Genomic DNA, 72089 nt, shown 5'->3' with positions numbered 1-72089 from the left:
TTTGGTATCTTTAGTGTCTCTCTGGGTATTCTTCATCCCAGTCAAATTGACAATAAAATGAACCATCATACTAAGAGCGTGGAAACATCAAAGAGAGCCGCAGTTGAGAGCAATGGAACCTCAGAGTGGATACATTCATTGACTGGGTCCCTCTTTAATTTGCACCAGTCTCCAAAGATTCATCACAGAAATCATTGTGGAAACTATACCACCAAGAGTTTATCATTTGATTTTTTTTTATAACTTTTCAACATCACATTTGGTTTATACCTTTCATTTGGTTGGTTTTTCTGTGTTTTAGAAGCAGGTTGAGTTAAAATGGAAGAATGATGGCTGTGGCAATGTATAGTGATTTCAATGTACCCAGGAGTCATGTTGGCAAGTGACATGAAAAGTAGATACCTTGCTCTACAATTAAGCCCAGTACAAGCAATTTCATTTCCACAAAACATCACCACACACATGAAGTGGATGTTGTCAGGTTCAATGTTTTCTTGTTTGCATTTAACTGGTAAATATTTTCCTGATGGTGTAATGGATATGAGTGTGTGGAATGTACAGCTCTCTTCTGTGCTTGTATATAACACTGTAATAAAAAATAATTTAAAGTCCAGACTCAGGCTCTGTCATAATTGCTCAAAGGTATTCATTACTAACGTTTGTCAAGCATCACATTAAATGAACTTGAAGTTTATTTCTTCACGTATCGGATGGAGATGATAACTGTTTATTTTGCAGGGCTATTTAGAAGATGAAATGAGGTAACAGCTGAAAGGGGCCTGGAAAACATAAAGTGTTACATAAAATCAAGGAGGTAAAACAGTATTTACCATAAAACACATGCAATTTAAAAACAAAACATGTGCTCTGCACCTGCCTCCAGGCCAAGACACTGCTCTTGGCGGGACTGTACACACAGGTAAAGAGCAATGACTCACAGCCTGCCCGTGGTCCTTGGGGATTTCTGCATAGGCAGCAGAATGTGACCTGCCTGATTGCATCACTGTCTCTGTGAACACAGAGACACAAATTTACTCAGGCCTTCTCTCGTCTATTTGAAACAAAACCCAGTCAGGGTACAAATGCAGCTGCTAGTGTGTGAAACTGAAACATTGCAGCACTGCTTGCAAACAGCTGATGACAGATGCATCTTGAAGCCTAGGCTGGGAAGCTTTGAGGAAGGCAGATGAGAGAGGTTTTCTGCAGCATGCTGTTTAGCACCAAGGAGCCCAGTGGTATTTGCACAGCGTAAGACTGTGCAGTTCAACCTGAGGTCAGGGATGGGGGCTGTCTACAGGACCTGGGATGTAGGTTTCATCCAAGCACATGGCATGGACCCATAGTGACAGCAGTGACATGGGTCAGGATTCCTGTGTGACACTGTGGTGATACCTAGGGTGGGTCTGAACTAAAGCAAGAGCAGGGCACTCCACTCACTATAATGAAGCTTGGCTAAGCTCAGCTCAGCAGTTGTAGGATTTAAATTTTGATCTCTAGTGGTAGCTCTGCAATTCTTTACTTAAGTCACACGGATTAGTACCTCGAGGGTATCCAGAGGATGTCTGGGTACTGAAAGTCTAGTTGCATCATTTCCATGACAGTGGCATTCTCTTTGCTGATAACAAGATTTTTTTTTTAGTCTCCAAGAATCTTTGAACTTTACACTGAGGTAGGACTTTGATCATTCCTGGACATAGATACCATTGATCTATGTTACTAAGTGCTTTCTCAAAGTCACCAACTAGTTATTATTCCCTCCTCTCATCTCATTCAGCACAGCCTAGAATGTGGCTAACTCCTAGCCTCCATCCAGGTGCCTTGCCTGTGAAGCAATGGCCAGGAGCACAACCAGAAGTGGTGGCCATTGGGAAAATTTCCCCCAAGCCCTGGCCAACTTTCCAGGCTGTCCTTTTCCAGTTGTCACCGTGTGCCACACTGACCCCTGTAAGCAAGGTTAGGGAAGTTTCTTCTTTAACAACACCTAAGGTGTGGGCTAGTGAAGTTAAAAGGAACTAAAATTACTTTGTAACTGAATGAATCTAGGGCTGAGCTCGTCATAAAATCACTCCCCTGCCCTGTGCTTTTACTTTGAGTCAGTGCTCACAAGGCATTGCCAAAGTCCCCCTCTGAGCCAGATTTCCAAGGGAGGTTTGAGGGCTGACATCCTGGTCTACAAAGTGTCTGTGGCCTGCAAAGGAAGAATCCCTAAGAGTTACGGTTGCCATTAAAACAGGATTGGAGAGGCATGAGACTTAAAACAAGAGATGGAGACAGTTCTCAAAGAGGAAGACAGCAAAGTCAAGCAAGGTGAGGATGTGTTGAGATAGCCCCTGGTAGGTACGAGCAACAGTGCTGAACCAGTTAAATGTTCAGCTGAAGGTCCACAGCACATGCTGTAATACACTGATCGGCTGCTGCCTGGCTGTTCCATTGTGTGTGTGTGTGTGTGTGTGTGTGTGTGTGTGTGTGTGTGTGTGTGTATCTGTCTGTCTGTCTGTCTGTCTGTTTGCCTGAGAATATTTCTTTCATACATTGGAAGGTCTTTTCCTCTCAAATCTGTAAAAGTATACAATAACCACCAACCAAGAGGACTGTATTCACTGCTGTCCATAAAACACTGTGTTTGGTGCTCTGGGAAGACAAAGTGACAATATACGGGCTCAACCTTTGCAGAGTACTAGTTTAAAAGAACGTCCTCCTTAAAAGCCCTGTTGTATGCCGGGCATAGAACTATTGGGAAGTGGTGAACTTTAAGCAGTGGGCCCAGTAGATGGCCTTCAGAGTTCTGGGGACTTACTCTAAAGAGGATCATGGGATCCCATTCTTTTTCTTCTTCTTTCTCTCTTTGCCATGAGAAGTGAAACTTCTCTCCTTCACATGCTCTCTGACATGGTGTGCTGCCTTGCCTCAGGAGTGAAAGTGACTCTCAACTGTAGACCATAACCTCAAAATCTTCCATCTGCACAAGCCAATAACCTCCCTTACTTGTTACAGTCACTGAAAGATGATTAACCTAAGAAGACCTGAAATAAGCCAGCACAGACAGCTCAAGTGCCTGCTGATGGGTAGGGGGCTGCTTCTCACACACTCAGACTCAGGAACAACTGAGATACTGTTCAAAATGCAGACTCTGGGCCACGCCTGGTGGTACAGGCCTGTAATTCCAGCCACTTGAGAGCTAAGGTGCAAGGACCACAGTTCAAGGCTGGCCTGGGCTACAGCATTAGTGAGACTGACTCAAAATAAAAACAACAAAACTAAGTACCTCCCAGTAATAAATCACTAGTATATACAAAACCTAAACCCAATGCCCAGCACCAAAGAAAAACAAAAACAAAAGCAAAAACAAACTATCCACTCCCATTCTGTAGCTCTGGCTGGGGTGTGAGATGCTGTGCTGTCTCTTTTATGAATTTATTAATATATGTTGTACATTATGACATTTCCATACATGTATACCGTGTATTTTGACCATATTCCCTCTTCCTTGTCCCCCATATCAGCTCTGATCCCCTTCCTCCCAACTGCCCCTCCTCTACTTTCATGTCTTATGTGTTTGTCACGATGATTTTATGGTTGCCTGAAGGGACATGGGTCAAGGTTGTTTACAGGAACATGGACACCTGTCCAGTGGCTACACCAAAGAAAACATTTCTCCCTTCCACATCAGCCACTGCCAAGGTCTCAATCCTGAAGGAGAGGTGGGAAGACATAATCCTCTCATCTCCCTGACAGGACACTGATGGCCCCAATCTTGTACTACCAGTTTCAGCATCAAGAATGTCACAGCTATGTCATGCTCTGAAGTCAGCATCCCACACCCGCCTCCTTACATCCTCGGGATCTTACGTCCATTCCGTCCCTTCTTCTAAATGTTCCTTAAGTATTGGGGTGGTGTGTGATACAGATGGCTGAGCACATCAGTCATTCATTCTTGACACTTTAACCAGTCAGGAGTCTCTTTGGTTACTACTGACCTCTGTCAAAAGAACCTTCTCTGACCAAAGCAGACAGAAGCACTAGTCTATGAGCATAAATAAGTTACCCAGAAGGCAACTTAATGGGTAAACTCTGTTACTTTAGCAAAACAACAGCAGTAACTGCCCAGCTAGAGACTATGTCCTACCTAGTCACAGACTCTTGACTCGGGTCAAAAGTACAGTACCAGACATGAATCCCCCCTCCTGTGGAGTGGGCCTCACATCCATCAGAAAGGTTAGTTACCTCCCCATAACTGACTTACTGCTATTGGACCAGTAGGCTCACCTTGCTGATCAATATCATTGCTTCCATGATCAACAGTAAAGTAGGATATATAATGAGAAGTAATGACAGTTCTCCCAGCAGCCTGCATAGCACCTTCCAGTCCTATAAGGTCTAGCAAGAATGGAGGAAGCTTCCTTTCCAACTTGATTTTTCTATTTCCAATGACAAAGACATGTTTTTAGCAGCAATGGCTCTTACCAACTAATTCTGGTGGCCAATGAACAGCAAACAATGACAACGCCTATATTGTTTTGGGTACCTCTACAGCTTCCATGACCAACAACTCAGGAAATAACCCATGATACCACTGGAATTTTTATTTAGACCTTTGGAGAGCAACTTTATGCACCCACAGAGGGTACCTCCCTTCAAACTCCTGTAAATTTTTATTTTGTGACGAGAGTATCAAGTATCAGATATCCCTACAGCTTTCCCATGCACCCTTTTTCGTTCCTCCTAACCTTTTTTTCTCTTTTGTATCACACACATTTTATGACACATGCACACACACACACACACACACACACACACACACACACACACACACACTCCTTAACCAGCCTTCTTTCCTCCCTTCCACAGGCCCCTTGTTTCCTGAGCCCATGTACATATATAAAAGAGACTACAATCTGCACATGCTTTTCTAAACGAGTTGTCTCATTTAATATTTTCCCATTTCCTCTACCTTCCTACAAATTTCATTCACTTTCCTACAAACTTCATAACTTCATTTTTCTTTATAGGCGAATGAAATTCCATTGTGATCTCATACCATGCTTTCATTGTCTATTCATCAGTTTGTAACTGGGGTGCTGGTCATCTGGGGGAATCACCTAGTTTGTTACCCTGGGTCATACAAAAACATCGAATGCTAAAACAGAAAACCAAGCAGCTGGCCTTCAGGATGGGAGGGGCCTTAAGAATGGAAGTTTGCTAAATGGACTCTGGTTTTGGTATTTTATAAGGCCTCTGGGTCCTCTCCCTTCTCCTCTTAGTCCTGTTTAGATACCTACTCCTATGCTTTCTGGCCATCTTTCTCACAGTTGTTTTCTGGGGACCAGAAGTTGTCATCTCAGAAAGCCTGGTTTTGCTTTCTTTGTCTCCTATGTCCCTCCAACTCTCCTTCAGTTTTCAGCCCCCACGCCCCACCCCCCAATCTCCAACCCCAAGGAGATCTACACATACATAATAGTACCTTTGAACTGATAAACAATGAGACTGGGTAAGTTCCCAAGTAAACCTCAAGAAGAAAACACAATACATCCTTTATAGGGTACATAGACCTCAGGAAGAAAACGCAATACATTCTCTATGGGGTTCATAGAATGCTTCACCCTATTTGTAAGTAGCAGAGTTTTATATCATGAGAAATATGTCACAGCGACTTCACTCTTTGGCTGTTTTGTTGTTCTTCCTCATAGTCACAGAGTCACTGGGCCAGCTGAACCCAGGAAAGGGGTCTCTGGGGGACACTGAGACAAACAAGTTTAGATCCAAACTAAACTTTAGATCAGGTTTGGGCCAAACCTGATCTCCAGAGGCAGCTTCCCAGTGTGCTCAGATATCACAGGAAACTTTACACATATCATTGGTTCTTCCATAAAACTGAATCTAGTGCTTCTCACAGATTGGGAGACGTGCTGTGGGGTCCAGTGACATAGACTTGTCCTTAAACAGCTGTCCTTGTAATCAGTATAGATTTGTCCTGATGAGTTTTACCTGTCCAGAGGAGTCTTATCATCCATTGGCTTGTGCACTGAGAACAGGGACAAACAAGTGATATAAGGCAAGTAGCAGGAAGAGGCTGGAGAACTAAGGAGTGAGCTTTCCATATCTGTCCATAGCTTGGTCCCCTGCCTTCACAATTTACTCCTTTGCAAGCATTCTTAGGGCCATCCTGTCCTTCCACAGGGACATGGGCTCAGGTAACTTGTAGCTCTATTTGTATCTAAGATGTTTGAATGCTCATCTTGCCATAGAACCCCTTTCTATGTCCCAATGTGATATTTAAAGCACACGAACACTGAAAGGCCCTAGAAGCCCCGTGTGCCGAGTTCACTGAGCATACTCTGTGATGGGTACTGCTCTTCTCCAGCCTCACATGACCCCAGATTCCAAGAATAAGACATTTCCAGTGATATGTAACTCACTCAAGTTTATAGAGCTGGAGCCAGAGGCAGATGTAGGAGGCAAGTAGGGTCTAGCCATGAGCCCATTGTACAAATGACGAGGGCCTACTAGGGAGAGCTGGGGAGCCAATACGCATTACAGGTAGCTTCTCTCTAAGAAGTCGAGAATCCAGAATCTACCTCATTCTGGGGCCCATATAGAAATTCTTCTAGTGCCCTTTACAGCAATCCCAGAGAAACAATTAGAATTCCTAGCCCCTGAACAGCCACAGCTGACAGGCAAGGTTGGCTCTCCCTCACAAGTCTGCCTCTGGTGCCCATCACATTCCTATCTGGCTCAGAGGAGCGAGCTGGCCACCTATTGGGGAGATGACTCCTGGTTATTTATGTAAGCCTTGCTCCAGTGACTTGGCACCGAGTCTGGTGTCACCCAGCTGAAACAGGTTACATGCATTTCACCGGTCCTTTCAGACTCAGAAAGGCTGTAGGCTTGTTCTGGGGCTGCACACAGGCCACTGCTATTTGCCCATGACTGTGCCCATATTTCAACAGAAATTGGCTATTCATGTCTACCTCCCCTGTTGTATCTCACTGTCCTGCCACGAGGCCAGAGTTTTAAAGCAGAGAGCAGTCACAGAGAGGGTGATTCCTCAACAGGGAGAGGCCTAAAACTATCCCAGTGGAGCAGAGGGTACCCAGTTAGAAGGAAAAGTGGTCATAGTCTCAAGGATCATCAGAACAGAAGGGTCTACAGTGCCACCAATAGACATCTTTTTTTTTTGATTTTATAATTTTTTCAAGACAGGGTTTTTCTATAGCTTTGGAGCCTGTTCTGGAACTCCATCTATAGACCATGCTGGCCTTGAACTCACAGAAATCCACCTGTCTCTGCCTCTTGAGTGCTGGGATTAAAGATGTGCGCCACCACTGCCTGGCCTTTGAGGATACTCTTGGCCACCAGTAGGTAACACCATCCTCTGTCCTCCAGAGATCCCCTGGTCTCCAGGACCAGATCAAGGTCAGGCCAATATGCTATCTAAGGTAGAAAAGCATCAGAAGCAGGGCAGCAGTGATATCCAACACACTCTTAACCAGAAATGAGAACCTAGAATCACCCTGAGGGCTCAAAAGACAGCATTCTGACCTCAGAGGCCTGTCACTTAACCCTTTCTTGTTCTCCTGACCTTGCAGGCATGAGTGGTTTGTGCTACATCTAATTCACCCCTCTGTTGCTTCAAAGGGCTGCCCTGAAAGTGCTTTTCTTTTTAATTAACACTTAGAAGAAATTGTGAAGTGCTTAGAAAAACAGGGACCCACCATAGTCTCTAAGACTTCACCCAAGCAAGAAACCAGCACATCCAGGGCTACCCTGACCCAGGATCCGCTCACAGCCATGGAGACTTGCCACGCCGCCCTGTTGGCTGACCCATCAAGTATTCTGAGTGATAATCCTACCACTGGCCACTTATCTATACTCCAGTTTATGTTTAGACACCTGTGCAGAGAGTCTTTGTGGATGACTACTCATTGAGACAAGATAAATTGGAACCTTGCAGATCCTCCACACACAGTCCTCTGGAGATGTTTTTACAGACTTGGGAGTGGATCCCTGTTATCCTCTCCTTCCTAATTAGTGACCACTGAGAAGGGATGCCTGCTCACAATGTTTTCTCTGACCAATGAGATGCTTTAATAGCTGGTGACCTTAATGAACTCCTAATCTTATCTTGCCTGTGGAAGGTCCCGCAATCAAAGAACTTCTGGAGTAAACATTCCCTTTTGCCTCAGTTTTATAATTTGTAAGCCAGTGTGAGAAGAGTTCACAGTGAGTAATTTACTCACAGTGTAGAGACTATAGGATGCTCCTTTCCTCAGCCAGTTTATGCCAGAGCAACTGCAAAGTGGAAGCAAAAATACGGGTGTCCCAGGGACAATGATACAAACAAAAGTAGGCAGTGTCAGACTCCAAAAGGCAGTCCATATATCCAGAAAGGACATATATATGAGCTGAAGCTGGACTACAGGGATTCTGGGAGTTAGATAAAAACCAGGAACTTGCGAAACTGGTCCATCTGCCAAAAGGGGTCACTTCCCTTACCTCTGGCAGAAGGGACATATGGCTACCTGTGGCACCTATCAGTATTATCAAAGCCCATGCTGGTCTCCAGGCTTCCTCAGTACCACAAGTGCCTGTTACACATTTCAAAATTTACCCTAGCATTGGATCCCTAAACTCCCTTGGCTCATGGGTTTCCCTGCTACTCCTCCTCCTCCTAAGCCAGGTATTCTCCATATTCTCTGCTCTGTTTTTGTTTGTTTGGTTGGTTGGTTTATTTTTGTTTGTTTTGTTTTTTGAGGCAGGGTTTTTCTGTGTAGCTTTGGAGCCTATCCTGGCACTCGATCTGTAGACCAGGCTGGCCTCGATCTCACAGAGATCCCCTGCCTCTGCCTCCCGAGTGCTGGGATTAAAGGCGTGCGCCACCAACGCCCAGCTGCTCTGGTTATTTTTATTATGTGCCCCCCCCGTCTCTTTTTCTCTCACTATGCTCTATTCTGTATCATGTTATTTTGCTATCTCCACTTTTCTCTCCTGTTCTCCCAGCTTCCCTAGCCCTGGTCATGTCAGCCTTCTTTCTCTCTCTGCTCGGGCTTCTTACAGATGCCTCTGGCAGTGTTCTCGCTCTCTCTCTCTCTCTCTCTCTCTCTCTCTCTCTCTCTCTCTCTCTCTCTCTCTCTCTCTCTCTCTCTCTCTCTCTCAAACACACACACACCTACAATAAAAACTTTAACCAGTATCATGGAGAGGTCATGTCAGCAGTTTCTTTATTGTGCCCCCTTGAATACAGAGAAGAAAGAATAGGACAAAACAGAGATGCAGAAAGAAAGAACAGCCATTGAGACCCAGCAGAGCCCTCCTCTCCAGCCTCCAGCTAAGGCAAACTGATCCCTCCCTTGCCTCTAGCTGTTACTAACAGCAGCTTGTATAGCAACTGGGCCTGGGCGGCTAGAAACTCCCATGAGCTTCCCAGGTTCTGACCTCTTAAGGCTAGAGACACATGGCTGGGAAAACACTTAAGCCTCCTTCAGAAATCAACAAATATATGAAACTATGATGCAGAGGCAGACGGTCCTCTCAATTTTCCCTATGGATTGACTATCGCAGTGCTGGGGATGGAAGCCAGAGCCTTGTGCTGAAGCAAGCCTCCTACTGCAGAGCCCCACAGTCACTACTCTTGCCATTTTCTTCCACTGGGGACCTTCTGAGTCCTGAGGCAAGGCCAGCAGAGAGCTTTGCACATCCAACATGAACACAGGGGAGGAGGAGCTGGGTGTGTGTGGAGTGCTGTCACCACCACAATAGCCAAGTGGTTGGGACAAACAGCTAAAGCCCCCCAGAGACGCAAAGACCCCTTGCAACACAAAGACAGAACTTTTTCTTTCCCTCACTCCCCGACACTGCCATTTGCCTCTCAGCGGCTCCCCATCTTGATCGGGGAAGTAAACTTAGTATCAATTTCTTTTCTCTACACTGGAAAGCTTCAAGACTCCTTCCGGTGGCCTCTGTGCTAGAGTGGATTAAGAAACAGAATGTAGAGGGAGACTTCCCTTCGCGCAGACAGCCTGCTGCCAGGTGCCTACACTTCAGCTACCCACAGCTCATGTGCCCAAGAGCCTAGCAGTGACCGGCCCTATGGATATTTCTCAGGCCTACAGGGTGGGGAATCTGCTCCCTCCCTGCCTTCCTGCCTTCCTGGGAAGTTAAGTGGTTCCTGGGGCTCTGGTTCTCAGTGTCTCTTAGGCTTGGGAGAGGTGGCATAAGCCTCCACCCTAGTTCTCCAAGAAACCTATATTTGACCTTGAGAGATCAGTGCTTCCATCTCCCTCTTTATTCCCAGTGGAAGTAGAGAGACACAGAATGGGAGTTCCCCTCCGGGCTCGTGCGTGTGTGTGTGTGGGGGGGGCAGATAAACAGAATCTGACTTGGGTATTTTAAAGAGCCCCTGGAGCCTCCCTTTCCCTTATTGGTCCTGCCTACCTCCACCCACCCACCCCGACTCCCATCCACTGCCTGCCTTCCTAGTAATATTTTTCCTTGTAAATGTCTTCCAAAACAAGCAGGCACCATATCCCAGTGCCCGCTTTCATCTTCCGTATCTGTGTCCCTCTAACTCTCCTTCTTGTTGATGGACATCTAGACCAATTCCATTTCTTTGGTATTATGAATAAAGGAGCAAGAAACACCAAGTGTTTCTGAGGTAGGATATGAGTTGTTTGAGTATTTACCCCAGAGTGGTATAGCTAGGTCACATGATAGTTCTATTTTTGGTTTCTTAATACACCTCCACACGGATATTCATATTGGCTGCCAAAGATAGACACCTACCAACAGTAGATCAGGCTCCTCTTTCTCCATATCCTTGCCAGCACTTGTTGTCATTTGTTTTCTTGATGATAGTCATTCTGATTAGGGTGAGAAGCAATTTTAATTCCCCTATGGCTAAGGGTGTTGAATACTTTTTAATATAGTTATTGGCCACTTATATCACTTCTTTTGAATATTCTGTTTTGTTCCTTATTGCACTTTTGCTTGAGTTGTTTGTTTCCTTGCTTTAGAAAAGAAAAGTTCATTGTATGTTCTGGATATTAATCCTCTGTACACTGAGCTAGAGGGTGAGCCCTGTGAATTGTGGTGGCTAGGAAAGCCTTCTGGGACTGGTGTCCATAGAGCAGGCACTGAAATACAGATAAGGTACTTGACCCTCAGAAATGAACTGGGAGAACATCCAGAAAAGGTGACCATCTCAAACAGAGCAGGAGGCACAGAAAACATTGGGAGCAGTTCATGATCCTGGTCCTCTTCAAAGCCCTGGAGTGGGAGAAGTGGGAATATTTTTTGAAAGACAGTTGGGTGGAGTAGGAAGATATCCTGGAAGGTTTGGGGTGATTAATCCTGTTGTTAAGCAGGTCGTCATGGAGGGTTCTTACTAATACTGTTGTTATTGCCAATAGGGAACTCGGAGGAACTCGTGAGACTTGAGCAGGGCAATTTCAGGCAGGGGGAGAAATAAACACCTGTCATTCAAAGTCATACATGAGTAATGAAGAATGACAGGCTCTTTGAGACATGTGGAAACCACAGGTTATGAGTGGGGCATGGGGCAGCCAGAGTGGAAAAGTGGGGGAGCCTTTCCTTTTCACTAGGATATCACCTTTTAAAATCCAAAACTCAAAAATGCAAAAATTGGTGGCATAAAAAGAAACATGTGTGCCCTCTAGCACAGTTTAAGCTGGGCCCCCATAGGATCAGCAGTTTTACAGCAGAAGGCTATTCTTTGGGATAATGTATTCACCTCCTTGGCTTTCTGTACTGGAAGCTGCACATGGGAAGACAAAAACAGCAAGGAAGGGCAAACGAGTTTTCAGGCTAATTTTCGTAACTATTAAGACCAAACTCACAGTTACAGATTTTCTAATCCAGAAAAAAACAAAAACTAACAAAACCACCAGTCATTTTCCAAAAGAAAGAAAGAGGAAATGCTTAAACAAAGGAGGGGCTGTCTTTATACTCAGTGAATTCAAGTCTAAACACAGCCCAACCACCCAGCTCAAATCCATCCTCAGGTAGAGTGAGCATGCTTGCAGATCAAGCTGGGAAGTGCTGTCCTCACTATTTGCCACGCAGCTGAAAACATGGCAGTTGGACCAAAACTCTGAAGCTAGCAAAACGTTTAGACAGGGGCAGCTTGTGACAACAATCCCGGCTTCAAATATTCTGCACAGCCACCCCATGAGCAAATATTTGCCCTGGTTATAGCTTTGCATTTACAATATGCCAGCTGTGCTTGGAAGCCCCATCAGTCCCAGTTTTAGTTGGTGGCTTTGCAAAGGAGCCTGATAGAGAGTCACAGAGTGCCCTTTGGGAGGCTCCAGGGCTGGCAGTTACCTGATTAACTGTAAGGATGCCACTTTCTTTGCAAAGCTCCAAGCCATGGCATCCTTAAAAACAGTCCATTTGTGAGAATGCCAGTGGTTACTTGGGCCTCTGGAAACATCTTGGAGCATTTAGTGTTGCTTTTCCACTTGGTTCTCCCCGCTCCCTCTCCCCCCTCTCTCTGTCTCTCCCTCTCCCTTTCCCTCTTTTTCCCCACAAGTAGCCTGCTGTGTCCTGGCATGGGAATAAGAAAGGGAGTAGGGTATATATGAGCCAAGTGACAGCATGCAAAGCCTTCCTGGCTTTGCAAACCCAAGGTTCAGACTTCAAATCCCCGAAGGACTGACAACCACTCAGCTCCCAAGCTTGGAGGCAACTGGAGAGACTTGTGGATGTCTACCTAAAGATGCCCCTCTAAGTTATCCAGTAACATTTTAATGAGTGATACACCCATATCTGAACTGGCTTACAGTAAAATTACACACACAGGTGAAATTAGTTTACTCATCTACCCCAGAGAGAATTTGAATTTCCCTCTTCTGTTTTCAACTCCCACAATAAACCCAACGTTTAACTGTACCTTAAGTACAGTTCAGAACTTTACCCATTTAAGATGCAGTCTGAGGGTTTGTTTGCCAGAAGTAACTGGAGTAGGACAAAGTGACTAGCAATTCTTTCTTAAGTGGCTTAACAATTCTTTCTTTCTGCAAGCTGTTTATTATGTTCGTTATCATCCCAGACCCCCCCCCCAAAGATGCTTACCAACCTCCTTACCAATGACCTGAGTTGTCTCCTGATTGTCTTGTAAATAGTACTTTGCACCTTCCATCTCTTCCCTTGCATTGAAATAGAAATCATTTTATAAAAGGTCGTCCAGGACAAATACACCTCCATTTGTAAGCACCACAGCTGGCAAGAAGCCAACTAGGATAAGATGTATAATCTGTCTTGGACTTAGGACAGACAAACCTTGGGATGCATCAGAACTTCTTAAGGCTTTAAGAGCCCATTTGAAACAGCCGGTGCTGCTGTCTTCCTCCTAACACACCAGCATTAGAGAGCCCTGTAACCATGTGCTACAAGAAAAACAGAGCCCGAGAGTTCACGGTGTCCACCTTCAAGGGCCAATCAAAACCAAACTGATGCCTGGCCTCAGACATGTAGTACCGGGAGATTTTCCAATGCTTAATCACCACCATGGACCCAGCCTCAAACAAGATCCTGGACAGCCTACATCAGCTCTGGTGGGAATGTTTGGGTTGTTACTCCCAGGAAACAGATTCCACAAGAAGATGAACGGTACAGAGAGGAGCCCAAACCATGCCAAAGGAGAAGTAGGGTCTTCTGCCCCACTTCTGTGAAGCACAACTTCAGATCCTCAGGAAAACTAGCAGGCCACCCGTGGGGCCAGGAGATGCTGAAATTGGTTTTGAAAGCTATTGTGACAGTTACGTCTCTGGAAAGTTTGGTAGTTCGTGGAATCCTGTCTTTGGAGTAAAAAGTAGATCCGGCTGAATACACATAGCTTGAAGTTTTATGAAGTTTTATGAAGTTTACAGAACATTCCTCAGTTCTAGAACCCTGGGTCAAATAGGACGAACTTAACTGAGGTGCAATCTCTCTAGGCACATATTAAAAGAAATTGAAATTGAAAATATGGAGAGAAACAATAGGGCTTGGAAAGATTCTGTCCATTGGTGGGATACCTGCTCCTAAACAAACCTCCCTGCCCCCAGTTTTTTTTTTTTTTTTTTTTAAAAAAAAAAAAAAGCTGATGGGGCTGGAGAGATAGTTCAGCCAATAAAGCTTTCCTTGTAAGTATGAACACCTGAGTCCAATATTCCACATCCATGGAAACAGCTGGGTGTGGTGGCATGTGCCTATCAACTCTAGCACTGGGAAGCAGAGAAAAACAAATCCCTGGGGCTCAGTGGTAGAAACCCCAGCCTAATGAGCAAGCTCCAGGTCCCAGGGAGACTCTGCCTCAAAAAAACAAGGTAGACAGCTACCAGAGAAACAAACAAGGCTACCCTCCACAAGCATGCTCACACATGCACACAAGCACTCATACTTGTTCGTGCATGCTAATGAATCGAGAGAGAGAGAGAGAGAGAGAGAGAGAGAGAGAGAGAGAGAGAGAGACAGAGCATACAAAACAACTTTTTTTTTTTTTTTTTTTTTTTGCTTAGCAACACAAGCATATACTAAAGTATGGTTTTAAATAAAATGTTTGGTGAAACTTGTTCTTCCTTCAGTTGGAAAAAAAAAAATCATGTACCAGCCCCTTGCCACAAAACTATTCTGTTGGGCAGAAACATCTCTCGGTTCCAGTGACATCTTCACAAATCACAGGAAATCAGTTCTTCACGGGAGATGAGGGGGGGAAATGCCAGAATTCTTTGCAAGTCTGTCTAGAAAAATCTCTGCTGCAGACTTCATTCCACACATTCAGCAGTCCCTGGGCCATTAACCCGTTATGAGGTGCTAGCAAGACCCTGGTTGCTGGGACTTTCATCCACACAGGCATAGCGCTCTACAGTAAGGGGAAAGTGATTGCCCCACATTAGCAAGGCTCTGATCAGAATTTTGTTTGCTGTTTCACACTAGAAGAGAGAAAAGCTGGCCAAAGGAAAGCCACCCTTTAGCTATGGAAGAAAAGGGCATTGGCTTCAGCCTAGATCCTACTGTCCTCGGCCCTGTTTAACCTGTACAAATCTTTTACTTCCTCATCTGTAAAATGAACTTGATCACCCTCCTCAAATCTCTAGGGAATTAAGTTCAACAAGCTGATGAGTCTGGCACAGCCCAAAGACAGGGTTCACTAAGGTCCAGTCCCCGTCCCCGTCCCCCCCCCCCAGTCTGTAAGCAAGAAAGACCACTCTACAATTTAGACAAAACTCTCAAGTTGGTAATTACAAGAAAGATAATGGAGGCATACAGGCTGTGGATATTTCCTGCATAATTTCTCCTCAAAATCAAGTGCCTGGGGAGCTGAGCCAATTTGTTGAACATCAGAACTACATGTCCCCAGACTGTCCTTGGCACTATCGTGTTATCATTATGGCCCTTCCCTAGAATCTACAATCCAGCTGCAAGAACAAACCATACAATTGTCTGTGTGTTTACATAAGGAAATATTAAATGATATCTCTGGGGAATAAGGAATGAGAAGAAGGACATTATGGAAAGCTTGGTTAAAAACTTTTCGATGGTGGCTGAGTCAGAGGAGGCCCTGAGTAATGATGATGTGTTCATAGACCTGTTAACGCCTTAATGCCCCTCTCTCTGTGCCATTATCTCTCGCCTCCTATTTTTCAAATATCAAACCTTCCCCTTGTCTCATGATGACATCAAAATCTAAACCCTGGCACTTCAAATCCCTATCAGCTTCTAGCCCTAACTATGCTTTGCTACCTCCTAAGGGCCCAATTCACCTGCACACTTCTCAAGGAGTGCCCCTTGTATACATGACTGCTAGTCACTCCCTAGCATAGCCAGGCTCCCCTCCATCATCATTCTAGACCTCCCTGGGCAGTCACCTCTGCATATCCTGTACCTGCCCTCAGACGTTGAAGATTCCAGCACTGGCATGATTGACACCATCTCCAACATCACTCCACTGATAGATCAAAAGAGTGGCTCCACCAATGCCCAAGCCCAAATCCCTGTGATGTGTTACACAGTGTTATGGAGCTGAATTATGTCTTCCCAAAATTTATATATTGAAGCCTTAAGCCCCAACACATCATCATATGGCTGTATTCAGAAGGGCCTTTAAAGATGGACTGCATTAAAATGAAGACTTCCTTCTTCTAATTGGAATTGTGATAAGAACAAACCAAGGTTTGACCTGTAGAGAAAAAAAAGACCTGATGAGAATATAGCATGAAGATGCCATCTACAAGCCAAGGAGACATCTGAGAAGAAACCAAACTGCCAAGGTTCATCTTGAACTTCTAACCTCCAGGACTGTGAGAAAATTTGTTTCTGTGGTTTAAACTCCTAGTCCGTGAGGTCTGTTATGGTAGACCTAGGCATATAATACAAGAGAATGGAGGAGTTTAGGTTGTAGGCAGAATAAGGTTGCAGCAGTTCACTGAGTGCTAGTGAACTGGCTTTAAAGGAAGTAAAATATGAAGTGAGGGTGGTGACCGAATGCTGGAGTGCCTGCTGTGCCTGCTGTGAAAGCCTGAGGACTTGAGTTTGGATGCCCAGCACCCGTGAAAAAGCTGAACACATCAAAGTGCATGTGTAACTCCAGTGCTGGGAGACAGAAGGGGAGAGGACCCCAGATCTCAATGGCCACAGAAGCTAGTCAAATTAATAACACTCTAGGTTTACTGACAGACCCTGTCCCAGAAATTAAGGTGGACAGGAATCAAGGAAGGCACTCTGTTGACCTTTGTCCATGTGTACACATATGAAAGTATACACTTACAAATATGTGCCACACACACACACACACACACACACACACACACACACACATACACACACACATACACACACACATACACACACACATACACACACACACACACACACACACACATATATATATATAGTCAAAGGTCAACCATAAAGGTCAACAAAAGTAAAACAGAAGCAAAGTGACCCAAAGGAGGACTCTACTCATTGCCTCTAGCTCTGAAGATGAAGGAAGAGACTACCAGCCAAGGAATGGAGGTGACCTCCAAAATCTGTAAAGGACAGGAGATAGAGCCTCTTGATATCAACCAAGGGATGCCTGTGTTAGACTTCTATCCCCAAAGAAATAATGCAAGGCTTTTGTGTGGTTTAAACCACTAAGCTCACATGATGTGTTACACCAGCAGTAAGAAATTAATACATCTTGGCACATGCCCTTGTGATTTTAATATCCACACAGAATAAACAAGCCTCCCAATATCTCATTTCTCTTAGCTCATTGATTCTCTCCCAGAGGTCTTGGCCTGCCTTTGACCTCAGGCCACACCCCTTGACCTCATTGCTACCCAACCCTCCTGTGATCTCACTTTCAATCACCACCCTCTTCATTCTCCACCTCTCAGACCTTTCCACTTTGCTTCCTTGGGTCCAACTCTCAGACTCCAAAACTCCTTCCCCTATACTGTCCCCTGGCTAAGACATTATCAGCCATGAATGCTTCCCTTCATGCACCTCGTCCAACTTTACTCTTCTTTAATTGAAACTCACATGGAAAAGAAACCCTAGGAAAATCCACCATTCCAACCCTCACTCTATACTCAATCCAAGGAAAATTCTCTGCCAGACCCATCTGGCTCTTCTTAAAATGATGACTAGTCTACCAAGAGCATCCTCAGAGCATCCTACCTTTTGCAACTCTCCTCCATTATCTCTTCTATTTGATGACGATAGCACACCTGAGCTCTGAACTAAGATGTCACCTCCTACAGGAAGCCATCCTTGACCTCCACTGTGGATACGTGGATCAAGATTCACTGGACTAGGATCAATATAGGTTAATATAATTTTATTTGGGGAGAAGGCACTTACACAAGAAACAGATGACTGCCACAAGTTCCCACTCCAGAATCCACGCAGATTGCTCTCTTCGACCTGACCAGAACCAAGAGTGAGTTCAGGTCCCAACCCCAGACCTAATCTTACTCCATTAGGTCCACACCTGTGACCACACCCACATGGGCATGGTCACTGCTACAGGTGTGGTGTGTGTGTGTGTGTGTGTGTGTGTGTGTGTGTGTGTGTGTGTATCCCACTACACTCCACCCTGGCCACCCAAGGCTGTATAAAGTGCCTTCCTCAGGGCTCTTAAATACTCTGTACATTTTTCCTTCACCAGCTCAGACTGTATTTATTTTTAGACCCATAGGATGGTAAGATCTCAGGAGGACAGTGACTATGAGGCTTCCCTACATCTTACTCAATAATGCTTGAAGAATGGATGAAGACATGAATATATGAATGAACCAGAGAATGGTTAAAGGGAAAAGGCATCTGAGAAAGTAGCAAGATGCAATTTTATGTAGTGTTTCATTTTCTTTTCCCCTTGGACCACTTTTCCCTCAAAGAAGGAAAAGTAAGATGGCCTGCCAGCTATCCAAAGGCATTTAGTGCACTGGGTAAACATCTTGAGCTCACTCAAGTAGACTCTGCAAGTGTTTAGTCCTTTGGCGATTTCTTAGATCCTTAATCATGAAATCTTAGAATAAGGATAGGGCCATAGGGTCATGTGATATCCTTCTCTGAGATTCTACACCCAGCCCCAGGACAAACCTTGGTTTCCAAACATTATGGTTCTCTATGTTAGTAAATTTACCACCATAACTCCTCCAAACTCTTGAGAACATCAAAAGGACATTGGAAAGTAGAATATTCAACTTAGAATAAGGCAAATGAAATGTTCGCTGTCATAATCATATTTGTTTGAAACACTGGGCAAAACCAGAGAGAGATGTGAACCAAGGGCTAGAAATCAAGACTGATTCGGCCCCCAGGGTGTGGCTTGTGCAAACCTCTGATCCCTTCTTGGTTTTCATCCCATACAATGAATGGTATTGTACCTCCCATCTCTCCTCCTAGCCCAGACTGCATTAGGTAATGCCTATAACTCCACTGAGTCCCTAGAGAGTGGGTCCGAGTAAAAATTATACTGTTGGAAGGATGCCTTAAAGTACTAAGGAACCAATGTTCTTCTATACTATTCACACACACACACACACACACACACACACACACATATATATGTAATATATGAATCATAAACCATATAATTGGACCCAGCCAAGTAAGAGAAACATCCCTAATGATTTGATCCAGCCAAGCCATGAGAGATGCAGCTGGCCATCCTAATGCAAGTATAGAGGTAAGTATTTTGGCTGCTTTTCATAAGAAAGAAGGTTTAAAAGTCAAAATAAGGGAATATGCTGCTTCCCTGAGTTCTCTCTGTGCTGTCTGTGGTGTTATGGTTTAGATGTCGACTCCAAAATGCAGGCTTACATTTCATTGTCTTTGGAACAGCATTAAGAGAATTGGCTCTTTAAGATGTGCTTAGAGGGGTTAGGGCCACAGCTCAGTGGTGGAATGCTGCCTCGTGTGCATGAGGTCCTGGATTCAATTTCCAGCATTGCAGAAAAAAAAAAAAAACTACATTGCTAGATCATGAAGGCAGCACCCTTATGATAGATGAATGGCAGCACTCCATTATCACAGGAGTAAGTTATTTACAGAGGGAAGGGTTCAGCCAAAGCATCTCCATGTCTCACACACTTTACCTTGACTCACTGCCCCAGTATAATCCAGTAGGAAGGCCCTCCTCACCAGCCAGACATCTTGGACTTCCCAGCCTACAGAACCACAAACTAAACTTCTACTGTTTACAATTTATCCAGTCTGGGTGTTCTGTTATAGCAGGAAAAAAATGACTAGAGACATATGGTGTATTTATTCATTGTTGTTCTGTTTACTCTTCTGCCCTGAATAACGGCAGTGCTGGCTCTTGTGTCATTGGCTGCCAGGCTTGTTCCAGAGCCCTTCTACACTCTGGTTCCCAAGGCTTCCACCAGGGCTAAGATTTACACCATCACTCTGCTGGTTCTCAGCTCTCCAGGTTCAGACTGATTTATGCCACTGGCTTTCCTCACTAGTCAGCAGGCAGACCATGGAACTTCTTGGCTTTTATAACAATGAAAGCCAATCTCTACAATAAATGTATCTGTCATCTTCCAATGTATTCTGCCTTATCCTAAACAACTGACTGAGGTAGAGAAGGAATAGAGAAAAGACAGACCAACATCTGGACAGAAATACAGATTCACAGAAAAGCTGAGACCAGGTGTTCTGGGCTTCTCTGAAATCAAGATGCCTGGGGTACCAAGGAGAATCCTGCCCTCTTCTACCTGAAGCCAGATGACTGCATCGTCCCATTGAGCAGGGTGATAATGAACACAATCCACAGACTGACTCCTCATCCAGCCTTCCTACCTACACAGGCTGAACTCACTTCCTCCCAGACAGACTGAGCAGGCCCAAGGGAGCCATAGCCACCAGTGAGGACCAGTCTTCAAAGCCTCGCTTTGACGCTCCAAGAGGGAGAAAGGAGGTATTCCTGCCATAGGAATGTGTCTTCCCTATCTACAAATGTAGGAAACCAGAATTAGCTCAGGACAGACACCTGCTACCTATTATCACCTACCTGGATTGCCCCTGCGATGGTATGTTTTCACCATAGTGTACTAGCCTGTGGTGTTTTTAAGGGAGTGTGAAATTTTTAATTAAGAAGTGGGTCCTGCACAGTCAGCAAGACAAAACGGCAGCCCACAGAATGGGAAAAGATATTCACCAACCCCACATCTGACAGAGGGCTGATCTCCAAAATATACAAAGAACTCAAGACGTTGGTCTCCAAAACACCAAACAATCCAATTAAAAAGTGGGGTAGAAAACTAAATAGACAATTCTCAATAGAGGAATCTAAAATGGCTGAAAGACACATAAGAAAGTGTTCAACATCCTTAGCCATCAGGCAAATGCAAATCAAAACAACTCCTAAATACCATCTTACTCCTGTCAGAATGACTAAAATCAAAAACACCAATGACAGTTTATGCTGGAGAGGATGTGGAGAAAGGGGAACACTCCTCCACTGCTGGTGGGAGTGCCAACTTGTACAGCCACTTTGGAAATCAATATGGCGACTCCTCAAGAAAACCGGAATGAGTCTACCACAAGATCCAGCAATTCCACTCTTAGGCATATACCCAAAAGAAGCACATTCATACAACAAGGACATCTGTTCAATGATGTTCATAGCAGCACTATTTGTAATAGCCAGAAACTGGAAGCAGCCTAGATGCCCCTCAACTGAAGAATGGATAGAGAAAATGTGGTACATTTACACAATGGAGTACTACTCAGCAGAAAAAAACAATGGAATCTTGAAATTTGCAGGAAAATGGATGGAACTCGAAGAAACCATTCTGAGCAAGGTAACCCAATCACAAAAAGACAAATATGATATGTGCTCACTCATAAGTGAATTTTAGACATAGAGTAAGGGATTACCAGCCTACAATTCACACTGCCACAGAAACTAGTAAACAAGGAGGACACTAAAAGAGACAAACTTTGTCCCCTGGAGAAGGGGAAAGGGTCACCACCCCCTGAGCAAATTGAGAAAATGGGAAGAGGGAGGAGGGAGCTACGAGAATGAGAAGGGAAGAAAAGGAAGGATGCAGAGGACATGAGGGAGCAGAAAGGTTGAGTCAGGTATAGATTAGAAGAAAGGATATGTGGCCGGGCATTGGTGGCACACGCCTTTAATCCCAGCACTCGGGAAGCAGAGGCAGGCAGATCTCTGTGAGTTTAAGGCCAGCCTGGTCTCCACAGCTGTAGGGAGCCGTTCCTGCGTCCTCCATTACAATGATGGTGCCTGCAGACACCAAAATGCACCATCATTGTAATGGAGGATGCAGGAACGGCTCCCTACACACAGCGAGTGCCAGGATAGGCTCCAACACTACACAGAGAAACTCTGTCTGGAAAAACCAAAAAAAAAAAAAAAAAAAAGAAGAAGAAGAAGAAGAAGAAGAAGAAGAAGAAGAAGAAGAAGAAGAAGAAGAAGAAGAAAGGAAATGTGATAGGTAGAATTTTAGTTGGGGGGGTGGTAGGGGAGGAAGGGAGGGAGAAGGGAACTGGGATTGTCATGTAATTCAATCTTGTTTGTAATTCAAATAAAAAAAAAAGACATGCCTACAGGAAATTTACAAAAAAAAAAAAAAAAGAAAAAAGAAAAGATAAAAAGAAGAGGTGGGTCCTGGTGGGAGGAAGTCAGGTCACTGGGAGTGTGTTCTTTTTTGGGGGCACCCCATCTCCTCCATCTCTGCTTCCTGGCCACCATGAGATGAATCCTGCTATCTTGGCTCCTGCCACCATGTGCTGCCTCACCACAGGCTCCAAATACCAGAAGCAGACAACTGTGATCTGAAACCTCCAAAAGTGTCAATCAACATAAATGCCCCTCTTTGTAAGCTGGTTCCTCTCAGGTATTGTTACAGCAATGAAAAGCTGAGTGAGGCAGAGAACTAATCCGAGCCTATGGATAGTGGGAAGACAAGCTCGGGTAGCATGCAGATGAAGAGGCAGGTAGGTGATTCAGTGAGAGACTTACATGCAGAAGCATGTAGAAGCAAAACTGGCCAAAATCGGCAGAAAAATTATCAATTAATTCTGCTCCCTGAATAACAAGAATTATGTACATGACATATGTTTTTAATATGTACCTTTCCTACACCTTATAGTATTAACAGCAGCTCAATGTGGTGATACACACTTAATCCCAGCACTGGGGGGCTGAGGCAGGGGAATGGATCTCTGTGAGTTCAAGGCCAGCTGGTCTACGAAGCAAATTCAGGATAGTTAGGGCTGTTATACACAGAAACACTGTCTCAGGGAAACCAAAACAAAACAAAACAAAAAAGCTCAAAGGCAAAGAAAAACACAAATATTCCGGAAAAATTTAGTAGACAAGACTCAAAGTCAAAATAAAAAAAAAAAAAATTTAGACTCCGAGTTTAAAGATGGGTGCCACCATGCCCTGCTTTCCAAGGATTTTTTTTTTCATTTGTATTCATAGTATTCATAGAATTGTATTTCTGTCCAGGTGTCAGTTTGTCTTTTCTCTATTCCTTCTCTACCTCAGTCAGTTGTGCAGGACAAGGCAGAAAACTCTTAAAAATTTTTTTAAAAAGACACAAAGTCATTGTTTTGTCTACCTTAATGTCTTTCATAATTTGTTCTGGAAAAAGTTGTTTAATGTTATTGCATTTAATTTTGCAGAAAATACTTTTATGTATAGACAATGGTTTTCTTCTTAGATTACTGGTTGTCTTTTGGCTTTGTTGTCTTTTTTTTTATAGCATAGTTGGTCTTTTGTTGTTGTTGGAGGGGGTTGCAGCATAGTTACAGGAAAAATGTGAAAAGAGTTTCCCACAGCCTAATATGTAGAAAATTGACTTGAGAATCTTGATTAAGTAAATGAAGGTCTAGGGTAGAGCGTGGGTTCTATTTCCCTAGTAAGTCCTAGGTGATACTCCTGAAGATGGGCTACAGACCAGCTAAGTAGCCAGCACTAGGGCAGGCAAAAATAACTAAGTAACTAAATCCTATTGTGATTAAAGTTTGGGGCAGTTGACACGATCAAATGAGGACTGAAAGGTTGGGGGGATGTGGTACCAGAATTAGAATCAGTCATTGGAGTCATCATTTTGCCCACCGAAGAAATTGGCTAAGAAAGTCCCTCCCAACAAACTACTCCATCCTCTAGCGTAGAAACAATGGGGCAGGAACACTGTCAGGGATACTGTCTCTATCTCTGAGATAGTTGGTCATTTGTTTTTGTCATTGTTGTTGTTCTTCAAGAACTTGCCTGCCATAATCTTCCTACAGCATGGAGATTCTGCCTTCCTGCTGGATGAGCTGTCTCTACAGCCTTTGCCCTGAATCATTCAGGCAAAGAGCTGATGTCCGTGTCAATCAATTCTATGAATACAAATGAAAAAAAAAATCCTTGGCAAGCTGGGCATGGTGGCAAACATCTTTAAACTCAGAGTCGGGCAGAAGGATCTCAGTGAGTTCAAAGCCAGCCTGATTTGTGACGTTATAGGCCAGCCAGGGCTACATGGTGAGACTCTGTCTCAAACCAACAAAGAGCAACAACACAAAACATTTATCTTTGATATTTGGGCCCTAATGGCACTCTTCCATTATGTATATATGAACATTTAAGAGTTTACTGCCCCTCTTGAGTCAATTCCCCACTTATCCAAGGGTGAACAATGAAGAAACCATCTTTTATGGAACTCTGGAATAGCTCTGTATAATACTTTCCTTCAGTAGTGTAGAACAGGGCCAACAGCTGGAAGACAAAAACAAGCAGGTGAATAGACTTTGCAAATAGGTTTCTACTGGAAATTGCCGAATTTTAGAAACCCCTGACATGTTGGGCATGGGGTGAAAGGTGTACCAGACAGAACAAGAGACTGGTTATATGAACACATATTTTAGAAAGGATGTATGATTTGAACACCATAAAACTTACCCACTTTGGGTATGACTGGATGGATTTTCGTAAACTCACATCCTTATTTACATCTGTTGGTTTTCAATCTCCCCTCGGTCTCAAGCTCTAGTTTACTTTTTTCGGGAACCTCACATAAACTGAACTGTAAAATATGTAGCCTTTGGGGGGAGGCAGTCACGGACATGACACTTTGTTCATTTTGTACAGTGCTTGTGAGTCTTACTCATGCTGATGTGTTTTTATAATCCATCCTTGTTAAGGCTGAGTACAATGACACAGCGTGACTGTATCACTTTCTCCGCCCACTTATCTGTTGATTGGCATGTGGAGCATTGATGAATAATGCTGGTATGAGCATTCATACACAATTCTCTGTTGGGTATGCATTTTAATTTCTCTTGATTTAATATATAAAAGAATTATTATTGGACTATATAGTAAATGTATACCTCTCTCTCTCTCTCTCTCTCTCTCTCTCTCTCTCTCTCTCTTTTGAGACAGTGTCTCACCATACAGCCTTTTGTAGTCTAGAACTTACTATGTAGACCAGGCTGGTGTCAAAGTCACAGAAATCAGTCTGTTTCTGTCTCTACCTCCCAAGTGCTGAGATTAAAGCTTTGTACTACCTCTCCTGGCTTTAAATTTCTAGTAGCTTTCTAAAGAAACTGACCCATTTTTAAATTCACACAAGGTGTGCGAAGGCTCCTGCATGTCAAATTCTCTCCAACACTTGGTGTTCTTTCGATGTCTTTTTCTTTTACAGAGGGACATGTACTGGTATCTCACCATGGTTTTATGTGTATTTCCCTGACTGATGAGATAAGCATCTTCCTGAATCTTTTGTTTTCGCTTTGCTTTCGTGAATCTTCTGGTGATAAATCTACATAAATACTCATGTCATACTTCAGAAATAATTGCCTAACTCGAGTTCACAAAGATTTTTCCTCCTATGAGGTTTTCCTAGAGCTTCTGTCCTAGTTAACTTTCTGTTATGATAAAAACATCATGATCGAAGGAACGACGGGTAAGGAAGGAGTGTGTCTGGCTTCTACTTCCATATTAGGGTCCATCATTAAACAGAGTCAAGTCAGGAACTCAAGGCAGAAGCCTGGAGGCAGGAATTGAAGCACGGGAGAATGAAGTTCACAGGCTTGATTCCAACAGCTTTTCATATACAGCCCCAGACCACCTGTGCAGGGGTTGCACCACCCACAGCAGGCTGGGCCCTCCTCCATCGGTTGGCAATCAAGAAAATTCCCCCATAGACTTGCCCACAGACTAATTTGAAGAAGGCAATTCCTCAAATGAGGCTCTGTTTTCTCAGTTGTATCTAGTCTGTGTCAAGTTGACCAAACAGCATAGCCTTATGGTTTGATCTTATATTGAGATCTGTGATATAGTGTAGGTTCATTTGTGTGTATAGTATACATGACAAATCTAAATGAATGAAAAAAAAAGAAATAAAAAGGTAAAACATGGTTGCTCCTAGGTATGGTGGAGGAGAAGGTTTATTGTAGATAGAGGGGGAGTATAGCCAGAGGAAGAGACATCTGGGAGAGTCCAAAGTGAGCATATGACCCTAACCCTGATCATGTGGGGAGATCCAGGAGAGGAGAGGGGAGAGCCAAGAGACCGGGAGACAAAAAGGGCCAGGCAACCAAATTAGCTAGAAGGGCAAGTAGGGGAAGAGCACCCCCACCCCTGGGCTGGAAAAATCTAGGGTAGGGGGTAGGGTATGCCAGCCATACCCTGTAACAGGTAGGGACTAAAGGATGCTGGGAGAACCTGGTGGCCATGTCTGCTTTGTTATGTTAAATAGGCATCTCTGTTAGCCTTTTTTCCTGGGATGGAGACCTAACATCAAGTATGTCATTCTTGTTTTTATAAAAGCAGATATCCAATTCCCCCAGCATGTTTTCCTCCATGTACACATTTCAAAATTGACCACAAATACAGCAGCTATTTCTAGATAGATGCTCGGTTTTTATCACTGATTTATTCACCAATCATTTTGCCAAAACCACAGGTATTTGATTATTATAAAGTATTAAAATTGAATAATGTACATTCTCTAACTTGGTTATTCTTTTTTGAAACTATTTTGGCAATTTTAACTACTTCAATTTTTCATAGTAGGATGAAAATAGAAAAAGCATTTTTTTTCCCATTATAGTTTTTATCTTATGGAAACAATTTGGTTATTTCTTCTATTTTTTTCCCCTAAGAGGTCCGAATTCAATCTAATTTGAACAAAAACGGTTGTCAACAGTCTCAAGTGTATAAGGATGACCTTGGGGTGCAGTAGGCACTAGAAGGGGTGCACTCTTCTTCCCCTCTGCACACCAGCTTGCATTCCACTAGAACTCAGAACAACAGTGATGCCAATCCTGCACCTGTCACTAAGCAAGCATGTGATCTCAGGCACACCACTAATCTCAGTGAGCTTCACTTCTGTGCTGAACAAAGCAGGAAATAGCATTCAACCTAGGGCGTTGTTGCAACTATCAAGTGTTTTGTGCCGGGGACATTAACAGGTTTATCCTAACAATTTATGAATGAGTACATAAATACAGAGGAGAGTTGGTAATTAAACTAAATCAGAAAATGAACTAATGATACTCTGAGGCTACGTGAGAGCAAAGAGTTCATCTCTAATTTCCCATAGGCATTCGTGATAAGAAATCAGTCTTTTGGATTCAGCCTGCCTCCAGCAAAAGATAGAAAGGATATTAGGCATCTCACTCCCGGGCATCTTCGTTAAGGTTCTAGATTTTAGGGATCAGTATTTCTTTATCTTGGGTTCCATTTAACATCCTTGCAGTTTAGTACTTATTTAGTCTTCTGATAAAGCAATCATTTAGACAACAGAAAAAAAATACAAAATGCTCAATTAATTTGAATTCTTGAGTAAACAAAGAACAATTTTTAGTATACGTATGCCCCATTCAATATTTGGGGCATACATTAAAATATTACACTCAATATCACATGGAATATAGTTATACTGAATATTAATAATTAAAGTTTAACTAACTGAACTGTCTTTTATTTATATTTTAGAGGACCTTGCATACTATAAATATAAGGAAAACAAATAATAAATTTATCAAAGAAATCCATCAATAGTCTAGCAATGTATTTTCAGTTTTTTGTACTATTATTAATTACATTACATAATATATAGTATAAAGATCCTAGCTATAATAATCACTGAGCTGAAATAAGGGGAAACAAATGGATGTATATGAAGCACATAATATTCTATGGTTATTTGAGTCTCTGTTAATAATCTAAACATTTCCAGTACATCAGAAATGACAGACATGGACAATAATAAGTTCAGTCAGGTATGCCATTTTGCCATCTATCGGTTCAGGAAAAACTATTCTTTATTATGAATCTTTCCACTTGTGACCGTCTGCCTGATGGGCAGTTGAAGCACATTTTACTCACCAGCTCTTGGCTCCTTCGCTGAGATTTCTGCAGTCAGACTTGTGGGCCATGCCTGTCCATTGATCTGAATTGAATGTCACACTTGCTCTTCCTTCTTGAGCTGTCCAAATAACCCAGAGGAGGAAAGAGAGCAGCCATGGTGCTCCGGATCCATGGGTGGAGGGAGAAGACAGCACTGTGAGTGAGCTGCCTTGCACTGGTTTCAAGGGAGCTTGGTTCTCACAGCCCTGCTGAAGAAGCAATGGCAGGGTGGTGAGTGGAGACTGTATGACATGTGTGTGGGTGCCCACAGAGTATGGCAGAGGGTGTCAGATCCCCTGGAACTGGAGTTACAGGCAGTGTGAGAGAGAACAGAGCCAGCCAAGTCCTCAAGTACACACACAGCAAGGGAGGCCTTTCCTAGCCATTGCCCTGTAATCTTCTCAGGGATAGAGTTAGGGGCACATAAGGGCAGGTTATATTGCAAATGAGAGCCATTAGGTCCTACACACACATGACTTTTGGCTGAGACTGAGCCTAAGGCTCTGCCAGGGAATGCAATTGAAACTGCACCTGGAAAGTGACAAGAAATCACTAGAACTAGACACAGCATTGCCCAGAAGAGCAGACTTGGAAGAAGTAAAGATGAAAGGTTTGCTTTACATAGTTGAGTAGCTGTTGTCTGGCTCTGTCTTATCAAGGACAGCATTAAAAGAGACCATCAATTGTCTGCTCCTGCTGGAGTATTTGACAGTATCCCTTCCTTCCTGGTGCCCCTTGCTCTAATCTGCAGGAAGCTAGGTTGAGAGAGAACTCTGCAGAGCCCTACCCATTCCCACTATCTGTCTACTTCAGTTACACCCAAAGGGCTGACAGGTGCTCCTATGATGTTACATAGATACACGCTGACCCTTCTGCCTGCAGGACCCCCATCCCCTTCCTGCTTCTGATACAACAATACACACCTTCAAGACCCAACATAGATCATCAAGAAAGCAAAGGACACCGAGAAAGGATTCAGGAAAAGAGACCCCCCCCCCTTATACACCAATGACTATGAAAATCAGTATGGAGATTCCTCAGAAAACTGAAAATAACCACTCTATGATCTAGCTGTCCTAATGCTGAGCATATACCTGAAGGAATCTAAGTCAACATCGAAATGCATATTCATGTTCAGAGCAGCGTGAGTCACAATAGCCAAGATATGAATCCAATCAACAGGTGAATGGATAAAGAAAATGTGGCAAATACATGCAAATGGAGTTTTATTTGGTTGTAAAGAAGAATAAAATTGTGTCTGTATCAGATCTACTCAGAGAATGATATTGTTAGAAAAATATAAATGGGACTAGAGGTCATCATGCTAAGCAAAATAAGCTAGATTCAGAAAGACAGATATCCTGTTTTCTCTCAATGATAAGATAAGATAATGAAAGAGAAGATGAACAAAGGCTCATCACGGTACCACTTCAGGACTCATGGACAATTTCATTTTTTTGTTCCTAGTATTTGTCCTTGTGCCTAGCACAGGGTTGGCACTCAAAACTGTACATTGCCTGAATTGGACAGAATCTCACTTGATCTTTTCAACACCAATTAGAAATCAATGTATTGTCTCACTTACGGAACTGAAAACAAAGTCTCAAAAGAATTTTCCAGGCCCAGACTCTTCTGGCTCCTGAGGCACACAAAAGACTTTCTACCATATTGTGAGCAATGGCTTTAATTTTTAAAAAGAAGGTTTCACCAGCTATGAATTCTGTTTGAATAATAAGAAGTGGTCCTTATCTTTGAAACTGTTAAGCAGTAGCCATGCACTTTAGAGTACACCTTAGCCAGTAAGAATTATTTTCAAATCTTCCCTTTGCATAAAGTTGAGTCGGTATCATTAGTTGGGAAATAATTATAGTGCAGGGCACTCAACCCACAAGAGTCTCTCCTTTGTTTTGACTTTTTTTTTAATCAGCCCTTTTACAGGAAGTTGGTTTTCACCCAGGTAACTGTTGCAAAATATTTATCCAGGTAAGGAAAATATCATTCAGCCAATCAGAAGCCTTCCTGTAGTGAGCCTTCACCCACCTCATTACCATTTACTACACTAGCCATCTAATTACCTTCAGGATGGAACACATCCTGTTTCCACTTGCTCAAACTCTCTGACGTGCCCCATGGCTTCCCCGAACTGGTTGAGGAGTCTGGGGCAACAGGTAAGCAGGAGGCCCTTCTCTTCTCAGCTCAGAATCGTTCTTGAAGCATTCTGTGGCGCAGCCAAACTGAAACCACTCTGAGGGGATTAGTCACACCCCTACTTGGGGATGGTGGTTGGTCTTTCAGATAATAAACACTAGGGTGAGCAGGAACCTGGCCACCAAGAAAGGAGATGGCACCAGCCTTGGCATACTAACCAGCCCCCAGGCTCACACCTGTGTACCCTCCTCTCCACACCCTGGTCCTCCAGCTCCAGCCTTGGCATACTAACCAGCCCCCAGGCTCACACCTGTATACACTCCTCTCCACGCCCTCCACTCTCCAGGAGAACTGCAGACCAACAACAAACAGCAGACCACTTACAAGCCATCAAAATCTCAGATAAGCTAATTTTGTATCCACTGACACAATATAATGAGCAGAAAATGGGCTTGGGGTTCTAAATGGCTGTTCTTAAGTACTTGCCCTGCCTCTTTGCAGCAGTGTGACCTTGAGCAAGTTACTCAATAAGCTTGTGTTGTTTGTAATGAGAGGATAAGAATACTGTGCACCTGAAACAAGACAGTGTGTTACTACGCAGAGCTTCTTCCCTTTTTCCTACCTCTGTCCCTGAACTGGAATGATCTGATGCCCTCCCTGTCTTTCATTTCCAGACCCACATGGCTGAAGAAGAGAACCTACTCCCACAAGTTGTCCACCTGAGGGCCTTGTCATGAGCTAGGCTGCATGCCTATGTGAGAGAGAACATTTACGTAAAGAAATGGGATTTTAAGACAATATGTTTCCGTTTGCAAACTCCGTGAAAGTAAAAGTACGAGTAGTACCATATGCCACATAGTATAAGCAAGACTTGAAAATGAGTGCAAATCCTGTGATGCCTGGGTCATTTTCCCATGCTCTCCAAGCCCACATACAAGCCAGATACTGATGACCACAGATAGCTGGCATTTAATGAGCTCTTGCAGAGTGGCAGCATTTACTTGGCTAATCCCCACGCTCCTGCACCACGGGTGTTAGTAATCACGATTGCTATCTCAAAGATGAGAGTGCTTTCCCAAGATCATCTCTTTGTTTACAGGTGGAGTTGAGACCAGCTTTCTGTTTTCAAGGTTCCATGTCCCTCAGCACCAGGCAACATCTAGCTGGGAAAACTCAGAAAGAGCTGCCCAGGGAGGAACTGGTCAACATAACGATACAGGGATTCCTGTTGTTTAAGCTGACTTTGAATTTACTGTGTAGATGAGGGTGGCCTTGAACTCCCAATCCTCTTGCTTCCACCTCCCACATGCTGGAGCTCTAGGCCTGCCCACCTGGCTCAGGAAATGTAATGTGTATATGTAGGGCTAGGAACTGAGAGAATATGATCCACGAAGAGGAACCTCTGAGAGTATTACCAATACACACACATCTGAGCTAATGTTACTAAAGCATAAGTTCTGTTGAGAAATAAGAAATCCAGGAGTTCCCTCAAGAGTTTTTTATCCCTGTGGGTACTTGGCATGGATTCCTAGGCATAAAGTGTTGTTTCGGTCTAAAGGCAGAGTGTTTTCTACTGACTACCTTTAGCTGTAGGCACTTGGGGCGCTACATACTCATCCAGATGAGTGGCTTCCAATGTGCTCAGCCAATAAACACAGAGAGGCCTACACTTAGGGAAATTGGGGTCAATATTTGTTGTCGTCATACAGTCCTGAAGACTAACAGGATGTGGGCACAGAGGCAGTCAACAGAGTATGATACACCTCCCACACCTACTAGGGGCCACACCCTGGCCTGCCCACCACCACTGTCTGCCTGGGACACTGAGGTGAGGGTGGAGGGTAGATGGCAGCTGTGACTCCCACGAGGCTAAGGCTAGCAGTGCTGTAGGTACAGCCTACATCCTGATGAGGCTAGCAGGCACTGGCAACAAACCATCCACAGTGAATTAAAACAACAAACAGCACCCGAACAGTTGTCTGCCCCACCCCCACTTTGACTGAGTGGTCTTGGCAGGGCTCTGCCTGAGCAAACCGGTCCAGTCTAACTATGGGGCCAGTTACACTGTGAAAGTCAAGTGTAACTCAGGGCTGAAGATGGAGAGAAGTCTATCGGCATGTAGAGCTTGTCAATCCCAAATTTTGACTTTACATTAGTGAAAGGAAAATTGAAACTTCCTCCGAGGCCATTAAGAAATGAAATACAACACAGAATAGTAATCTTCAGATTCAGACAAATCTGGACTTAAATTCCAGATTTTAAGGCTAATTTGAATCATTTGGACTCATCTGTATCTCACATTCCTTATCCATCAAATATGAAAAAGATTCTGTTCTAGAGACTAAACAAATGAACTCCGTACTTTTCCATTTCTCAGGCATAAGAAAAACATCCAACATCTAAAATACTTGAAATCAGGACCAACTCACATCAATGTATTGTAAAATTCTAGTGGGTTTTCCCATGTTTTCTGCAGTGAACAACACAAACCTGTTTTATAGCTGAAGGAATGTGACCTTTCTGTTTCAAAGAATAACTATGCATAAAGCAGATAAATCAGCAGTGCTGTTACTACGCTAGTTTATATTGCCAGCCCAAGAAAAGTGCTCATGAGAATTAACTTCTTACAGTTTATTTCAGTCTCTGTCAGCGGTTCTCAACCTTCCTAATGCTGAGGTCCTTTAATACAGTTCCTCATGCTGTGGTGATCCCTAACCATAAAATTTATTTTCAGTGCTACTCCATAACTGTGATTTTGCTACTGTTATGAATCATGCTATACACATCTGATATGTAGGATATATGATATTTGACCCCTGTGAAAAGGGTTCTTCGACCCCCAAAGGGGTCGAGACTCACAGGTTGAGAACCACTTCTCTAGGGGAAAAGGGAAAAAGGGGGGCTAGGGTGATGTTTGGTTTTGTTTTTGTTTTTGTTTTTGTTTTTTCTCTTAGGGATCCACCATCCAGCTCCCAAATAAATACATAGAGACTTATTCTTACTTTTGAATGCCTGGCCTTAGCTTGGCTTGTTTCTAGACAGCTTTTTTTTTTTTTTTTTTTGTAACTTAAATCATCCCATTTCTTTTTTAATTTAAATTCTTTAATTACTACTCATATTTACATATACATCCCCTCATTCCCTCACCCTCCCAACCTTCCAAGTTCCCCACAAACCCCCCAAACCCATCCCCCAACTCATCCCCAGGGATAGTGAGGCCCTCCACCAGGGACCTTCAAAGTCTGTCACATTGTTTGGGGGAGGGTCTAGACCCTCCTTGCTGTATCTGGGCTGCAATAGTATCACTCCATCGGGAATGGGCTCCCAAAGTCCATTTGTGCTCTAGGGATAAAGACTGGCTCCACTGTTAGAGGTCCCTCAGACTGCCTTGGCCTCCCAGCTGGCACCCACATTCAGAGGGCTTGGTTCAGTCAATGCTGTTTCCCCAGCTTTATGACTAGGGTCTCTGTGCCATCCCATTTCTCTGTAACTACATTTTGCCTCTGGGCTTTTTACCTTTCTTTATTTTATATATCTTTCTTTCCTTCTACTCCGTGGCTGGCTGTGTGGCTGTGTGGCTGGCCCCTGGCATCTTCCTCTCCTTTTTCTGCTCCTGGATCTTCTCTCTCTTCCCTAGATCTTTCCTCCTATTTATTCTCTCTGCCCACCAGCCCTACCTATTTCTCTCTCCTGCCTCGCTATTGGCCATTCAGCTCTTTGTTAGACCAATTAGGTGTTTTAGGCAGACAAAGAAACACAGCTTTACAGTGTTAAACAAATGCAACATAAAAGAATGCAACACATCTTTGCATCATTAAACAAATGTTCCACAGCATAAACAAATGTAACACATCTTCAACTAATATTCCACAAGAGTGATGCCAAGTCTGGTGATCTGAATTTGATCCCTGGAACCCACATGGTGTAAGTAGACAACAAACTCCTTCAGGTTGTCCTCTGACCTCTACATATGTGTCATGGCACACACACACGCACACACAGAGAGAGAGAGAGAGAGAGAGAGAGAGAGAGAGAGAGAGAGAGAGAGAGGAGGAGGAGGAAGAAGGAGAAGGAAAGGGAGGCAGAGAAGAAAGAAGGGGAAGGAGGAGGAAGTCCTAAGAATCATATATAATAAGAACACACATGCTTTATATTTTTCCAAGATCATCCATCTGTTTTATTCAATTCTATCACCACTTTGTAAAAAGAAAACATTTTCATTTTACACACCCAACAAATTAAATATAAAGTGAATGACTTGTTAAAATCACAGTAGCCAAGTGAAAATCAGAATGGGATGTAGATGTTTAAATTCCTATCTTAAGGTCCTTTCATCTACTCCAAACACAGCCAAGATGAGCCCACTTACAGTTTAGTTCTGAGGTCTTCTCTGGTAGATTTGCACACCAAGAGTGTTATTAGGCATCTGGCTTGATGACCAAACTTGTTTCATAACTGATGGCCTTGGAACCTTCTTTGTCTCCCATTCCAATTTTTGAGCATATAAAACCATTTCTCAAGGAAAATAAACTTGACAATCCATTTGACAGCAAAACCAACATATTCACTTTTGTTGTATCCCAGTCTGGCAATTTGCCTGCGTCTTCTGGCATATTCTGAAGAAATTACTATTCAACTTACAGTATCTGTCCTCACAGACCTGAGTGAATTCCCCTGCCCCATTAATCTGTATTTTCATCTAGCCAAGATGTCAATTTGATATCTTATTTTCCATTCTGCCTAACTCACTAGTAACGCAATCTGTGAAACAACACATCAAAATGGAAATTGCTTCTAGAATATGTAGCCATAAACATGTGTCAAGTGGATCGTGTGGCAGCTTTTAAAAAATACAGTTCAGATAGAATTAGGATATGTAGCATCAAAGATAAGATCTGTGTTTATTTTTAAACCAAGAGAGTGAGACTCGAAGAACTCTGAATGTAAAGGGATATTGATATTTAACCCGATTCTTTTTCTGGCCCTTTCAGGTCAAACATCCATTTTCTTTACATGCGGAAAATGACAGGAGATTAATTTGTATTTAGTGGCACCCTCAGAAAAGCATTTGATTAATAATAATTACTGGTTTTCACTGAATGCCTGTTGTGCACCAAGTGTTTATACACCACTCAAGGAGACTCAGAACTACTAAACTGGCTTGACAAGTGACTAAAATTGAGGTTTGGAGAACTTAATAAACTTAGATCACATGGAGAGTAGAAATCCAGGATCTGAGCTAAAAATTCTATGCCCTTGACCGCTCAGATATGAGTTTAATTTGACCTGAACTTCCACGCTTTAAAATGGAGTTAAAGACTTGGGAATCTGGAATGCACAGAGTATTGAGTAGCTCCTGGAATAACGCTATTTTTTTGTGATCCGAACACACATTAAGTACACGGATACCATCTTTCCTTCTTCTGCTCAGCCCTGGGATGACCTGGTGACCAACAGCAAACACCGTGCCCATTCTCGTGGAGCTCTCAGCTCAGAGGAAACACCAACACTTGCTAAACAGTCACACAAGCAAAAGTCAAACTATTGTTAGTTAGCATCCTCTGCCACACTTAGCGCTAAGACAGAGACATGTGATACGGATTCAGAGGTCCTGATAGTTATGGTAGAGATGTCACAGCAGGAAATATGAGATTCATAGTCTGTGGAACACTTGCTCTTAAAGTTCAATGTACTTGCATTGGAATGCTTTCTGTTACTGAGATAAACACCATGGGGGGTGGGTATGGGGGGGGCAGTGAGGAACCACAGCAGAAACTATAACCAGATAGTCTCTTCTGCTAAGAAGACCCTGGAATTATGAATGATAGTTTGCTGTGGTTGCCATGTTTGGGGTTTGAGAAGGCAAATGCTGAGCACATAAGGTTCTTGACCTTAATGAGCACGTTAGGGATTAAGTTGAAGACAGTGAAGAGTTTTTCAAGCGATGTACAGAATCTGTCAGACAACTGGTTCAGAAAAAAAAAAAAAAAAAAAAAAGAGTGGCAAAACTTCAGTTGACTTCATGACTTCAGGAAGAGGGCAATGGGAATTGTACCCAGAATCCTTGTCTGTACTGACTCTTCCGTTTGTTTTTAAATACATTTGCACATTTATCTTAATTTGTTCTGAACCAAGATGGGACACAGATTCATCTTTCTTACTTCTCTCTAAGGAAAAAAGATGAAGACAATGACAAATTCCCTGACTATGACATGAAGATGGCTCTCTGAATGGCTCCTGCCAAATATTTGAAAAGAACCCAGAGGGACACACTCGGAAATAAGGTCAAGTGCCACCCCGGCACTCCCCCACCACCTCAGGAGCCCTCTCAGAATCAGCATCCCTAGCTCTAGGAGGTAACTTCTTGAGAAGCTAACTCTCAATATTAACACATTTATTGAAGTGGCTTCCTTAACCACTGTACAGAAACCACAAAAGGCGGGCCCTTAGCTAGGAAGCCTCTGGGCTTCAAGTCTCAGTATACACATCCAGCCATGTCAAAATGGGTGTGTGAAGTGAAAAGTTTTACATATCTCCTCCAGCCAGGAACAGAACCCCATTTCTGCCATGGAGTGGGGGAGGGGCTTACTCAGTGGGCTGAGGAGTTCCACTAGAGATGTAGGGATGCATGATGGTGTCACAATGTGTGTGGATCCAATGCTGGCAGACTATGTATACTTAAAACTGGCTAAAACAATACATTCTATGTGTCCTTTATGTTTAGAAATTGAGAGGAAAGACTGTCTTAAAAACCAACTAGCTAGATGTGATTGTGCACGCCTATTTGATGCCAGCACTTAGGAGGCCGTGTGTGGCAAGTTCTAGGTGAGCCCAGCCTACACACAGGCAGACCTTTTCTCAAATACTTAAAAAAAAAAAATTAAGTAGAATCAATCACAAGTAGGGTAACTGGTACCTTTTTAGTAAATTTGGAAAACATGACAAATGACAGGAAGAAGGGTACAACATGAAGATGATGCAAGCTGTTTGCTGGATGAGTAATTCACATGAATCATGGCTATTTTCTGGTTGTTCAAGGATGGGTCCCATGGTCCACTGGACTATCCAGAATCTAAGAGAAGACCGGAGGCTACCAGGCAGTGGTTTTCAGTTAGAGTCCAGGCTTCCAAACTTAGTTGCAGCACCAAAACACACCACCTCACAGAGAACAGAAGCTACAATCAAGGGGGAGAGAGCGGGATTCTTTTTAAATAGGTTCAGAGTTTTCATTGGCACGAGAAAGTTCTAGAAATAGGGTTGATTGTTACACGATAATGAGTGTATTTTTAGTATGCAAATGGGTCTTACTTTGTATGAATGTACTTAATGTCAACAAACTGTACATTTGGAAATAATTGAACTATAGTTTACCATGAAACAAACTAAAGATGTTTTTTTTTTAATCTTAAAGAAAAAGATTATTAAAGACTTGTGGCCATTGGGGGAAAGGTACAGTTCATAAAACAGGTTGCTATGAATATGAGGCCCATTTAGACTATCGCTCAGCAGACAGCTGGCCAGGGTCATTGGTTAGCAAGGCCCTGTTAGGCAGAAGTTTCCAAGAGACCCAATCCTTCTTCTCTGGCCTCTTGGATTTTTCCTCTTCCTCAACTATTCAGAGCCCTAACTGGACATTTTATTTTATATTGGCACACACCCATGTAAAACAAACAAAACACACAGGATGGAGGGGGATGATGAGGTCAAGGCTCATTTCAGACTTAAAACAAACAGCCTAGGAAGCACAAGAGACCACGGTTTGATTTGGACAAGTTCAGCTGTGCAAGTAAGTGTCAGACAAGCCAATTGTTTCCAGATCTCAACAGGCCAGGGATGGAGAGAGCAAACGGCACCATTTATCAGGGTGAGTTCACACAGGGTGGAGTCGAAGTTAAGGGGAATGATGAGGAAAAGAAGAGGAGCTAAAGTCCCTTTTCGGTTAAGCTGTCACTGAGAAAGTCCATAGTGTCATAAAACCCTGTTGGATGCTGATTAGACTGTGGTTTGGAGCAGGGAAAGAAACAGATTACCCAGGCAGCAGCAGAGGAGCTGACAAAGGATGACTTTAGTGCCAGTGGCGACACAATGCCTCTATGCCTCCCAATAGAGCTGAGCAGAAAGGCTGGAACAAAAGAATCACAGAGGTCACACAGCCAGTTATTGAGTGGGTCATAGGTTGCTCAGGTATGACATCCTAGCAGGGATGAAGAAACCACAGGGAACATGGGTCTCTGGCATTCTTGATGGCCACTGAAAGAAGACAGACCTAGGTGGCAGGCATATGTTTTTTTATGAGCTCTTCTCAGAAGCTAGGGCACCAGGGCAACAAAAGCCTTAGACAGTATCAGGTGTGAAGCCAGGCGTGCTGGCCTAACCCTTTGATGCCAGAAGCAGATGCATCAGAGTTTGAGGCCAGCCTGGTCTTTGGAGCGAGTTCCAGGACAGCCAGGGCTATGCAAAACAAGAAAAACAAAACAAAAAGGAAAAGAAGGAAGAAAGAAAGAAAAAAGGAAGGAAGGAAGGAAGGAAGGAAGGGAGGGAGGGAGGAAGGAAGGAAGGAAGGAAGGAAGGAAGGAAGGAAGGAGGAAGAAAAACAAAGTACCAGGTGTTGCTGGCGCTAGATGAATCCATCAAGCCCCCTTGTTCAGAGCAACAGCTGCGGGATGAGCCAGATGTGCTACTTGTAAAGTCGACTCTTCCCATTGGTGATCTAGAAACACAAGAACAGCTTCCTCCCCTAGCGTGGAGCCAAGCGGTTGGCCACCAATTTGGACGACTCCACTCTTAACACAAGACAACTGTGTCCATTCAAAGCCTGTGTGCCTGAATGTCTAAGGCTTTGAAATGTGCACTGGAACACTACGCACTATAGGAGCCATGACTGGAGAAAGAGAAGACAAGAATAAGAATGACAGTATCCATCAATTGATATGACACTCACAAAATCCCAAGTGTGACAAAGGGATAAAACTCAAAAGGAGCCCCAGCGTTCAGAAGAGCTGGGGGAAACAAAGTTGAGATGGCTCCCGGAGAGCCAAGCTTTACATAAAGAAGTGTGAATGCTTGTGACATTAATCCGGTAAAGCTGATGCTGGGCACAACTAATCCTTAAAAAGTGTATTTTTCACTACTCCAAAGGATGAGAATAAAATAAAATAAAAAAAACCTTTACTTGTGTCAGTCTTATTTTCTTCCTTTTAGACTTTGTTCCTTTAGCTGCCAAATTCCCTTCATGACTTTTACAAGGAGATTCTAATTAGCTGTGCTAAATTTATTTTAACTATGTGCCCCATATACAATCAAAATGAGAGAGCAACAGAAAAGGAGCCCACCTACCCACCCCAAACACACACATTCTCATATTCAATGGGCCTACTTTTCACATCTGAAAACTCTCTCCTCTCTCTCTCTCTCTCTCTCTCTCTCTCTCTCTCTCTCTCTCTCTCTCTCTCTCTCTCATTACCAGGCACCCTCCATGTTTCCTTTTTCTGCCCTCTTGATAGTTGTTTTGCACCCTCTTTATTTGGAGAGTTGAACGGGACACTCTCTAAGATCCTTTTCAACCCAAAGTTCCCATGAGTCTATGAGGAACATGGGAGTTCTGAGAAAGAGCAAGGGGCCAAGCAAACGGAACCCTCTACCCAGTGCTGGCACGAGAGCACGAGAGCTGCCATCTCCTCCCTGTGACATCACAAGTACTGTGGACGTGATTGGCATCAAGAAGGGGAGCGGGAACAACACAGCTGAGATTTTGTCTCTTATAAAAAACACCACAAACACAGCTTCAAAACATGCCTGCCACTGTCCTTCCTGCTCCATTTCTGACCTTGTCCCTGTGGCCCTTCCATTGAGGAACTGTAGCGATTACCATCTGCCTGCTGTTGTGCACATCTCCCAGTGTGGTGCTGTGAGGGTCAAGTAATTAAGCCCTGCAATACCACTTTGAAGGATGCACAATAGGACACTCCGGCTGCCAGAAAGAATTCACACTACTCCCGGAGGCCTGACTCCAGGTGGAGGCTGCAGCACATGTCACCCTGGGCTGGTATATTGTCACACTTGGACAAAGGACACTGGAGTCAAAGGGCAGCTTAAGCCACATGCCCAATATGAAGCTGAGAGGAATTCTTGGGAGTCATTCTTGCTGAGAATTGCCAACTGGTCTGAATAACTTCCTTCCCGTCCTTCCCCCAGATTGGCTCTTTCCTGACTGCTCCCTGCTGAAACGATACAGTACTTACATCTGCTAATGGACAACAGCCCTTGCCCTGTTTCTCTGCCTTCACACCCCCTTGATGTGGGCTTTTCTTCTTTTCTTTTCTTTTTTTAAGCTAGTTTGTTTTTCCAATTTGGGATTTGAGGCTTGTTTTTGTTTGGTTTGGTTTTCAGAAACTGGGTCTTCTTGTGTAGCCCAGGCTGGCCTTGAACATTCAATTTCCCTGCCTCTGCCTCCTGCCTGCCAGAATCACAGGTGAACTACTATGCTGGCAACATCTTTTTCCTAGCATAAACTAGATAGGAACTTCTTCCCAAGCTCCTTTTTTTTTTTTTTTTTTTTTTTTTTTCCCCTATTCTTTATCTAATTCCTTACTTTGCCTGAGGCTTCCTTGCAATATTTAGCAACTTTCTGGCCACTCTTGCCCAAGAGGCTGCTCCACCCACATAAAGCTGGAGAAGCCAGTGGCCTGGGGTGTGTTGTATGGTTCAGAAGTCACCTTTATCTTAGTGAAAACAGCTCTCTGCACACCTGGGTTTTCTACAGATGGGATCGTAATCCACATATACCATTGCCAATATGGTCTTCATAAAATCTTTTGCAAGCATGTTAGCTATGACATGTTTTAGGAACTACTAGAAGCTGGGCTCCTGAGTTTAGCATACTGTCATTTGGAAAGTGGAAGCTTTCCTGAGGATCTGGCAGCCTCGTTCAGTGACTTGTAATGAAGTTGTTGAAAAAGACTTGAAAGTTGATTGATAGAATTAAGAATAAAAACTGTGAGGAATCCGTTAATTGGATAAAGCCTACATGTTAATGTGTTTTAAAATGATAATTTTTTCCATTTATATGCAGAGTAAACACATAAACCATTCAAGAAGGGCCTTGCATCTGTGTTTGATGTCTGGTGTATGAACCTGTGTTGTGTTTCTAGCACAAGTTGACCTGTGTTCTGAATGAATGAAATATAACCATGTCAACCACTGAATAGACAGTTTATGTAATTAATGCATGACTCCCTCTACTCTTTTCAAGCCTTGTGTCGTCATGCTAGTCTCTGAGGCACCCTGGTGAACAAGCATGCCTGTATCTCGGCAGTCCACTGACTGCATATCTGTTTTCTCCTGTGCTTTTATGTAATTCACAAACCGTACAAAGACATACTTTTGATTAAAGATATGTCAACAAATGTGGCTTCAATCTCATAAATACAGAACTCAATCTAACATGTAAACTTTATAAAGGAAGAGAAAATTATAATAACAATCAATGTTGCTTATCCAATATCACCTAAATGTGGAAAAAGCAGTCTGAACTCATGCATGTTATATAGGGTTATAAGTTAATGCCACACCTCAGAAGGACAACTGGACACTGCCCTTTATACTAAGAGGAGTATAAGCTGTGAATTACTCTTCCAGAAAATTCTCCAATAGATATATGTATGTTTGCCTACAGAACACTGCACAAGGCTATTGTTGATTTGTGGTAGAAAAGAGAAAAGAAAAGAAAAGAAAAGAAACAACCTAAATAGTGACCAGGAGAGGACTGGTTTAATCCATTGTGATATCTGAATACAAAGTGATGCTTTGCAACAATTTTTAAAGATTATATTTATTATTTTGTGAGTGAGTGAGTGTGTGTGTGTGAGAGAGAGAGAGAGAGAGAGAGAAAGAGAGAGAGAGAGAGAGAGGGAGGGAGAGAGAGAGAGAGAGAGAGAGAAGGAGAGAGAGAGAGAGAGAGAGAGAGAGAGAGAGGGAGGGAGAGAGAGAGAGAGAGAGAGAGAGAGAGAGAGAGAGAGAGAGAGAGATCAGATATCAACTCATGGCAGTCAGTTCTCTCCTTCGGTTACCTGGATAAGTGTCCCATGTCTGATTCCTTGTATTGCCACCCATCTTGAGACCCCATCCTCATCCGGAGCTGGACTGAAGCACTATGCAGATGAAGTTATATGGCTGTATATTAAATATTAAATGAAAAACCAAAACACAAATTAGATGCATATTAATCTAAGGAGTATCATTGCAATCATACCATTTTACAGATGAAGAAAGAGACTTCCTTATGAAAGTAATTAAGCAGAGGAGCCAGGGTTGGCTGCTTTCAGGACCCATGTGCTTACAAGGTTATGACAGTAACAAGAAAGAACAGATGAAATGACAGGTTTGCCCTTCTAGGAAATGCTTTGGGCCTGACGACTGACATCATTTCTTTCCCTCTAGGGAACTCTTAAAGCCACTACAAATATTTACCTGGTTGAATAGAAACAAGGTGAGATAAGAAATAAAGTTCAGTGGGGGCCTGGCCACATTTGAGCTCGCATCTCATGTCTTCAGTCACCAGTGTGCTACCATGGGAGGTCACCAGGGAAAAGGCTTCAGTGGACTGTTTTCATTCCCTTTGGGATACAATGGCTTTACTGTTATTAGTAACAGAGGTGGCCAGGCAATTATAGACTTGAGCTGGGTAACCACATCTCCTATTTTAAAGTTTAATCAGATCACCTCTAGGGTCAAGGACTCATATAGCCACCATAGCAGTTCCATTCTGTCTCTCGTCATCATTTGAGGACTGGAGTTCCTCTGCAATGATGCTTATCTCTGCTATGCAGTGTGCATGTATGTGCACACATGTGTACCATTTACTCTCACGCATATGCAAGTTGCTCCAAAGCTCAGTCTCTTAAGAATTTGACTGACCCTGCCTCCCACTCATTTACCTGGTAGCTGCTTTGTTTGCCAAAATGGAGGTGGGTTGAGATGCTTTGGTCCTGCTTTGAGTTCTGCTGCAGTTCCCTCTGCAATGCCAAGGCTGCTTGCTGCTCACTTGTGAAAGTAGGCCAATCTCACAATAGTTGTTCTGCCAGCTGAGAGCTCCCTAAAGCAAAAATTCTATTAGCATTTGGGTTTTCATACTTAAATGGTGTCTAGCACACAATAGGAACTCAATAAACACCAGAGTGAATGACAGATCGGGTTTCCTACTTCAGTGTAGCATGAGTCCATAGAACCATCACTTAGAGAATTGGATGAACTCCAGGAAGCATCCTATGTTTCTCTACCCAGCACTGACATACCAACACAAACACTTCCTAGGGTGTAGAACATTACAGGGAGATGCCTTGGGATTTTCCTCTTCTTCAGCAGAATTGATGGTTTGAGTGAAGAAAAAGGTAGCTGAGATATCAGTGATGTACTAGTTTTACCTGAGCAAGATTTGCCTTTTAACCACACACACAACCATGCTGAGGAACTGGCCACTTACAACACTGTGTCCATGCCTCTATGCTCAGTTCCCCTCTGAGGGACAAGCTGAAGAAAGGCCATTTATTATCAGTGACTGATGCTATACCTACCAGTCTTCCCAGATGTGGAATAGAACATTCCAGCATTCTGGGTAGATGGGTTTGTTTGTTTCCATGTTGTCTTAGTTAGGGTTTCTATTGCTGTGAAGAGACACAATGACCATGGCAATTCTTACAAAAGAAAACATTTAACTGGGGCTAGCCTACAGTTTGGAGGTTTAGTCCATTCTCATCGTGGCGGGGAGCATGGTGGTATACAGGCAGACATGGTGCTGGCTACATCTTGATCAGAAGGCAACAGGAAAATGGTCTGTGTATTCACACTGAGTGAATCTTGAACATACAAGAGACCTCTAAGCCCACCTCCACAGAGACACACTTCCTCCAACAAAGGGCACACCTACTTCGATGAAGCCACACCTCCTAAGAGGGCTACTCCCTTTGGGGGCCATTTTCTTTCAAACCACCTCTCGTGTGTATCAGAGTTCTTTCTCTGGGCAATAGAAGCAGCTGGGCACTGATGGTGATGACTTCAGGGAGCAGAGAAGAAGCATTTCGCTGGATTCACCACCACAGCTGCTAGATGCCCTTGCCTCTGGGAACTCTGGCACCAGGATGAAGTTTAAAATGTCCCTTTATTGACCAGCGGAAGTGGCACACGACTTTAATCCCAGCACTCGGGAGGCAGAGGCAGGCAGATCTCTGTGAGTTCGAGGTCAGCCTGGTCTAGAGAGCGAGTTCCAGGACAGGGTCCAAAGCAATACAGAGAAACCCTGTCTCAACAAAAACAAAACAAAACAAAGTCCATTTATTTATTTATTTATTTATTTATTTATTTATTTAGTCCCTGGATCAAGAATTCAAGTTTCAAATAGGAACGTTTGATTAACTATCTCTAGCTGTCAGGGATTAAAAGGCCAAATATGCTCCCTTATGCTCCACAGGGGGAGGGAATATCTCAAGATTCACATAGGAGGGGAGGTTTGCACATGCCTTGTTATAGGAAAAATGTCAGGCATCCACGACATCACAGCTCCACAGAGCAGCCTCTGAGAACTTTGATGATGTATTATTTCTTTCAAAGGGAGTAAAACTCAGTCTCTCATAAACCCCATGGGGCAGACTTCAGATTAATGTGCATTGGCTTGGTAGGAATTCTCATGTAAAGGCTGGAAAAATTACCAGCCAAAATTAAAATGTAAATACCCGTGATGTTTTAGAGGTTGTGGTTGGACACAGCATGCTACTGGCACTCCTCAATATTCCTGCTGACAGCACAGATGAATCCAGGGAACTCAGCTCTATCAACCTCCTCCCCGTCAAACGTCCAAGACAATGTCACACTTGGCTCCTTCCTGATTTGCTAGGATCTAACTCCAGACCTAAAGGAGCACCTCAGTGATGTAGCCAGCACAGCTTCTGGCTGAAGGGGGGCTGGAGGCTGAGTAGAGGAAGAAGAGCAACCATGAACAGAGGGGACAACTTTCCATGGTCCATAAAGAGGCTCCTAGGGCAATAAGTAGAAACGAGGTCAGCCAGGTGCTGACCTGACTCAAGAGGACAAAGGCAGGCAAGGTCACAGCAGGACATTTTCTCATTCCACGAACAGTACCAGGAACTCTACAGACAGAAATCATATTTAAGTTTACTCCCAGGAACCTAATTCTGAGGTGTAGTGATAGAGAAAAAGCCAGCATGCTTCCTCTCCTCTTTCATAGTCATCAGAACCTCTGACAAATGAGAGAGGGGGATGCTTCTACACAAGCAAGGCAACTCTGGAGAAGACACTGTCCTCTAATTCATCTCAGGTCTGCTGCCAATGCCATAACCCTGAAGGTAGCATTCAATCCCACAGGGTAAGGCCTCGGACCACAAGCCTTGCTTCAGATGCCAGTCACAATCAGTGCGGTCTTTACATCTAACCAACTGACTACAGATTGAGTTTCCCATGATGCTCTCGTGGAGTTTGACTAATGTGATGGTTAATTTGATTGTGAACTTGATGGGATCTAGAATTATCTAGAAGACAAACCTCTGGACATGTGTGCTATGTGTGAGTTTCTGGATTAGGTTAGTTGAAGTGGTGAAGTCGACCCTAAGTGTGGGTAACACCATTCCATGGGCTATAGTTCCAGACTACATAAAGAGGATGTCTTAGGATTTACTCTGGCTGTGAAGAAACACATGACCGCAGCAACTCTTCTGAAGAAAGTGTTTAATTGAAGATGGACTCACTTATAGTTTCTGAGGTTCAGTCCATTATGGTCATGAAGGGGAGCATGGCAGCATACAGGCAGATGTAGCACTGGAGCTGAGAATGCTACATCTTCAAGCAACAGGAAGTCAACTGACTGTCACACTGAGTGAAGCTTGAGAGAAAAGAGACCTCAAAGCCCACCCCCACAGAGATTCACTTCCTCCAACAAGGCCACATTTCCTAATAGTAGCTCTCTTTTGGGGGCCCATTTTCTTTCAAATCACCTCAGGGGAGAAACTCCATTAACAGTAGCATCACTCATTGCTTCTTCCCTGGATTCTGTGACCAGCTGCCTCCGAATCCCACTGCCATGACAAATGCCCCTGAAGCTGCCAGCCCAGATAAACCCTTCTTAAGTTGCTTTTGTCAGGCATTTTGTTGCAGTATGAAAAGAGTAACTAACTAGTCCACACAATGCGCTGGAATGGCTCAGAGCTCGGGGGAACACTGAGCACTTATTACAAAGGCTTTACAAAGGCTTTACAAAGCGCAGGTGAACAGCCAGATGGGAGACGGATGTAGCTCAGGGTAAGGTGATCACCCAGAGTCCCCACACCCTCCACGAACCTCCCTGTGCTCTGCCACCCAGTGACTCACCCAATGAAATCCTTTTGGGATTCTATAAAGGCTTTATTATACTGATGTGGTTGATTGCACCACTGGCTATTGGTCACCAACTCAACTTTCGGCCCCTTTTCCTTCCCTAGGGACTTCCCAAAAGTCCCAACCAATCATGCTTTGGCCTTCCTAGAGACCATTCTCCCTGCCTAGGACCCCTGCAACCTCAGAGTACTTGCTAGCAAACAAAAGGCATTCTGACCACAGCAGAGATTCCAAGGTTGGAGAAGCTTGTCTGGTTAGAACAATGATATACTCTGCAATGTCACACAAATAGACATGCAAAGGCACACAAAAGTATACACAGAGATGCTATATTGAATGTTGCTCAACCGATCGGTAAAGCATTTAAGGAAGGGTGTTGGCAATAACCTACCAGTGATGTCGTTCATATGTTGATATTGAGGAGGAAGCACAACAGAGTTACAGCAGTGCTTTTGATACAGTAAGTGTGGAGACAGCAAGGGGACGGGGAGCATGACTCCATTTGTCTTGGTGGTTTTGCTTTCTTTTTAAAGTAGGCTCTTCATGTATAGCCCAGGCTGGCCTTAAACTAAAGATTCCCATTTGAATTTTGAAGGGACTGTAAATGGGGTTCTTAATTGTTCTAGATAACAAAAAGCCAGAGTCAGATATAGAGGGAAATGCTGAGAGATGAAAGAGAAGGAACAAGCCACAGTACACTTTACTTCCTTAGCGTCTCAGCATACCAGAGTGTGCCTTCCTGTTTCTCCCTGTTTATATCCTGTATCTGTCCAGCTACCTCACTTCCTGTCTGTCTGTACAGACCTCCAGACCTCTATGGTTACTTAATGGCAAACTCCATTCTCTGACCCTCAGACAGGCTTTATTTTTATTTTTTTTTTTGCGGGGGGGCAGTTTCGAGACAGGGTTTCTCTGTGTAGCTTTGGAGCCTATCCTGGCACTCTCTCTGGAGACCAGGCTGGCCTCGAACTCACAGAGATCCGCCTGCCTCTGCCTCCCGAGTGCCGGGATTAAAGGCATGCGTCACCAACGCCCGGCTAACAGGCTTTATTTGTATAAGCAAGATATCACTACAAGGGACCTTACGAATAGGCAGGCTGGTGATAGACAGATGAATAACAGAATACTAAGATAGCAATTTAGGAATGTAGAAATGGAGGACTTACTTCTCATTGGACTTTTTACTGGGAGCATGCCCTCTATAATTAAAACTTATTGAAAATGCCTGTAAAATAAAAATTAAAGGAGTAACATTGATCCCTAACAAGCAGAAAACAAAGAACAAGAAATATAAAGTCTTCCTCAATATGGTTGTCTCCTTGGAGCTAAGAACACACTGCTTGAAGTCCCAGAGGGGAAACTGCCTATCTAAGTTCACTACCCTGAATGTCCCCTAGAGCCTGGCCTCTGATCGGCTTTGGTGAGAATTTGCCCTGATTCCTGCCCAATTACCAAAGTAACTCGGACAGAAGCACTTTTGGGTCTCCTGCAATAGCCAGGCTCAGCAGGTGGCACCTAAGAAGTAGAGATGCCCATGTCCCCTCAATAAAAATCAGGGGTCCTTAAAGCAGAAACTAGAATAGACTTAAGTGGTCCTGTGATGACGATGACGATGATGATGATGATGATGGCTGTTCATAACGGTTATGAAGCCAGTAGTTGCTCGTTCAAGTGCAAAGAATGAACAAATGATACTGACGTCCTAACTGATTGATTCTTGTTCTGGTTTCCAGCCAGCAACCCACTAATGGCCTCTAACGAAGCTTGTATGACAAGAGAGGTGTGGGACAGGCCACCAGTTGATAGAAGGGTATCAACAAAAGAGCTCTTCCTAACTTCCCACCCACACAGGAAATTCTGCTCCTACCAGAACCTGTGGAAACTCAGCCTCCAGTGCCTGCAAGATAAGACCCGAGTTGTGCCAGTCAAAGCTGGTCTACAGAGCTCTCCTTCTCCACCCTGGGGTGCTACTGCACACTGCCCCAACTCTGGATTACTACTTTCCAATTCTGGAGCTCCGAAGAGCTAACTCCAGCACGTTCGGTGTGGAAAGACGAGTGATTACGGCCCTCTTCTGCTATCTACAGCTCAGTATCATCATCTGGAGATTCAAGCGTTGGTTTTGTCCTTTTAGTGCAAGAAAACTCCCAATACCATCCGAGAATCCATACTCAGCATCCCCTGGGTGGCTGGAGAAGGCCCATGATACCCCACGATGGTAGTGGCGGGGCTTGGGGTTGGGGCTCAAGCCTGGTTAACGCTTTGGCTATGGGCAGTGACCACCAAATCTTCCTGTGCTGTATAGGCTTACTACCACTTTATCCTGTATGAGCCACCCAACTGTTTCGCTGGCACTCTTCCAATGTAATGCCCGCCACTATCAAGGTGAGGCCTGGTCCAACTCCATCCCCAAGATGCCTCGTCCACATTTGTCAGGGCCTGGAAATAGACATCCTGGCTCCTTGTCCTATGTCACAGAGGGTCTCTTCCCACAGCCCTGTAGAAGGTCCCAAGTAGGATTCCCTCAGACAGCTAAAGGGCAAGTTCTTTGGACTGTCCCCCAACTGTACTATCCAAACATGGTCAGGTTCAGTTTGCCTTTCGAGGCTCCGTTATCGGTGCCTAGGGCCTAGCCTTCAACTTGAAGCTCCAGAGCCTCAATCTCTGCCTGACCTGAGGAGGTCAAGTCACACAGTCGGGGGTCGCCAGGCCGAGTACGGCTGCGTCCCCACCCCCCACGTACGCACAAACGCGGGGTCGCCGGAACCCTGTGCCCCGCAGCGTTCGATCTCAGGACCGAGACACCCTGGGCTAGGGTCCCCTTGGCTCGCGCGTTGCGCTGTAGCAGCGCCCGCCTTCTGCTTCCCGCCTCCTGCCTCGGTGGCCGCGCAGGGTAGGTAGCTGGGGGGACCGGAAGGATGGCGAGGAAGTCGGAGAGGGTTTCCTGAGATGAGAGATTACTTCCGTCCGCGCGCTGGCCTCTCTCTGGAGCCGGCTGGCTGGGGCTCGGGGAGCGGGGTGTGCGGGGCTCGGCCGCGCCTTGCCACCTGCAGCGCCCGGGCAGGCCGCGGGGACCTGCGGCAGCGGCTCACCCCGGCCATCCTTGCAGGTGGGAGTCGAGAGCATCTCCAAGCGCCCAAGCCATGGTGGCCAAACAGCGGATCCGGATGGCTAACGAGAAGCACAGCAAAAATATCACCCAGAGGGGAAACGTAGCCAAAACCCTGGTAAGGCGGGGGCGGCGCCGGTCCGGGCCAAGCTGGCAAGACCGGCGGGGGCGGAGCGGGGCGGGGCGGGCGGGCCTCGGGCTCGATGCCAGGCCTCCCGGCCCCTCCTCCGGGGTCCCGCAGTCTGGGGGACCCGACCGGGCTCTGGGGGTTCCTACTGCTCTGCTTTCTCATGGGCCGAGAGGGCTCTGGTTGGTGGAGCCTCCCCAGGAAAAAAATGGCCCATCGTCCTTGGAAAAGGCTTAAAGCTGCATCTTAGGGTCCAGTGAAGCCAACTGGGCTGGGAGCCTAGTAGGTGAATGTGATGAATGAATGAATGGATGGATGAACGAATGATAGAATGCTGCTTATCCCCAGCTTCCAGACTCCGCCCCAGAACTCTTCCCCACCCCCACACTAAGATTTCCTTTCTACCTTTTTTTTTGATGCTGTCTCTTCTCCCAGTATATAACGAAAGGGCTTAAAAGTAGGGCGTGAGATTCCGACCCACTTTTCTCTCCATCTTCCTCTTTCTTTTGCAAAATGAGGCCTCCAGCCGCCACTGGGCTAAAGCTTAAGTGCAGTGTTACTGTCTATCGTTCACCCTGTGGATTCGGGCCCATTATGATGCTGTAACTGTAGACCAGCTTATTGCCAGGGGTTCTTTGCTCCCAGAACCATAGGTTACAGCTTTACTCCTGGAATTTTAAATAAACTGTGCACCTTAGGTGCAGATATTTATTTCCTTCAGTAAACCAGGTTGTCTGCTACAGAAAATGTCAGGCCTGTGACTTTGAACCATCTGAGGCTTGAGTGGGTCGTGTCGTTGGGAAGAGCTGGTTTGCAAAGGCGCCTGGAATCTATTATCCCCTAAGATTAAGTCCAGGCGAAGCTTGGGTTTGTCTGGAAACGCAGACTTGATGAGGCAATGCCTTTTAGCCAAAGAAATTATGTTGGTTTGATTAACTGAGGGAAAAGCTGAATGTGTAGTCATCACACCGGAATTCTTGCAAAACCAAGCAGAACTGTGGCAGAGAAACCAGAGCATCAAACTCCACTCAGAGTTTTATACATTGCTTCAGGCTTAAGTAACCCTTAAAATACTGTCTTTGGGGGGATTATTAAGCTGTGATTAGAGGGAACAAAATGCCAAAGCATCATAGAATGGGAACCATGTTTTTATGGTTTCCCCTATATGTTTTCTTTTTTTTTTTTTTTTTCTGCTGGGTGGGGGCAGGGAGCCACTGACCAACTTGACATTAAAAGCAGTTACTTTATGTTTCTAGGAAATCAATTCTTCCATGGTGTAGAGATAGTGGAGATATGTAGATGTGGTTCTTTCTGATGAACTAAGGAATCAGAATTCAGGTGTTAAATGATCTCAGTTGACAACTTATGTGAGGGCAAAAGTTATAACACAAGAACTAATTTGTGGGGTTGTTTTCTTCATCAGCTTCTGTAGACTCAACAAAATGTTGGGAATCTAAAACAAAACAAAAAATTATTGGCTCCAAAATAAAAGAAAATGGGAAAGCACTATGTAGTAGATATAACTAGATTTCTACAATTCAACTTTCCCAGCTACATTTAAATTATATTTAATATGCAGTATAAATGCATTTAGCATGGTCTGCTATTACCATGGATGGCCCTTCACAACAGTGCCTGGCACCTATGAAGACCAGTAATTGGCCAGACTAAGTTTGTAATGAAAGATTCCCAGGTCCCAGTAAACGTTTGTTTGTAGTTGTTTTGAAGGGTCTTTTGGTTGGCTGTACCGTAAGTAGATTAGCATCCAAAAAGAAAACAAAACTTCTCTTTGTAAATCCTGAATCTTGTTTTTCTAATTACAAGTCAAACATGGTTATACTTTGATAGAAGTAGTTTAGAAAAGACAGCTAATTCCAGATAGACTTCAGTAAATGAGAACAGATTGGCAAGTTCCCATTGAAAATGCAGGCTCATTGTTCAGAAATCAGCCTCCATCAATGTATATAGATGCTTCTGTCTGTCATGATTAACTAGCTGCTCTTGTATACATCCATGTTTTCCTCCCAGATAGCATATTGATAGGGAAACAGAAATGGAAGGACTGTTTGGGGATTGGCTAGTAGGGTTTCCTTCAGAGTGGAAGGGAGTGTTTAAACTGCAGAGTTCTGAGCTGCCTTGCAAAGATTTTATCAGAGAAAAAGACAGCCCCTCACAGATTGCGACCTCATGTTTGAGGTGAGCCTTGTTCTTTACAGAAGGGCTGTAGCACCATTTTCCTTGTCTTTTGCAGCAATAGAATGGGGCTCACGTGAACTGTCTCAATGAGGTTGTACTAGCACCCTTTCCAAAAAATAAGATACAATAAAATAAAACTCTCCAAAGGGGATGTACTGGCATTAATACCAGCCATGTGCTCCAGAGCTCTGAAACTCCATAGCTAATTTCTGTTCACTGGGGAATGACTTCCAAAAGCGTTTTGTGTTTATGTACTCCAGGCTACTCAATGATAATATGTGTTCAACTGTAGGTAAAAAATACTGGACTCCATTTGGCATCCTTAGTAGCCTAGTGATTCATATAGAGGCTCCTGGATTCACTTATTGGCTTTGCTGGGAATAGAGCTAAGATAAATCTTTTTATAATGTGCCATAGGTTGCAATAGTGGCAACTCAGTTGCTTTCTGAGGGAAACTAGGACAGTGAAGTTCGAGAAGAGTGCATGGAAGGGTAGATGTCAGACTCTGTTCAAGTCACTTTGTTTAAAAATCTCTGTTGTTGCCGGGCGTTGGTGGCACATGCCTTTAATCCCAGCACTCGGGAGGCAGAGGCAGGCGGATCTCTGTGAGTTCGAGACCAGCCTGGTCTACAAGAGCTAGTTCCAGGACAGCCTCCAAAGCCACAGAGAAACCCTATCTCGAAAAACCAAAAAAACAAAATAAAACAAAACAAAACTCTGTTATTTACTTGATCAGAGCTTGACCTAGTCTTCTGTGCTTAGCAGTGGCATAGTCAAGTTCTATTATGCAATTCTTTTTTTAGTGATTTATTTATTTTATATGCATTGGTATTTTGCCTGCATGCATGTCTGTGTGAAAGTGTTGGATTCCCTGGAACTGGAACTACAAGCAGTTGTGAGCTGCCATTTCTGTGCTGGGAATTGAATCCAGGTCTTCTCTAGAGCCTCCAGTTGCTCTTAACCTCTGAGCCATCTCCCCAGCTCTCTTTTGTGCAATTCCTAAAGACTTATTTGGTTCTTTTCTAGACAAAAGCAACAACCTGTTATGTTGTGACTCTCAGCAAAGTTGATGGTCAAGATCCAAGAATGGATGGCTTAAATCTTTTGTCAAAATCAACCCGCTGTTGACACATTGATCTCCATTTCAATACCTAGTGAGTGGGAAACAGGGATGACTCACCCATTACTACCAGTTACAAAACATTACTAAAAGGATGGCGGAGCATGCAGCTCAATCCATGCAGGTAGCCCTGGGTTTGATCCCTAACACCATATAAAACTGGAAGTGATGATGCACAGCTGTAATCCCAACACTGGGGAAGAGAAAGGAGAGAAAAAGAGGGTTAGATCATCATTCTCTACATAAATTGAGAAAGTCAGATCATCCCTGGCTACACATCAAATAGAGGCCAGCTTGGACTAGAAGAAAGCCTGGGTCAAGAGAAAGAAAAGGAAGGGAGGAAGGGAAAAGAAAGGAAGGAAGGAAGGAAGGAAGGAAGGAAGGAAGGAAGGAAGGAAGACAGTAATCTTTGTAGACTCCCATTTTACCTGACCTATGAAATCACATTTAATGAAACATGCAATCTCATTCATTCTTTAATGAGCATTTATTACCTTCTTTGTTTAACTCTGTGCCAGACTTTGCTATACATTGATGCCTCAAAGAGTGTCATCAACCCTTATGGGGCCTCCAGTATAGTGGAGAGATTGACACTAAACATGTACCCCTGGGAGTCAATAATTTCTGTCAAGAAAGCATACATGGTCATACAAATGACAAATGAACCTAAGGAAGGTAGAGAGGAAAGGCTAAAAATGTAATAGGTAAGTTGAGACCTATCGAATTGTAGCTTACTAAGACTAGGGCCTTGTATATAATAAGCAAATGCTCTATCAGTGAACTATCTAATGAAATACAGCTGTCCTATGTAGCCCATGCTGGTCTTGAACTTACTCTGTAGTCCAGGTCATCCTCAAACTCACAATCAAAGTGCCTTAGCCAGTTAATTGCTGAGATTCTCGGTATGTACCATGATGCCCAGTAAATGGGGACTATTATTAAATATGGAGTGTCAGTTATCAATAAGTACGACATGCTTTGTATTTTTAATACACTGAACTTTCTAGGAAAGCAAATGGAAGATTGCACTGTTCAAAACTTTACTAAAGCTTTCTCACCATGTCAGAAAATCACATCCTCAACAGTGGCAGCATTCATTTTCCTTTAAAACATTAATACAATACACCTCCCAAATGTGTAGCTGTCAGATCTGCATAGACATGGACATATTTCAGCCCACACTTTATATGTCGAGTCTGTATGTATGTATTCAAATGTCCACAGCCCTTAACAGAAACCCACAGCTTGAGATTGTGACTTGCTCTACAAGTAAGCATTTACAGATTGACTTTCCTACTGATATGCTTCTCTGCATGTTCTGTGGCTTATACTGGATGCAGCCAATCTTTTGCTCAAGTTATTGAGAAAGCAACCTCATTTTTGGTCTCGCCCTGCACATTCTTTCTGTATCCGTTTTGTTCGACAAATTGCTGCTTCTTCTGGTATCTTGCCTAAAACCTAAGTGTGTTCTGTTCATTCATTTAGTCTCATGGAGCATTTGTGCTCAGGCCTAGAGGTGTTGCCAAGGGATATTCTTATTATACCCTTGCTCTTGCCAGGCTCTTCCTGCAGATCTGGCTGCCCTGCTTGCCAGTGTGGAGACTCTGCTGAGGTATAAACATCATTAGGGCTCACCAGCTTTCTTAGAACATGCTGCTCCCCTCTCATCCAGCCCCCAGAATGTTGCCTTTCTTCTGCGGATACAAGGATGTCTGCCCCACAGACTTCCATTTACAATATATGGATGGTTTGGGGGAAACTTCTGTGCTCTCTGGTCCTTCTGGGGATGCCCAGAAACAAGAATGAAAGGCAAATATAGTCATAAAAGATACCCAAGCTCGGTAATGAATTCAATCCTATCTCTTACTTTTAGGAAACTTTGAACCTCAGGTTCTCAACTACAAAATAGGAATAATAATATCCTTGCACAGAGTCATATGTGCTGGAGATAACATACATGGACTGCCTGGACTATGCTTCCAACAGATGGACACAGTTATTGTTGTTGTTGTTATTATTATTATTATTATTATTATTATTATTATTTTCAATAGCCTTTAAAATCACCATGTGTGTTTATATATTTATACCTCATTTAGCCCTATAATATTTTAGAGCACCAAATTCATTAATACTAATAAAGTATTAAATGACTTGTTTTACAGAATTTATCCCAATCTTTTATAATCGAATTTACTTAGCCACATATCTACCCACTGAGAGTTGCAACCAAGTCTGTCATTTGTACACAGTAGGATCCTCAGCACATCCAATACCAAGCAGTACCTGTAAATGTTTACTGAATCAATGAACCTAACCTTAACTTTTCTATTCCCTTACAGAGGCCACAAGAAGAGAAATATCCTGTTGGGCCATGGCTGTTGGCACTGTTTGTTTTTGTTGTCTGTGGCTCAGGTATGGTATTTCACTGAATTATAGCCCATGTTCTTTTCACTGTCCTTAAAAGACCATGTTTTTGTCCACAGCCTAAATATACAAAGAAGTATTGATTTGGGGGAGTCCAAGTTCATTACTGCCTTAAACCTTAATCTTAATGGGCTTTCATTAGTTTCCATTCTGAGTATGACGAGACAGTGTTGATACACTATCAGAACATAGTCATAAAATGATTACAAGAAGTTAAATGTGTTATATATGCTGTGAAATTCAGTTGAGTTGTTCTGTGTACACACAGCCTAAATAGAGTATTTGGAACAGAACATAAAATACCTATCTGCTCAAGATAAACCCACATTCCAAAGACAGGGAGAGACCTTCAGCCTTAGATCATTCTACAGAAAGCTCAAACAGAACAAAGCCTTTGACCTAAGCCACAGATGTGGGTCTCTTGATACACTTCGAGGTGGCAAGTTCAGAGAGCTGTGTTTAAACATTTGCAAATACATACATATATGTTCACAAGGGACATGAGCAAAGAAAAAAAAAAACAAAAAAAACAAATGCAGTTCTGTTCGTTGCTGTTAGTGGAACCTTGCCTGGGCTCCTGGTCCCCGAGTACTAAGTTTATGCAGTACTGATAAGTGGATATTACTTCTAAATTCAGGCCATAGCCTCGGGGGTCCCTCTTCTCCTCTGTCATCTCACTATTTCTGAGGACAGGGATCACAAGAAGCCTGTGTCTTCCTGAATATGCTTAGGCATCCCACCAAGATACACTTCTGCTCCAATATTAAGAGAAGCCCATCACTACTGAGGGTCCAGCTACTTGAGTTTCAAGGGAATAGAAGCCGGGGCGGTGTGGGGGAGCATCTGAAGAGCTTGGGGAATATCATTATCTTTTGAAATATTTGAAAGAGGACTTTATGTTTCAAGAAGAGAAAATTATCCACTCAAGAAATAAAAATTCTAACCATTGTCAGACTTTCTCTGGGGGAAGCTACCTGGCATGTGAATGTTCCCACCATTTGAATGCATTCACCCAACCCCTGAACGTTTCCAAGAATGGGCTGCCTATTTCACAAAGAAGCAAAAAGCCTGTTCCTGGCCAGATGCCTTGGTGCTTGTCTGTAATGCCAGTTCTCGGGTAGCTAAGACAGAAGGATCATCATTTTGAGGCTAGCTTTGGGCTACCCAGAAAGTTCTAGGTCAACATTGGATGCACAGTGAGACCCTGTCTCGAGAACAATAACAACAACAACAAAACCCTATGCCTGCTCTCTTCAAAACATGATCCTTCTTCAGACTGAACTCACCTGGCTGACTCAACCTTACCTTAAAAGATGTGCATTCTAGACCCTTCTTCCAGATGCACCCAATGACTTTCTTACAGTACAGCACTGGCAACTTCAGAAGCTAGCCTAGAATTGTTGTGACCACTGGGGCAGTAGGACTGTCACCACACTTGATTGTACCACTCTACCTCTGTTACCTTGACCTGAATTTTCAGTTTAGCCCTCGTGCCTTTGAGTGTGACCCTATCTGCCACCAGGCCCCATCGAATCTTTCTTCACATTAGTTTCTTACAGGCCTCAGAGATGCACCTGTGTGCCTCTTTGCCCTCAACGAGTCCTCCGTCCTCCTACACACGTTGTTTCATTTTCCTCTGGTCCTCGTCATCATTTCATATTATCTCATTTCCTCACTTACTGTCTGTTTACTCCCACAAGAATGCTCAAGGGAGGCAGTGTTTCTTTGCCACTGAGTTTGTAGATCCTGCACAGCACTGGACACACAGCAAGTGTTGAAGTGGTTGAGTGGGTGGTGGATGACTGGATGGGTGGCCAGGAACCACCCATACTATAGATAGATACCTGGTTTAATTTTCGAGACCTACTATAAAGCTCCATGATTTTAGAACATTTTATTATCGGTTGTCAGTTGCCTTTCCAAAATGGCCAAGTTCACAAACATACAGAATATGAAGTTTTCTGACATTATGTCCTACTGTGTAATATGATCAGTGACATTACATGATATATTGAACACATGGCTCCTCATCAGCACTGCATACATGGAAACAGTGTACACAGTTGCAAGACATGTGGTCTCTTGATGCAGCACTTCCCTCTGTGTGTGTATTCATCTGGAATTCACAGCCTCTGATATTCTGCCTCTGATTTTTCACCTTTAGCATGTGCCAGCCTACATGAAAACGTTATCTGTGCTCTCAGGCTTTATGGCCAGTATATAGACAGATGGATCTTGAACCTTGAGCTTTTAATATAATTATCCTCTCCCAGCTTTATGATCTCTGAACATATATATTATAGTTCCAAGTCACCGATGAAAGGGCTAGACTTGGAGAAAACCGTGGAACACAGTGAGGCAGCCTCCTTCAATTTGACTTTGAACCTCTGCACCCTGCAGCCTGGCTGTGTGCTGGGTTTTGGAATGGAAACTCCTTAGAAGCTTGTGGGCACTGGGGAAGGCAAGGTGGAGGCCAGTGCAGCCTGGGAGATAGCACCCCACATTGGCCACATTAGCTTTCCCCATCGCCCAGGCTGAGGGGGACCTTCCTGCAGTTGTACTGAGTTTGGAAATGAGCATTCAAACAGATTGGGTGAGGGAGCTGGCTCCACAAGAGGGAACAGGATGTGCCATAGGCACAGAGGCACCCCACAAGCCCAGTCACATTATCCCGTGCCCCTGTTGCCCAGGTCCTAAGTAAATACTGGCTAATGCATATTAATTTTCTAGGTTTTTAGTCCTCCAACATGTCTGTCTGTGTGCAAAGTCAGTAGAGCATTCTGGTTTGGCTTCTTCTTCTCAAATCCATGTCCCTTACATAAACGTTGTATTTCTGTGACACTCTTCTTAACTTTCCTATGAGTTTGTCAGGTCCCTAGGACTTAGAAGGAAGTCCTAGAGCTTTGGACCAAAATGGCTCAGAGAACAGACCACTTACTGTACCCATTCATCTCCCGAACCTGGTTTTTCTTTTAGGGAGGTGTGGAAGATAAGACGCAAAGCTTCCATGCTAGAAATTTCCCACTATGCCACCTACCTCACCCTTCCACTTTTTTTACAGCACCCTAGTCTCTCTAGCTACACCATTTTGTTTCTCCAGACTTGTAGGAGCTAAGATGCCTTACTTTTTCTGTCCCCTCTTAATGAGCTGCCATTGTTCCAAGGCAGTGGGCTCATCTCTTTTCAAGTTACAACTAAAAATAGTGTGCCCATCGTCCCATCCCACCCCAGGCCACTTCTCCTTTTAACAGCTGTAGTATTGTTTACACTTCAGCTCAAGTTGGCCACTGTTTTCAGAGTGTGTCACTCTTCCCGGTTTGTCCTAGGCGTACTACCCTTCCTTCTTTGTACATGTTTGTTTCTAAACAGAACGTGCCACGAAAAACACAATTGTCCCTTCAGATCTGCCCCCATCGCCAGCGATGGGTCAGTTCATTCGGCAGAACCTTTCCCACTCTTGACTTTTAGAGTCGTGGGTTGCAGCTCCCACCCCTCTTTCCTCTCCATTTGAAAAGACGTGATTTGTCAAGGGCAGCCCATGTATTGTTCTTCTACTTTAGTGATGAGCCTTCCTATGGCACTAGAATGCTAGACACTCTCCTCCCTGGAGTGTTTGGCCAGGTTCCCATTGTAAAATCCAGCTTGGTGAAGATGTTCCCCTTCATGTCTCACTGCACCACAGACAAAAGCATCCCCTGCTGTTCTTGCCTGTGGGGCTTCCTGAAGGAGCCCCCACACCTCTGCACCCTCTCTTCATCCTGTCTCTCTTTTTGAGCACGATATACCCCCTGGTGTAGGCAAAAGCTTTGTCCCATCGAGTTCCGGTGATAGCGTACAGGTCCTGTTGCCATCCATGAGCTCATGTATTGCGTTTCTCTTATTTTGTTTATTTTTATAAACTGAGACACTGAGGACAAGGTAACATCTCATATGAATAAAGATACTGATAATATATCCTAATGTCTTGAAAGTCTCGTGGCTTTCATTCCCTTATTTATTAGCCTGCTTTCCTAGATGTTGATTGGTTGAGCAAAGTGCCCTTTTCAGAAATAGTGTCAGAGTACTGATGGTAAATAAATATTCAGGTCGGGCAAGTAGTAAGAAACACACATTTTCTATATTTTTTTCTCACTATAGTCTGAGAGAGAATTGGGGCTGGCAGGGAACCCATATGCTCACTTACTGGTCAATCTTGCTCCATCATGTGGAAAAGCAGGTTAACAAATCTATGAAAGCCCCATACTGCTTCTCAGCATCTCTCCAGTGCCCTTCCTCGTTCAGGAAGTCTTCATCCTATCCAGAGTCTTCATCCTAAGGCTTCAGCACAGACTCACATCCAGGAAATGCCATCCCCACACTGGGAAGTCAGGTGAATCAGCAGGCCTCCTGGGGCTGCCTGAGGCCAACACCTGAGTCCCGCCAAACCTGTTCTTGCTTCTTGCACAGGTCCTTGGCTACCTCTAACCTTGAAGAAAGGCAAGTGTGAAGGTTGCCTAAGTACACCTGCAGAATAAGTAATTTTCCACTTTCTGTGACTGCAAAAGGTGTCACAACTTCTCTGCAGCCCAGTAAGAGGCTTCAGAGAGGAGAGTCTGCAGATATGAGGGTTCAAAGCCTGGATCCTCTGTAGCCAGATGGATGATGGTGGACATGTTAGTACTCTCTCCATGTTGCTTTTCTTGTTGAGAAGATGGAGATAAGAGCCAAGGTACAGCCGGGCGTCGGTGGCACACGCCTTTAATCCCAGCACTCGGGAGGCAGAGGCAGGCGGATCTCTGTGAGTTTGAGGCCAGCCTGGTCTCCAGAGCGAGTGCCAGGATAGGCTCCAAAGCTACACAGAGAAACCCTGTCTCAAAAAACCAAAAAAAAAAAAAAAAAAAAAAAAGCCAAGGTACATGTCTGTAATTCCAGAACTTACTCAAGAGGCTGAGGCAGGAAGATCATGAGCTTGAGGCTAGTCTGGAGTATGTAGCAAGACCCTGACTCAAAGCAGGGGTGGATGGTTCTGGTTATCTGGCCCATGACAGGCCCAAACCTGCCATCATCCACCACAAACACAGGTGTTAGGTAGGGTTCCCAAGAAGTTCCCAAAAGGCCACCAGTCACAATTCACTCAGCAAGAGTGTTTATTATCCCACATGCATGTGGTGATGGCACACCTATACAAAATGGCAGCCACCCTGAGAGGGACATGTAAGCTCCTTTTAAGCACAGCTAAAGGAATTTTAAAAGCAGTGTGACGATTCTACTTTGGATTGGCTTAGGCAAGTGACAATCATATTAGTACATTTCTAGTTGGTTAGGGCTAGTAGGGGTGGGCCAAGGCTATAGCTTTCCCATTTTTGGGCAAGTCTGGACAAGTCCCAGGCTTTGTCCTTATTTGGTTATCACCTGTTTGTAGGGGGTGGGGGCATGGAGGGGGGGGGTTGGCCCAGGCCTAGTGTGTGCAGGAAATGAGGCCTAGTTCTTCATTGAGTTATTCAGGCCCTGTCCTGATATTTGCCTGGCCTTCTCACCAGCACCTCATAGGAAATGTCAGTCCAGCTATGGAATGCCTAGGCTCACATCACTTCTTCTCCCAGGCTGTCTATCTAATCGGTGGGCATGGCCTCAACTTTCCATTCTTGATCTATCAGAGAACCATCAACCTGCTTGCCTGCCTGTCTCTTGCCTGTGAGGATGAATGAGAGCCATTCTCAACCCTAACCCTGTTTCTTCATGTGATAAAATATAAGCACCATCCCCACCCAAGAGGAAGGAAGTACCACCATATGAACTAACCTCAGAGAACAGTGGTTTATACTTCAAATTGAGCATAAAAAACACAGTGTTTCATTTCCTTAAAGCAATGCTGATACACTCCCATTTTGTGCTGTTTTCCTTGTGAAATTCAAAACAGTAGGAACCATGTATTCTTTTGAGACTACTGTTGCCCAACAGGGACATCTCTGGACCATTTCCTGCTTTGTTAAATGCTGTTCAATGTCATAGCCAGCTTAATATTTATTAATGTTATATAGATTATGTCTGAGATGGAAAACTTATTTCTCAATCAAATACCTGCTCTTAGTCGGGATTTGGAAGTGCTTGAGCCTGCTGAACTGGCTGGATTTGCTTCTCTCTACTTAATCTCTTCAGATCCAGCCCCCTATTGAAGCCTAAGGAATTCAAGTGCCCTGAAGGAGATTATGCCCCAACCCTTGACCCTCCTTTTGTCTTCTATTTTTTTTTTTTTTCAAGCAAAGAGGTCTCTTTGCAGATAAGCATCTCCTGGATCAGTCAGTTTTGGCTTTCAAAATCTCCTCCACTGGAGAATGGTTCATAGCATTGGAGGACAACTGGTTTTTTTTTATCTCAGGACTCAGAGACAAGCATCATCTGGAATGTCTGCAACTGTTCCCTGCAGAGACACGGTCACACAAACACTCCAGCTGCTGCCTCCTCAAGCCTCTTGTGGACAGGCAAACTTGGTGCCATTCCGCAGACCACTGTGACTATCTGTGCACCAAACTATAATCCCCTGGTTGTTCTTCCTCCTCTTCCTCATTGGTTGGTGTTTTTATTTTGTGATGCTGGACACAGAACCAGGGCCTTTACACATGTGTAGAGGTAACACTGCCATTAGGCTACACTCCCAGCCCTCAGCTCTTCAAAACTTTTTAAAAAATGATTCTTAGACAGTAGGTAGCTATTGATTAGTGATGTCTGCCATGACCATGCTGTGGTCACCAGAGCCAAAGCCTCATCCTTGTTATTCCTGGACTAAACTTCTTATAATGTACTCTCAGAACAACTGTGTTCAACACTCTCCACTTTCTTCCTTGACGGGATGTCTCCTAAACATTTGGTCTTTTCTTAATATGCTATCTGGGCAATTTTTAAATTTAGATTTAGCATGTGCAAGCTTCTGGTGGTCTTATAATACTACTTATCTCTCCTGAACCTAGTGGCAAAGGGCAGCAATGTGATGCATTCTCTTTGTGGCAAGGGTGTATCCTGTTTCATCCCCAGTTAGACTTCAGCGGACATCAGTGGAGCCATTTAGTCCCCAGCATCCTTTGCTGCTTCTCTGACAGACCTCTTAAATACCAGTCACACCCCAGTTCTCCACTTGTGTAGTCCTAATTTCAATTTCATTTCTCCTCTGACAAACCTTAATATTGGTTTCCTAATTAGGGCCCCCTAAGCCTGGGCGTTCTTGAGTGTCCCCATCAAAGGGAACTTGGAGTGGACAGGATTAACTCATGACCATTATTTCCTCCACAATTTTCTGGCCAGTAAGTGTGTAGTTTATAATCAGAACAGTTTATGACAACAAAACCCTTTTTCCTTTGGAAGGCTGAGGACTTCTGCTAAAAGCTTAATAAAGAGCAACTATTGTAATTGAAGTAGTGGTGTAGTTGCTATGTGTGTCTATGTAGGTATTTTTATGTGTGTGTTAGTCAATGCGTAGGTTTCTACATGTGTGTAAGATATTTAGGTTCTGTGTTTCTGTACTTGTATATGTATTTGTGTATCTATGTGTTTATATATGTACTGATATTCTATGCGTTGATGTCTAAGTTTCTATATGTATTTACATATACAGGTCTGTATTTCTCTACTCATGTGTATATGTTTATTGATGTGTCAATTTATATGTGTGTGTTGTATATATTTGTGGATGTCTATGTTTCTATGTGTTTGTGTCTGTATATGTGTTTGTGTGTCCATGTGTATATTTTCTGTATAGGTTTCTTATATGTATTCTTTTGTATGTGTTTAGATTTCTATATGTTTGTGAATGAATGCCAAGTCATGATGTGTTGTGTGTGTCTCTGTTTATGCCTGTATACATATGTATACAAATGTGTGTCTGTGTATGTAGGGGGATAAGGTATATATTGAGGAAGGTGTCTGTATATATTGTGTATATGTAGGAACATGTATGTGTGCTAATATGTATGTGTGTCAGGGTGCCAATGTATGTGCCTGTATGTATTTGTGTGTATGTGAATGTATCTGTGTATATCTATGTGTTTGTATCTCTGTGTGTCTATGTGTTTATCTATGTGTGTGTGTGTGTGTGTGTGTGTGTGTGTGTGTGTGTGTGTGTGTGTGTTTGGTTTTTTTGGGTTTTTTCGAGACAGGGTTTCTCTGTGTAGCTTTGGAGCTTATCCTGGCACTTGCTCTGGACACTAGGCTGGCCTTGAACTCACAGAGATCTGCTTGCTTCTACCTCCTGAGTGCTGGGATTAAAGGTGTGCGCCACCAATGCCCAGCTGTGTATGTATCTTTGTCTGTGTGTTTGTATGTGTGTATGTTTGTAATCTGTGTGTGTGGGCCTATTGCCCTGTGTTGCTAGATATTCTGACTTCTGTGTCTGTAGAATCCAGCAGCCATCTTTGCTTGACGAGTGGTAAATTGACTCTGGGCTCTCACTCCAGAGGGAAACCCTTTGAGCACAGAGCCTTCTCTGTTTATTTGGCACTATGCAGCCAACCAGCTCCCCTGATTCTGGGTGGGGACATTGCTTTTGTTGGTCAGTGGTCAGATTGCACACTCCAGGACTCTCCAGCGACAGAGGACAGAGATTGCATGTCACAGGCATGTCCTTTTCCAGGACAGCCTTTCTAGAACTGACGTGAAGTGATTCTCCCGATGTTCTTGGCAGGGCCTGAGCTCTTGCCCATGCCCAGCCTCAAGTGTCAAATAGTCCAACTCTGTCCCTGTGTGGATGCCCTGGGACATCCATTGCCAGTAGGGCCACACCCTGACCTCCATAAGGCTGGCCTTTTCTGTTCAGAACGATATGGGGGAGGGAAAAGACTGAGTCTTGAGTATGCCAGAGACATGTGGAAGTACAGAGAACTTCTCCTCTCAGTGTCTTCTGCCCTGTGCTCCCTGTGTGACACTCATGTGGTCACCAACTTTGTGGTGACATGTCTTTGAACCCAAGGCTCAGTCACCAAAATAGGATCTTTTACAACAGCCAAGCCCTTTGTGAAAGGCTGCTGTGCTCTGAAACCTACAAGGAGAAGGTGCACATTTTGCAGTGTGCTGGTTGCAAGCCACCAAGGGGGCAGAGTTAGCTCAATTGCTAAGAGTTCCAAACACCAAACCTAGCCTCTACTGAAACCTGGGTCTGCTACCTGATTCCCAGCTGTGTGGCTGTGTCCAAGTTACTGATACACATTCGAAGCCTCCTGTCTCCCATTGTGGCAGAGGATGGGACTGGCTCTGAACTCACAATCCTCATGATAGCTCCTCCTGACGATTGACATTTAACATACAAAATGCTCAGTGGCAGCATGATGATGGTTTGGGTTTTTTCTTATTATAATGTGATGTACTTGGTCTTCATACAGCTCCCCACCACCCACCCGCACACCTCCCCACTTAGGTTCTAGCCGAGGTTGTAAATGCTAGCCCTGCTTCATGCTGGTGCAAACATGTGTGGTATTAAAGCATCTTCTGCTACCAGAGAACTGTGTTTTCTAAACATTCCAGATGTCTAACCATCTGCTCTCAAATGGAGAGATCTTTCCCCAGCTACTGGCAGCTCTTTCATTTGTTCCCCAGCTACTGGCTGCTCTTTTCATTGGTCCACCAGGCACAGACTGCTCTTTCATTGGCTCACCAATGTTCTACTCTGTCCCTCTTTCCTGGAAACTTGCTCCAGGATAGACTTGAATCCACCATGTTTGCAGGTTAACCACATAAATACTGGCTTTTGCTGGAGGCTGGCAGAACATTCTGGAAACTGCCCCCAGAGGGAGTCACCCCAGAGACCATCCTGAGGTGCTTGAGAACCTGATGGCCCCAGAGGACCAAGATGGACAGTCTGGAGGAGACATCTCAGCAGCCATCAGCACTCCCAAGGTGATCTGTGGCACTCTTGCCTGTCATGTGCTCCTGTGTAGGGTCTCTTCCTGGGAGGACATCCTTATTTCTGTTAGTGACACTTGCTTTTTGACATCTTCCTGCCCTAATCTATCTCTGGCATCTCTCTGATCTTTCTTCTATGGGACAGCCCCTGGAAAATGGTGCCTTGCTTGTTTGTGCCTTTGTGCTTCTCCCTCCAAGAGCTTCATGGGTCGCTTTTGCCGTGCCTTGTCTCCTGACACTTCTTCTGCCTGTCTTTCAGGGGACCCATGCTTTTCTTTAAACAACCTTTTATCATCTCTTTCTTCATAAAAAAAAAATAAAGTTCAGTTTCTGCCGTTCTTATCTGCCTAAAGGACATTGAACTGGCCTGCCTTGATTTCATCTGAGCAGTTCTCTTGATCTCTTATCATTAAGTATTTATGTACAGTAAAAGTGGCCTTGAGCCTCCTATTGGAGCAGGTTCCCATCTTCTGCTGTTTTCCTCAGAAGAAAGAATATTAGGAAGAGAGGCAAAGCACTAAGCTTGTGGAGGGATTTCAGTGTTCAAGCTCAGTGCGCAGTGGAGGAAGACAACCCCATAAAACACTACGAGGAGAGAAGGACAAAAAGAAGAAACGGGCCAAGACATTCCGAAGGCCCAAGGAGGAGCATTTCAGATGGGAGCACCCAGTGACAGGAAGGAGGGAAGTGAGGCAAAAGGAGGCTGAGGAACAGCTGTCACTCTAAGTGATACAGAGGTCACTTGTGACTTCAGCAGAATATGCTTCAGTGGAGAAAGCAAAAGGTAGAATGAGGGGGATTGGGGTGGGAATGTGAGGTAAGGATATGAGGAGAATGACTATGAACGAGAATCAGCTGTAGGAGGATAGAACATTAGACATATTAAAGCTTGAGTTGGTTGAAAGAGGGAAGATGAGCAGGGCATGGTGGCGCATGCTTTTAATCCAGCACTCACGAGTCAGAGGCAGATGATCTCTGTGTGTTCAAGTCCAGCCTGGTCTACAAATGGGTTTCAGGACAGCCAGGGCTACACAGAGAAACCCTTTCTTGGGGGTGGGGGTGGGGGGATTAAAGAACCTTGAGCTGTGATCAACCAAGGTCTCTGAAGTTCATGATCCCGATCACAGATGGACAGGTGCAGGGTACATTTACTCTGGCAGTTCCTCTCCTGCAGAGCCTTCTCTGGGCCCCTGTTTGTGCCCCGCCCAGGACCTGGTGGCCGGCCTGGAATGGCTGCCTCCCTGCCCTTTCTTGGCACCTTTCTTCCCCCCTGTCTAGTCTGCCCTCAGCCCCTCTCCTGCAGTCCGTTCAGCTGTTTTCCCAGCTTTGTTCACCCACTGTTAAGTTATTAACTTGTCAGGGTCTAGACTCCCTGCTTCCTTCCTCTCTTTGATCTCGCTGCCGTCCCCTTCCTGTGTGCAGCATGGAAACTCAGTCAGCATGGAGAGGGCTGGGGTCACTGGGCAGGTCAGTGTTGGCAAGCACACAGAATTACAAGCAAAATAATTGGTATAAAATGTAGAAAACTTGAAGACATTGATGCAACTGGAAAAGGAAAAAACATCCCATCTCGCCACAGTTCTACAAGTGAACTTAAAATAGACTTCAGTTAGTCATTTCTCCAAGAGGGAGTTGTTCTGCAGGCAAATTGAAAGTAATAAATACGTTGTATGTTAATTCATGGCTTCAATTAGAGTCAGATATTATGACTATTTTTTTAAAGAATACTCAAGTAAGCAAATTGTTTAATATATGTCTTGTCACCGAGGCTTACCAATATTATCTATGATTCCTTAACCTAACAGCAGTTCTATAGAGAATCGAACAGTCTTATCCTGACCTAGAACTTCTAGAGTCACAAATAGCTTAATATGAAGTGTTATCAACTAAGACATAGTCCATATCTTATTCAGTGTTCTATAGCCCACTGATCCTCAGATGAGATTAAGGAAAAGGTAACTATTTTTAGCATTAACTGGGCAGGTAGATTATTATATGTGTCACCATATTTATTACTGGGAATCCATGGTTTTACAAACAGAGAAGATAGAACTCAGAACTGTTCATACTTTATCAGGATACAGATGGCATGTGAGTATTACTTTCGTAGGTATGCATGGGCAAACAGTGGTCATGTTTTTGTAATAGTAATATGGGCTCAGTGTCTAATCCAAAACTTTGAAACCCAAAATGTTCCCAAATCTACAAGTTTGTGAGTGCTGACACAATCCCACAGTGGGAAATTCTACATTTGACCTTAGGAAATGAGTGGGCCACAGACAACATTGAGGTACACTAAAAATATTGGATAAAATGAGCTTCAGGGGCTGGAGAGATGGCTCAATGGTTAAGAGCCCCTAAACCCACTTCCTAGCACCCATGGCAGCTCCCATCAACCTAGAACTCCAGCTCCAGGGTGCTGATGCCTCTTCTGGTCATCAAGGGAAACTGCATACACATGGTGCATACACACACACACACACACACACACACACACACACACACACACACACACTATTTTTTAAAAGACTTCTCCAAGATAAATGTGCTAGATATAAACAAAACATGAATTTCATGTTTAGACTTGGCTCTCATCCCTGTAGTAGCACACTGTGTGTGTATAAACAACCTCAAATCTTAAAAAAAAAAAAAAAATCTGAAACATTTCTGGTCCCAGTCTGTTCCAGTAACTGCAGCAGGTATGACACTTGGTGTGCACTGTATTTTCAGTGTGTCAGGAGCCCTCACACATGTTGCATCACTTAATGCCTGTGACAGTCTATCAATACTGGTACCTGAGTCCCAGAAGAAAGGGACTAACTAGCTTGAGTTATTTGTCCACTCACGGTGGCTGTGATTCAACCCACTCCACTGTAATCCACCCTTCAGCTCTTTATAAAATCAACTTGTTTGTGAAATCAGGGTGACTCTTACCCGGGAACGTGACAGATGTGCATGTGTTTTTTTCTTAACGTGACTTGAGTCTCATCTAGCTCCCTCGTGCCATTCCTACTGAGTCAGGATGCTGACTGCTTATTCAATCTGCTCTTCTTGTCAGGATTGCTGGGGAGGACAGAAACATTAGGTAGTTTTTCAAGTTTATAAGTTCTGGTAGGAAACTTTCCCATCAAGAGCCAGCCAAGTAAGTTAGCCAAGAAAATCTCCGAGCAGAGCCAGAATTAAGTATCCTAAGTTGCTGACCTAACTCCTTCATGGTATCTGACAGTCTTAAACATCTTTACTTAACATTGAAAGTAACAGTGTGTGTTGAGCGCAGGCACACCAGAAATGTGACCAGAGGCAACAATAAGGAGACACAGCATAAGAAACTGGGCCGAGATGTGCAGGTGGTAAAACACTGAGTCCCCCAGAACAATCCCGTAGCAAAGGATTGTTAGCTATTGTTTTTCATGGTGATACACATGCTCACCATACGCATATTCATGAAGAAATAATGTTATGTCATATGATGATGCTTGTACACAGTATTTCTATAGGAAAACTTCCCCCTCATAGAAAAATAACTTTACCTTAGCACTTTATCTTAAAACCCAGCATTGAGAGCTACCAATTGCTGGGGAAGATGTTTTAAAAAAACAAAACAACAGAACATAAACACACACACACACCTCACGCACCCCGCACACACAAAGACCTTCTTTTCCCAAAAGCCAATAGCTAGAACCAGGCTAGGCATTACTTAAGTAATTCTCTCCAAATATGCCAGGCGCCCAGGAGTTATCTGTGGGCTTCAGGCTTCTTCTACTCTGCTCCACATCCCACCAGCCCTGCTAATTAAAGGTGGAGCCCTAAACTAATGAGTGTTGCCCACAGTGAGAGACAGTGAGCTTCAGAGTCACAGGAAGCTGAAAGACAGATGTGTTCAGGGTCATGGGCAGCAGAGGCCAGCCGTGTGTGTGTGTGTGTGTGTGTGTGTGTGTGTGTGTGTGTGTGTGTGTGTGTTGTGTGTGTGTGTGTGTGCTCTGAACACCTGGCCTGTGTGTGTGTGTGTGTGTGTGTGTGTGTGTGTGTGTGTGTGTGCTCTGAACACCTGGCCTGCCTTTCCCCTCAGAAATGGTTGTTTCACAGGTCATGGCTGTTTTGAAAAGGCAGACTCACTGGCCTGCTTAATGCATTCAGTTTCTGCACGAAGGCTCACATCTCTCTCCCCAGCAGCCCCAGAACATAGATGGGGAAGGAATCCAAGGCTATCTTCCATGCCTCGGGGATTTCTGGCTGCAACTCCTGATGGAATTAGCCGAAGTTATCTATTAATCCCAGAGGCATCCATCAACAGCCAGAGCCAGGCTGTCTTTTTGAAAGAAATTCGCTGACCCCTTGTTAACAGGACCTTGTTAGGAAGTATCTAATCAGCTCTGAGCCAGCCAGCAAGGGGCAGGGTCAGCAGAAGCCTGGTACTGGGTGGGTACTGGGTGGGTTGGGTTTCCAGCGTTAGGCTGTCTGGTATCTGAGCTGTCTGTTTTCTTTCCTCTCCCAGCTATCTTCCAGATCATACAGAGCATAAGGATGGGCATGTGAGAAGGCCAGGGTGTTGGATGCTGCTGCCCTCCTGCTGGCAGGTGGAGGACCACAGAGACCTTCAGTGGGTCTATAGCAAGCAAAGGAACCACGGTCGATAGAAAAGAGGTCCCTGTTGTTCACTCCATGGTGGAGGTCCGGCCAAACTGCCTTCTCACAGGACATCCCCCTGCATCTGTGTCCTCCAGTGGAAAGGACTCTGCTCTTGTTGGCCAATTGGAAGCCACGTGTGGGGTCAGCAGTAGTGCTCTCTGTCTGTTTCCCCGGGTTTCACTGTGGTGTGCATGTGGCCCTGAGCTACCGCCCATTTACATCCTGCCAATACAGTCTCTTCTCTGTCAGGAATTGGTTTTACAAATAAATGTCTTCATTCAACCTTAATACAGTCTGTGTGTGAGTTACAGAGGAAAGCAAACAGCAGAAGAGCTTGACGGGCTGACAGGCGGGCCGGTGAGAACTTAGTTATGTAATGAGGAACCAGGGCAAGGTTTACTGGACCCCCATCCAGACTCTCCACACCATTGCCTGAATGCAGTTGTGGGCAGCGCTGATGCTCTCACTTTTGTCATACACTCGACTTGTTTTAAAAAGTGTGTTTGTGTGTGTGTGTGTTGTGTGTGTGTGTGTGTGTGTGTGTGTGTGTGTGTGTGTGTGTGTGTGTGTGTGTGTGTATGAGTGTATTTGGATATGAATTTATCTCTTACTTAGGTTTTGGTGTTCTTTTCCTTCTTCAGCCCCGAAAAGGCGCCTATAACTGTGTGTGACCGTCTGATTAGCCGTTATCTCCCCATGGTCTGCCTGGGAGCAGCACAGACCAGATCCTCAGGCCTCTTGGTAGAAACCACTCTACCCCAGCAGCTGACTCCAGAGCTCTAAAGTGCAAGTGTCTACAGCTCTCAGGATGGGCAGCAGGTCCTCCTCTACCTCCCAGCCTCCTCACAACCTCTTAAGGCACAATGTCACAGGACAGAATTACAGGAACAGCCCCAGAGGTCTTAGGAAGGATTAGGGACAGCTACATGCAACTTTAAGCATGCCTGTAGTTACTTGATTGCATCTTTGTATTGGTCTTCTATTTTTCATTTTTTAACATTATGAGAACTTTAATGGGAACGGAAGTGTTGGGAGTGGTTAGTAAGCCTCATGAAATTAAGTGGCACATTTTAGATCACTGGTCTTGGTAATTGATGTTCTTGAAGGCTGTCTGTCTGTCTGCCCACCTTCTGAGTTCCTAAAGGGCCCCTTCCCCCTCCATCCTCCTTCCCATCCCACCCAAAGGACAACACAACTGTCCCTAAATCAGCATCCTCAGGCACAGGTTGCCACCCTGTGCTAGGTAAGGCCAGCAACCTGACTGCCCACCAAGAGGTAGAAGAAAGCTTCATAGCCCAGGCTGCCCTGCCCGATCCCATCACCTCCTTTGCCTCCAGTGATGTGGGGATTTTTTTGTTTGTTTTGGTTTTGGTTTTGGTGTTGGTTTTTTGAGACAGGGTTTCTCTGTGTAGCTTTGGAGCCTATCGAACGCACAGAGATCCGCCTGCCTCTTCCTCCTGAGTGCTGGGATTAAAGGCTTGCGCCACCAATGCCCAGCCAGTGATGTGTTTTTGTCTCTCTCCCATTGCCTTGATTAAAGTATGCTGTAGGGAGACACCGTAACCATGCCTCCTAAGGGCTGGCTACAGGTGTGCTTAAGTATGCCTACTACACACCACCGAAGTCTGTTATTAGGCCAGGGTGTTGTGGTTCAGTCTTGAAGGAATTCCAGGTCCCTCTCCTCAATACAGACTTTTCCATGATGGCATCAGTCAAAGAGGATTGCTTATCCTCATGTCAGAGGAAGCTGAAATTCTGCAAATGTCAGTCCCAGAGAAACCAGCTCAACTCCAGGTGACAGAGATGGTGGCTATCTAGCCACCATCCATAAAACTGCCCTGATTGATTGAATCTGCCCTGATTGATTTCTCGACCAACCATGCAAATCAGCCACCAGTTGGTTTTGTTGGTTTCCAGGTTGCCCCTGGGAAGCGTTTCTATGTAACACTCTGGTGACTGATTCCATCAGTCCTCTGCAGAGACAAGAGCTGTCACAAGCACCTGAGGACAACTGCGGATCCGTGCTGCACAGCAGGGGAAGTAGTCACATGACACCTAGTAGGAACTAATCAGTTGACCAATGTTTGGCAGCATCCTCTCGCCTCTCATACATCCTGATTTTCTTCTACGCTTTTTCACTTTTTAAATGCCAGTTGCATCTTTTACAACTGATTTTATAGTTCAGAAATGGGTTTAGCCAGATCCTTAGAAACTTTGAACT

The 72089-nt window shown here is 44.1% G+C and overlaps 1 protein-coding gene and 1 long non-coding RNA gene across 8 annotated transcripts; one reads left to right on the top strand and one right to left on the bottom strand.

Moving 5' to 3' along the window:
* Positions 1 to 22880: 22880 nt before the first annotated feature.
* LOC103162179 lies at positions 22881 to 49607 on the bottom strand. Of its 4 annotated transcripts, none has more exons than XR_004772390.1 (5): positions 49483 to 49607; positions 42946 to 43103; positions 42079 to 42181; positions 27842 to 28071; positions 22881 to 24223 (listed from the first exon to the last, which is right to left on the bottom strand). It is a non-coding gene; the product is annotated as an uncharacterized LOC103162179 (long non-coding RNA). The 4 variants fall into 4 exon arrangements; XR_003480109.2 differs by lacking the exon at positions 22881 to 24223 and adding an exon at positions 26365 to 27229; XR_003480108.2 differs by lacking the exons at positions 22881 to 24223; positions 27842 to 28071 and adding an exon at positions 36917 to 37185.
* Positions 49338 to 70156, top strand: LOC118239657 (stress-associated endoplasmic reticulum protein 2). 4 transcript variants are annotated; one of them, XR_004772388.1, is made up of 5 exons: positions 49478 to 49617; positions 52849 to 52976; positions 55285 to 55357; positions 65059 to 65230; positions 69735 to 70156. XR_004772388.1 is itself a non-coding variant. In XM_035452775.1 (3 exons), exons 1-3 carry the CDS (start codon positions 49534 to 49536, stop codon positions 61883 to 61885), a joined length of 315 nt encoding a protein of 104 aa, XP_035308666.1. In that variant the 5' UTR covers positions 49338 to 49533; the 3' UTR covers positions 61886 to 63350. The 4 variants fall into 4 exon arrangements, 2 of the variants coding, with proteins under 2 accessions (XP_035308666.1, XP_035308667.1); XR_004772387.1 differs by lacking the exon at positions 52849 to 52976 and having other exon boundaries at positions 49351 to 49617; XM_035452775.1 differs by lacking the exons at positions 52849 to 52976; positions 65059 to 65230; positions 69735 to 70156 and adding an exon at positions 61728 to 63350 and having other exon boundaries at positions 49338 to 49617.
* Positions 70157 to 72089: the final 1933 nt, after the last annotated feature.

Source organism: Cricetulus griseus (assembly GCF_003668045.3).
Source record: "Cricetulus griseus strain 17A/GY chromosome 1 unlocalized genomic scaffold, alternate assembly CriGri-PICRH-1.0 chr1_1, whole genome shotgun sequence".
NCBI classification, from domain to species: Eukaryota; Metazoa; Chordata; class Mammalia; order Rodentia; family Cricetidae; genus Cricetulus; species Cricetulus griseus.
This window is presented reverse-complemented; position numbering and strand designations above follow the sequence as displayed.

Coding starts and splice junctions, on each gene's coding strand:
- LOC118239657 (XM_035452775.1), top strand. CDS start 49,534: ATGGTGGCCAAACAGCGGATCCGGATGGCTAACGAGAAGCACAGCAAA. Junction 49,618..55,284: donor GAAACGTAGCCAAAACCCTG/GTAAGGCGGGGG, acceptor ATTCCCTTACAG/AGGCCACAAGAAGAGAAATA. Junction 55,358..61,727: donor TTTTGTTGTCTGTGGCTCAG/GTATGGTATTTC, acceptor TTTTTATCTCAG/GACTCAGAGACAAGCATCAT.